This window comes from Loxodonta africana, chromosome 9, assembly GCF_030014295.1.
Source record: "Loxodonta africana isolate mLoxAfr1 chromosome 9, mLoxAfr1.hap2, whole genome shotgun sequence".
NCBI classification, from domain to species: Eukaryota; Metazoa; Chordata; class Mammalia; order Proboscidea; family Elephantidae; genus Loxodonta; species Loxodonta africana.
This window is the reverse complement of record NC_087350.1, coordinates 47088323-47149023: the sequence shown is the minus strand read 5'-3', so window position 1 is coordinate 47149023 and position 60701 is coordinate 47088323. Positions and strand designations below refer to the sequence as shown.

The 60701-nt window shown below is 49.1% G+C and overlaps 3 protein-coding genes and 1 non-coding gene across 7 annotated transcripts; 2 read left to right on the top strand and 2 right to left on the bottom strand.

Annotated features, from left to right (window-relative positions):
* Positions 1-15170: 15170 nt before the first annotated feature.
* On the bottom strand, positions 15171-26478 carry TRUB2 (TruB pseudouridine synthase family member 2). Of its 2 annotated transcripts, XM_003407435.4 has the most exons (8): positions 26248-26478; positions 25712-25843; positions 24088-24162; positions 22877-22938; positions 21529-21610; positions 19561-19633; positions 17959-18095; positions 15171-17173 (listed from the first exon to the last, which is right to left on the bottom strand). In XM_003407435.4, the coding sequence occupies exons 1-8, from the start codon at positions 26354-26356 to the stop codon at positions 16929-16931; spliced, it is 915 nt and encodes a 304-aa protein (XP_003407483.2). In that variant the 5' UTR covers positions 26357-26478; the 3' UTR covers positions 15171-16928. The 2 variants fall into 2 exon arrangements, with proteins under 2 accessions (XP_003407483.2, XP_023400642.1); XM_023544874.2 differs by lacking the exon at positions 26248-26478 and having other exon boundaries at positions 24134-24162; positions 25712-25796.
* A 159-nt stretch (positions 26479-26637) lies between these two features.
* Positions 26638-35649, top strand: COQ4 (coenzyme Q4). The gene is made up of 7 exons (XM_003407434.4): positions 26638-26830; positions 26919-27050; positions 28348-28444; positions 28971-29073; positions 33654-33783; positions 34414-34507; positions 35035-35649. The coding sequence occupies exons 1-7, from the start codon at positions 26764-26766 to the stop codon at positions 35204-35206; spliced, it is 795 nt and encodes a 264-aa protein (XP_003407482.2). The 5' UTR covers positions 26638-26763; the 3' UTR covers positions 35207-35649.
* A 3303-nt stretch (positions 35650-38952) lies between these two features.
* Positions 38953-39043, bottom strand: TRNAR-UCU (transfer RNA arginine (anticodon UCU)). The gene is given in 2 exon segments: positions 38953-38988; positions 39007-39043. It is a non-coding gene; the product is annotated as a tRNA-Arg (tRNA).
* Positions 39044-39578: 535 nt separating this feature from the next.
* On the top strand, positions 39579-59739 carry SLC27A4 (solute carrier family 27 member 4). 3 transcript variants are annotated; one of them, XM_003407696.3, is made up of 13 exons: positions 39579-39672; positions 40994-41160; positions 42652-43046; positions 44944-45102; positions 49108-49177; positions 49276-49367; positions 53351-53460; positions 53744-53953; positions 54108-54234; positions 54955-55092; positions 55332-55496; positions 55582-55728; positions 58855-59739. In XM_003407696.3, the coding sequence occupies exons 2-13, from the start codon at positions 41000-41002 to the stop codon at positions 59010-59012; spliced, it is 1932 nt and encodes a 643-aa protein (XP_003407744.1). In that variant the 5' UTR covers positions 39579-39672; positions 40994-40999; the 3' UTR covers positions 59013-59739. The 3 variants fall into 3 exon arrangements, with proteins under 3 accessions (XP_003407744.1, XP_064147441.1, XP_023400641.1); XM_023544873.2 differs by lacking the exon at positions 39579-39672 and having other exon boundaries at positions 39770-41160; XM_064291371.1 differs by lacking the exons at positions 39579-39672; positions 54108-54234; positions 55582-55728; positions 58855-59739 and having other exon boundaries at positions 39764-41160; positions 55332-55473.
* The last annotated feature ends 962 nt before the right edge of the window (positions 59740-60701 follow it).

Below are 60701 nucleotides of genomic sequence, written 5' to 3'. Positions count from 1 at the left end.
AGACCAGAAGAACTAGATGGTGCCCGGCTACAACCGATGACTGCCCTGGCAGGGAGCACAACGGAGAACCCCTGAGGGAGCGGGAGATCAGTGGGATGCAGACCCCAAATTCTCACAAAAAGACCATACTTAATGGTCTGACTGAGACTAGAGGAATCCCGGCGGTCATGGTCCCCAAACCTTCTGTTGGCCCAGGACAGGAATCATTCCCGAAGACAACTCAGCAGACATGAAAGGGACTGGACAGTGGGTAGGAGACAGATGCTGATGAAGAGTGAGCTAATGATACCAGGTGGACACTTGAGACTGTGTTGGCATCTCCTGTCTGGAGGGGGGATGGGAGGATAGAGAGAGTTGGAAGCTGGCAAAATTGTCACGAAACGAGAGAGTGGAAGGGCTGTCTCATTAGGGGGAGAGCAAGTGGGAGAACGGAGTAAGGTGTATATAAACTTATATGTGACAGTCTGACTTGATTTGTAAACGTTCACTTGAAGCTCAGTAAAAGTTAATAAAAAAAAAAAACAGGTAATATAATGGCTACTTCACAAGTGAGCAGAGATATGAAGGCAGTTTAATGACTGTAAAGATGTAGCCAAATGTCAGCTTATTATTAGGATGATGATACTTTGTGTATTCTAAGTATACCCCTGACCCTAGGGAAACACAAGGTCCTAGCTTAAAGTGGGACCTTCGTGAGCCAGCATTCCTGGGTGAGCAAGTACTGATGCAAATGGGGCCTAGGAAGGGGTGAGAGAAGAGTGCTGGGGAGGAGGAAGAAGGGGCACCTAGGAGAGGGGGGAAACTCTTACCTTGAAAGCTGGGGCTATCTGGGCCTTCACATTCATTCAACAAGTATTTTTTTCAGGACTGCTCTAAATTCTGATGATGCAATAATGAGCAAAACAGACAAACACCCCTGCCCTTGTGGAGCATACACTCTAATAAGGGGAGACAGACAATAAAGCAAATAGAAAATACATCTTTGTTTAGATGGTGTTAAGTGCCAGGGAGAAAAATCAATCAGGGAAAAGAGGTGGGATCTGAATGTTATAAAATTTGCCAGCCCCTCCCCCCGCCCCGCCAAAGAATGAACTGAAATTTAGATCCAGGACCTAGGAAGGGGCCACTCTGAGGTAGTTTTAAATAGGGTAGTCAGGGCAGTGGAGTTGAGACCTCCAGGAGGTAAGGGAAGGAGTCCTGCAGATTCTTCTGTGGAAGAATGTTCCAGGCAGGGGCACAGCAAGTGGCAAAGGCCCTGAGGTAGGACTGTTCCTGGCATGTTTGAGGACCAATGAAGAAGCCAATGTGGACTCAGCAGGGCCATCAAAGGGGAGAGTAGAGATGAGATAAGAGAGGAAATTGAGGATAAGGGGGGCAGGTTGTGAGGGCCTTTTCAAGCCACTGTAAGGACCTTGGCTTCTATTCTAAGTGAGATGGGAAACTCCTAGAAAGTTTTAAGCAGAGAAGTAACATGATCTGACCTGCATTTTTACAAGATCCCTTGTCCACTGAGTGGAGGGGTCCAAGGGTAGAAGCAGGGAGACTATCAGGGAGCAAGAGACGATGATGGTGGCTTGGACCAGGGTGGTAATGGTGAATGGGGAGAAGTGGTCAAATTCTGGAAACCTAAGTATTTTGAAGATAGAGCCAGTAGGATTTGCTGATGGATTGAATATGGGGTGTGAGGAAATGAGAGGAGTCAAGGGGACATCCTAGGATTTTGACCTGAGCAACTGGCAGGGTGGAGTTTTGATTTACTGGAATGAGGAAGTCTACAGGAAGAGCAGATTTCAGGGGAAGATAAGGAGTCAAGCTTGGGACACATTAAATTAAAGATGGTAATTCAACATCCAAGTGAAAATGTAAAGCAACAAATACCTGGGAATGGAGTTCACAAGAGAGGTCAGGCTAGAGGTATAAATGTGGACATCATCAGTGCAACATATTGATGGTATTGACTGCTGTGATGGCATCAGGCTGATATCACCGAGGGAGCAAGTATGAGCACAGAAGACAGTCAGGGAGGGAACTTGTGGGCACAAGAAGGAGAGCTTGGAAGAGGAGGACCCAGCAAAGGAGACTGAGAGGGAGCAGGCAGAGAGGAAGGAGACCCAAGAGACACCTCCCTCCTGAAGACAGCATTTCCAATGGGAGGCAGTGACCAGCCATGCAGGATGCTGCTGAGAAGGTTTAACAAAGAGGAGGTCACTGGTGACCTTGACAAAGGCAGTTTCAGAAGAGTAGTGGCAAGTGAAAACCTGATTACAGTGGGCTCAAGAGAGGAATTAGGAATAGCAACTATCTTAGTTTCTTAGTGCTGCTATAACAAAAATTCCACAAGTGGGTGGCTTTAAAGAACAAAAGTTTGTTTTTCTCATTGTTGAGGAGGCTAGAAGTCTGAATTCAGGGCACTGGCTCTCTCTCTCTGTTGGCTCTGGGGGAAGATCCTTGTCTTAGCTTCTGTAGCCCTGGTGTTCCTTGGCAATCCTCACATGTGCTTCTGTCTTCCCCAGTTTGTGCTGGCTTGTTTCTGTATCTCATCTGCTCTTTTTATATCTGAAAAATGATTAGGTTTAAGATACACCCTATACTGATATGGCCTTATTAAGATAACACAGAAAATCCTATTCCCAAATATGATTACATCCACAGGTATAGGGGTTAGGATTCCAACAAATATTTTTGGAAGACACGATTCAATCCATAGCAGGGACTACAGATGACCTTTTGAGAGGTGTGCTCTAAAGCGGAATGGAGAAATGCTGTGACTGGAGAGATACATGGCCAATAGAGAGTTTTTGGTTTGAGACAGAAGATATAACAGCATATTTTTGTATGCTGTGATTGCTAAGGTTGTGTGTCAACTTGGCTGGGCCATGATTCTCAATGGTTTGACAGTTATGGTGTAGTTTGGCAGTCATATGATGATGTGATCACTTCCTTGGTGAGATTTGATATAATGTGATCACCTCCATGATGGGATATGCTGTGAGTAGTCAGTCAGTTGAAAGGGAGTTTGCTTGGGGTGTGGCCTGCATCCAATGTAAGTGGACTTTCTGGCAAGGCTTGTGGGCTTTTGCTAGCTCTGGATCCTGCAGCTGTCCACTGTTCGTCTGACCTCCATTTCTTGGGACTTGAGCAAGCAGCTTACCTTGCTGCCAATCTTTGGATTCACTGGTCTTCGCAGGCTATGAACAAGAGCCCTGCTGTCTGACCTGCTGACCTTGGGTTCACCAGCCCCTGTGGCTACATGACTCAGGAGAAGCCTCCAGCCTGACCCACGGATTTGGGACATGCCAACCTCTACAACTGCATGAGCCATTTCCTTTATATAAATATATATAGATATTATATGCTTTACTGGTCTTGCTTCTCCAGAGTACCCAGCCTAAGACATATGCTGATGAAAATGATCCAATAAAAAGGGGAGATTGATGAAGCAGAGGAGAAGGGAGCATTGCCAAGGCGACAGCCTTGAGTCTGGGGAAAAAGGTGGCATCTCATGCACAAGGAAAGGGGTAGGAGTCCTGAGAGTTTATCCTTAGTTACAGAAGTAAAGATATATTTAATGAACCTAGATGCAGGGAGGTGGGGAGATGTGGTACAGGGAGCTGGTACAAGGCCCATTCTGACTGCTTGTATTTCTCAGTGAAACAAGAGGTGACAATATATATCAAAAAAAGAATTCTCCAGCCTTACTCATAATCACCAAAAACTGCTGAGAAGTCCTCCCATGAGTGAATGGATAGACAAACTGTGGTATGTCCACACAGTGGAATACTAGGCAGCAGTGAAAAAGAACAATATGGATCCATGTCTGATACATAAGGCTCAATGAAAGTAGCCAGTCTAAAAAGTTTACATGTTGTTGTTGGGTGCCATCAAGTCAATTTCAACTCATAGCAACCCCATGTGACAGAGTGGAACTGCCCCATAGTTTCCCAGGCTGTAATCTTTATGGGACACATCCCCAGGTCTTTCTCCTGAGGAACCGCTGTGTGAGTTCACACTGCCAACCTTTCGTTAGTAGCTGAGCGCTTAACTGTTGTCCCACCAGGTCTCATTACAGACTGCATAATTCCATTTATGTGGCACTCTGGAAAAGGCAAAACTATAGGAACAGAAAGCAGACCAGTAGTTGCCAGGAGCTGGGGTGGGGGGGCAGTGCAGAGCTTTTTGGGGGTGATAGAGCTGGTCTGAGTCTGATTGTGCTAGTGGATACACAACTGCATGCATTTGTCTAAACTCCCAGAGCCGCACACCAAAAACAGCAAATGTATGTACCTTTAAAATAAAACCAAACCCACTGCCCTCGAGTCGATTCCAACTCATAGCAACCCTATAGGACAGAGTAGAACTGCCCGATAGAGTTTCCAAGGAGCGCCTGGCGGATTCGAACTGCTGACGTCTTGGTTAGCAGCCGTAGAACTTAACCACTATGCCACCAGGGTTAAATAGTGGGAGGAAAAAGAATAGAGATTGATACTTAAAAAAGAAAGCACTCTCAGCTTCCATTTCTGTTATACCTACCACCACACATAGGACAGTGGCAGGTTTACCATGAAGCTAATAATGCTCAAGTTTCATTCTTTTTCTTGGAGGGTCCCCAAATTGTATGAGTATCAGGTCCTATAAAACCTGGGTCCCTGCAAGTCTGGACCCTAGTGGTTTTCTCCTCACTGGGGCCCTCATAGCCTCACAGGGAGCATCCAGCCCTGCCCCTTTCCCCATCCTCGGCCCCATCCCCTTTGCCCACTCTGGGTCAACCACACTGCCTAGGACTTAGTATCTGCTGTTCCTCTCTCTAGAAAGCTTTGTCCCCAGACATTTGCATGGGCTGCTCCTTCCTGCGCCCAGGTCCCTCCTGGACCTCCAATCTAAAATAACTCCTTGTCTCTGCTTCACTTGCCTTTCGTTATTACCTTCTAAGAACTCATCCCTCCTATTATTTTCTTGCCTGTTCTCCTGTGATGTGAGCTCCAGGAGACCAAGGACCTTGTCAGTATTTTGGTGCTGTGTCCCAGCGCCCCAGCACCCGGGGCAGTGGTTGGCCCACAGAAACTATGTAATTAATAGGTGTGGGAGGGATGCAGGAGGGAGTGATCAAATAGGTATCATTTCTTTTTTTTTTTTAAGTAAAGTGGCCTCAGTGGTCAAGTTGCCCAGTCAGTAAACAGGGTAAGTTGGGGTTCACACCCAGGCTCTTCACCACAGCCATGGACTGCACCCCTTGCCCAGGTACCCACATCACCCAGCACAGGTGACTGGCAAGCGGGGATGCTGTCAATGAGTTTGCTGGAGTTCCCGAGAGTGAATTTCATGCACAGAAAGGATCATTTGCAGTTTCTTTGGCTTTAAAAAGCCCGTTTCTTCAAGTAATAGACTCATTTTCCTTAAATGTTAAAGCTCAATTTCCAAATCGCATTTTGTTTATACATTCAGTACATTTTAAGAATCATTTTTAAATTCTTCTTAGGGGTAAAGACACCCACTAAGGAAAACATTTTGCCATCCTGAAAGTCTGATATTGACTGAATATTCTGGCCATGGCTCACGGTCCCCTCGCTCTTGCCTCCCCAAGATCATGGTAGGTCATGCAGAGTCCTCTTTTATAATCTCCATGCCAACAAGGACTCCAAATGGGGTGGTATGACAGCCCAGGTACCCTGGGTTTGAGTTACCTAATTTTTTCAATTAATTGAGATTTGCAAACCTCATCAGCCCCCACCCAGATTTCTTTACTGTTGGACTGGATTCTGCCAATCTAAGTATTGCTTGATTTTATTCTGAATTCTGTGTATTTTCTTCCTGCCTGACAGAGCCACAACTCTTCCAGATCTTACATGACATGGAACTAGAGTGTGTAAATCTCCCCTGGTTCCAGGTTCTCAACAGAAAAATCTTGCTGAGGACAAACTTAGGGCAGAGTTGGCTGGGGTTTGGCCAGGGTCAAGATATAGAAGCCATGGTTAAGAAGTATGGGCTCTGAAGCCAAAATAAAACAAAAAAACCCAAACCCATTGCTGTCAAGTTGATTCCAACTCATAGCGACTCAATACTTGGTTCAAATCTTCAGTCTACCACTAACCGGTTAGCTGTGAGACCCAGGCAATTTGTACTTCTGTGATGCCTCAGTTTTCTCATCTGTAAAGTGGGAATGATAATATTATTTACCCCATAGGGCTATTGTGAGGATTAAATGAGTGAAATGTTTGGAATTAAGGAGGAAGCCCCCACATGACATGATCACTGCTCCCTGGGAATCTCAGTGGGGGTGTAGGAGAGGGACAGCAGGGAGTGGCAGGGGAAAGCCTAGATGTGCTAAGCAGAAAGAAGGGGTGACTGCCTTGGGCGGTGAATGTGGCTTTAGTCAACATAGGTGGAAAAAGCACTCGGTCATTGCTCGGCCTAGCTAGCCACAGCTCAGGGTGGTTCTGAGGTTGACAAGAAGGGCTGCACCCTCCTCTAGGGCAGAGATGCTAGAAGCAAGAAGATTAAACAGATGTCTTAATCACCTGCCTTCTGAGAAATCAGCTGACAGTAGGTCCCATTGAGGCATAAATTCTCTCTACTAAGCAGGATGTCTCTCCCTTGCAGCCCCAGTTTCCTTATCCATAAAATGGGGATAATCATAATATCTTCCACATGGGCTGATTGTAGGAGTAAGTCAGATGCTGAAGGAAAAACTCTTAGCACAGAGCCTGGCATGTCATAAGCCCTCAGTAATGGTAGCTCTTACAGTATTCATATCACCATCATCACCTTCCATTCAGGTCACCAGGCCTGCTGATCGCCGATTCTGCCCAGGCCCTGAGTTGGGCACTGGTCCCTGAGCAGGACTTAAAATGACAGCATCAGGCCAGGCTTCCAGGAAAAGTATGGGCAGCCAATTTCTACCTCAGCTCATCGCTCCTGGCTGTTCTTTCTTGGTGGTGGCGGCATCTTCTCTCTTTCGCCTCTGGGATGGCTCACCTCAAGCAGGATGGCAAAACAACCAATCCACTCATTAGGCCACAATTACCCTATCTGCACAGTCCCACCCAATCACTTGGGTGGGAGTCACAAGACCACAGTGAGAAAGGCCACACAAAAGCAATCCATCGGACAGCAATGTGTCTCCATTTGGAACATTATTTTCCCCTGATAAATCAGATATCCTTTGAACTATATCAGCTGTTCTCTTGACCTTGAATGTCTTTACTCAAATGTCCCCTTCTCAGACAGCTCTGTTTAACATCACAGCCCTTCCTCTCCCAACTTGGCAAGTAGTTTTATCTATGTTGTTTTCATTTTGTACTCCTGGTACCTGTAACAGGACCTGCAAATAAGAGGTGCTAAATAAATACTTGTTCAGTGAATGTTGAATAAACTGGTCGGAGCTCCGGCCTTCAGGGAAAGTGGCTCTATCCCAGCAGTAACAATTTAGGTACAACCCAGAGAGGGAAGAGGTCAGGACCTTTCTCAGAGAGAGCCATGTCTCCCTGGACATCCCCCTGCCCAGCCCCACCCTCCAGGAAAAAGCTCCTGGCCCCATGGGCAGACGTGGAGAAATGGCCACATGCTATTGTTAAATGAAAGAAATTGCAACACACTGTGTGTATTATGGGGCCCTGGTGGCAGAGTGGTTAAGAATTCAGCTGCTAACCAAGAGGTCAGCAGTTCGAATCCACCAGCCACTCATTGGAAACCCTTTGGGGCAGTTCTACTCTATGTTATAGGGTTGCTATGAGTCAGAATCAACTCAATGGCAATGGGTTTGGTTGTGTATTATAATTCCACTTTATTAAAAAAATAACAATTTGGGTTATTATTCACTCAACACATATTCACACACGTATACAGGCATTCATCCATCACGCATCTGTCAATTTGTCATGCTGCGGTGAGTTGCGTGTTGCTCTGATGCTGGAAGCTGTGCCACTGGTATTTCAAATACCAGTGGTGTCACCTCTGGTGGACAGGTTTCGGTGGAGCTTCCAGACTAACACAGACTAGGACTGCTACTCAAATTTCTCTGCCAACCACTAATGCCAAAGGTGAGGAGATTGAAGATTTTTACCAACTTCTGCAGTCTGAAATTAATCAAACATGCAATCAAAATGCATTGATAATTACTGGTGATAGGAATGCAAAAGCTGGAAACAAAGAAGAAGGATCTGTAGTTGGAAAATATGGCTTTGGTGATAGAAATAACAGCAGAGATCACATGATAGAATTTTGCAAGACCAACAACTTATTCATTGGAAACACCTTTTTCCACCAACATAAACAGCTACTATACACACATGGGCCTTGCCAGACAGAAAACACAGGAATCAAATTGATTACATCTGCAAAAAGAGGCAAAGGAAAAGCTCAATATCATGAGTCAGAATAAGGCCAGGGGCCAACTGCAGGACAGATCATCAATTGCTCATATGCAAGTTTAAGTTGAAGCTAAAGTAAATTAAAATAAGTCCACGAGAACCAAAATATGAGATTGAGTATATCCTACCTGAATTTGGAGATCATCTCAAGAATAGATTTGATGCACTGAACACTAATGACTGAAGACCAGATGAGTTGTGGGGTGACATTAAGGGCATCATACATGAAGAAAGCAAAAGGTCATTAAAAAGATAGGAAAGAAAGAAAAAACCAAAATGGACATCAGAAGAGACTCTGAAACTTGCTGTTGAACATAAAGTAGCTAAAGGGAACAGAAGAAATGATCACACAAAAGAGCTGAACAGAAGATTTCAAAAGGTGGCTTGAGAAAACAAGGTAAAGTATGTATTATAATGAAATTTGGAAAAAAGCTGGAGTTAGAAAAACCAAAAGGGAAGAACACAAGGCATTTCTCAAACTGAAAGAGCAGAAGAAAAAATTCAAACCTGGAGTTGCAATTTTGAAGGATACTGTGGGCAAAATATTGAACAAAATAGGAAGCATCAAAAGAAGATGGAAGGAATACACAGCTGTACCAAAAAGAATTGGTTGATGTTCAACCATTTCAGGAGACAACATATGATCAATACCCGATGGTATTGGAGGAAAGAAGTCCAAGCTGCATTGAAGGTATTGGCAAAAATTGCCAGGAACTGAAGGAATCCCAGTTGAGATGTTTCAACAGAATAGATGCAGCACTGGAGGTATTTGCTTGTCCATGCCAAGAAATTTGGAAGACAGCTACCTGGCCAACCGACTGGAAGCGATCCATCTTTATGCCCATTTCAAAGAAACGTGATCCAATAGAATGCGAAAATTAATATCACACACAAGTAAAATTTTGCTGAAAAGAATTAAAAATTGGTTGCAGCAGTACATCAGCAGTGAACTGTCAGAAATTCAAGCTTGATTCTGGAGATGTGAAACAAGGGATATCCCTGCTGGTGTCAGACAGATCTTGGCTGAAAGCGAAGAATACCAGAAAGATGTTTACCTGAGTTTTATTGACTATGCAGAGGCACTCGACTGTGTGGATCATAACAAATTATGGCTAACATTGCAAATAATGGGAATTCCAGGACATTTAATTGTGCTCATGTGGAACCTGTACCTAGACCAAGAAGCAGTTGTTTGAACAGAACAAGAGGATACTGCTTGGTTTAAAATCAGGAAAGGTGTGCGTCAGGGTTGTATGCTTTCACGATATTTATTCAGTCTGTATGCTGAGCAGTCTGAGAAGCTTGGCTATATGAAGGAGAACATGGCATCAGGATTGGTGGAAGACGTATTAACAACCTGTGATATGCAGATGACACAACCTTGCTTGCTGAAAGTGAAGAGGACTTGAAGCACTTACTGATGAGGATCAAAGACCACAGGCTTTAGTGTGGATTATACCTCAACATAAAGAAAACAAAAATCCTCACAACTGGACCAATAAGCAACATCCTTATAAGTGGACAAAATATTGAGGTTGTCAAGAATTTCGTTTTACCCAGATCCACAATAAATGCCCATGGAAGCAGCAGTCAAGAAATCAAATGATGTATGGCCCTGGGCAAATCTGCTGCAAAAGACCTCTTTAAAGTGTTGAAAAACACTCCACAGACACATCCAAATTCCGAGGGGCCAGATTACTGGGTTCAGGGCTGTGAGGACCGTGGTCTCAGGGAATATCTAGCTCAACTGGCATAACATAGTTTATAAAGAAAATGTTCTACATTCTACTATGGTGAGTAGTGTCTGGAGTCTTAAAAGCTTGTGAGCATAGAGGACATCCTGTCAACTGGCATAACAAAGTTTATTAAGAAAATGTTCTGCATCCCACTTTGGTGAGTGGTGTCTGGGGTCTTAAAAGCTACAAGCGGCTATCTAAGATGCATCAATTAGTCCCTACCCACCTGGCGCAAAGGAGAGTGAAGAACACCACAGACACAAGGAAAATATTAGCCCAAGACACAAAAAGACCACATAAACCAGACTCCATCAGCCTCAGGCCAGAATAACTAGATGGTGCCTGGCTAACATCAGTGACCCTGACAGGGAATACAACAGAGAGTCCCTGACAGAGTGGGAGAAAGGTGTGGGGCAGCACTCAAATTCACAGAAAAATAAGGCAGGAAATGGAGGGCCACCCCCAAAACTGCAAACAAAGTACAGGAAATGGGCCAGGGTGCAGAAACAAAGCCATTCCCCATGAACAATGAGGCAGGGTATCAGAAAATAGCCTGCAAACCTCTTTACAGTTGTCTTACAGGAGCAGCTGGATAAAACCAGTCCCAGGGACATGTGCAGAACATCACCTGTGACTGCTGTGTGACCTTCCACCAGGGGCAGTGAGGGGCAGCAGCAGCCAGGAATCGAATTTGGGGAGCGAGAGACTGTGCAGGCATGACACCTCATAATAAGCCCTGCTACGAATCCCAGAGGCCTCTGGGACAGGAGCCATCTTAGAAAGCTGCTGCGTGTGCACCATAGTTAACATATCTCTGCCAAAAACGGGCTACCTGTGAACAAACATGAATCTTTTCCCCACCCAAGAACTTTTAAAAACCCGGGTGGGTCTTTTGTTCTGTGGGGGCAGGGGTAAGTGTTGCTTTAGGCCCTCCTCGTCTCCGCTTGCAAGCCTCTTCAATAAAGCTTTGCTCATGTGGAAAACGCTACATGCCTTACCTGCTCATTCTTGACCAGTGAGAGGCAAGAACCTAATTCTGGTAACATAAAGACCAGACTTAATGATCTGACTGAGACTGGAGGAACCCCGAAGCCATGGCCCCTGGACGCTCTATTAACCCAGAACTAAAACCATTCCTGAAGCCCACTCTTCAAAGGTTAGACTGGACTATAAAACATAAAATAATACTAGTGAAGAGTGTGCTTCTTAGTTCAGCCAGATACACGGATCAAATGGGCAGTTCCTGTCCAGAAGCAGGATGAGAAGGCAGGAAGGGACAGGAACTGGTTGAATGGACACAAGAAACCTGGGGTGGGAAGGGGGAGTATGCTGTCACAATATAGGGATTGCAACTAATGTCGCATAACAATGTGTATAAATTTTTGTATGAGAAATTAACTTGAGCTGTAAACTTTCAAGCACATTAAAAAAAAAAAGCTTGCAAGCAGCCATCTAAGATATTCCACTGGTCTCACCCTATCTGGAGCAAAGGAGAATGAAGAAAACCAAAGACACAAGAAAAATTAGTCCAAAGGACTGGGTCACGACTACCACAGCCTCAACCAGGCTAAGTCCAGCACATGATGATGCCCGGCTACCACCAGTGACTACTCTGACAGGGATCACAATAGAGGGTCCCAGAAAGAGCTGGAGAAAAATGTAGAACAAAATTATAACTGATGAAAAAAAAAAAAAGACCAGACTTACTGGTCTGACAGAATGCAGAAACCTCGAGAGTATGGCACCCAGACACCCTTATAGCTCATGAATGAAGTTACTCCTGAGGTTTACCCTTTAGCCAAAGATTAGACAGGCCCATAAAACAAAACGAGACTAAATGGGGACACCAGCCCAGGGGCAAGGATGAGAAGGCAGGAGGGGACAGGAGAGCTGGTAATGGGGAACCCAAGATTTGAGAAGGGAAAAGTGCTGACATGGTCACGGGGTTGGCAACCAGTTTAACAAAACATCTTGTGTATTGTTTAATGAGTAACTAGTTTGCTCTGTAAACCATCTAAAGTCAATTAAAAAATAAAAGCATTGAAAAGCAGAGATGCCACTTTGAGGACTAAGGTGTGCCTGTCCTAAGCCGGATATTTTCTGTCGCCTCATATGCATGCAAAAGCTCAACAATGAATAAGGAAGGCTGAAGAATTGATGCCTTTGAATTACGGTGTTGGCGAAGAATACTGAATACACATTGGACTTGCCAAAACAATGAACAAATCTGTCTTGGAAGAAGTACAGCCAGAGTGCTCCTTGGAAGCACTTGGTCTGATATACTTTGGACAGGTTATCAGAAGGGACCAGTCTCTGGAGAAGGACATCATGCTTGGTAAGGTGGAGGGTCAGCGAAAAAGAGGAAGACCCTCTTCGAAATGGATTGACACAGTTGCTGCGACAATGGGCTCAAACATAGCAATGATTTTAAGGATGGCACAGGACCGGGCAGTGTTTCACTGTGTTTTACACAGGGTCGTTATCCAACTCCAGGGCACCTACCAACAACAGGCATTCATTCCTTAAACTAGTATTTACTGAGCACCTATTGTGTGCTTGGCCTGGAGCTAAGTGCTGGTGATTCTGTGTTAAGTAGGACAAACTCCCCCACCCCTCATGGAATTTATAATATACAAATTTACAAGCATAGAGCCCTCCCTGGAAACTCATTAACAGAAGATGGATTCTTTTGGAGGGGGCAGAATTGTACTGTGATTACTAATATTAGTAACAAGCACCACAAAAGCAGCAAGGGCTCTAGCAGAGAGACAGGATAGAGTGGTGGTTAGGAGTATGGACAGCCTGGATTTGATCCTTGGCTCTGTACTCCATTGCTGGGTGTCCTTGGGCAGATCATTTCCCTGTTCATGCCTCAGTTTCCTCATCTGTAAAATAGAGAAAGCCATTAGACTTAAGCCCTAGGCCAGTTTGAGGATTTCATAAATGAGATAAGTACTTCAACGGCTCTTAGCCCAGCGCCTGGCACATGGCAAGCTCTCTGTAGGTGTTTGCCTGATGGTCTCGGGCTTGTTCTGTCACCTCTATGGGACAGGCACTATTGTCATCACTCCATTTGATACGTAAGGAAATCAAGGCTCACCAACATGAAGTTAATTGTCCAAGCTGACACACTGAGGAAGAGGCAGGGCTGGGATTCAAACCTAGGTAGTCAATGCCACAGGGCCCCCTGGACCATTTCAGCCAGGACAGGGAGCACGTGAGCACATTCCTGAATTAAAAAGAACAGAGACATCCCCATCCTAGGCACCCAGGCATGGATCTGATAAATGAAGTACACAAACCATCTCTCAAAAGACTCCTAAGAGATACTTTTCCTACTTTTATAACCCAAGGGCCAATTGCCCGAACTTTGTAAATTCTAGAATGAGATTCAGATAGACTTCTATAAAGTGCAATCAAATAAAGTTAAAGTTCTTATTTGGGAAAGCGAAGGGGAGCTGCTTGGTCAAAGCCCTGGAATAGGACAGCTAGATTCCCCAACCCCTGCCCCGTCCCACCCTGGCACCATGGAATGCTACAAGCAGCTCTGGCCCCTAGTGTGCCTACCTAAGAGCTCCTAAACCAAAAAGAGAAAAAACCTCACCCTTTGCCATTGAGTTGATTTTGACTCATAACAACCCTATAAGACAGAGTAGAACTGCCCCATGGGATTTCCAAGGAGCGGCTGGTGGATTCGCACTGTTGGCCTTTTGGTTAAAAGCCACCAGGGCTCCCAAGATCTGCTAACACAAAAAAAGATCTGCTAAAGGGACATTTATTAACCACAGGATCACACCTGCCCCAGTCAACCCACAGCAGACGTGCAGAGTCTGGGTCTCTGCTGTTTCGGCAGTGGTGGTGGTAGAGGGGAGTAAGGGGCCTGCCCTGCCCTCTGGGGAGTTTTCCAGTCAGTCCACCAGCCATCTGCCTCTCACAGGACAATAGTGCTCTGGCAAGAATTGACCAGCCCCAGGCGATGTCTAATCCCTCCCCAAAGGATGGCTGTTGGCTACTCTGTTCTTAGATGGCTTCTCAAACAGCCATGTTATTCTTTGTGCCCAGAAGGGAATGACAGTCCCTAGTTGGCCTCTGTGGGACCCTGTTTCTTAAAGTCCTCATATCAGATTCACTTGGGGGAACTTGCTAAAATGCAGATTTCTGAGCTGCACTCCAGACCTGCTGAGTCAGAATCCAAGGGCTGGGGCTAGAATCCTGATTTTCAAACATCTTCCCAGGTGCTTCCCCCTGCGCCCCCCGCCACCGCCCCAGTAGCTTTATTTCTTAAAAGGTTCAGATTTACAGAAAAACTAAGACCATAGTACAGAGTTCCCATACCTGTACCCAGTTTCCCCTAATATTATCATCATCTTACATTGGAATGATACATTTGCTACAATTAATGAACCAGTATTGATACACTAAAGAGCCTTGGCGGCACAAGGGTTAAGCACCTCGCTGCTAACCAAAAGACTGGCAGTTTGAACCCACCCATCAGCTCTGCAGAAGGACCTGGCAGCCTGCTCCCGTAAAGATTACAGCCTACATAGTCCTTAAGTACAGGTCCTAGAAGCCCCCCAAGTTCTCTGAAACCAGCTTCTATGGGCTCCGCGTGAGCTGAGGGGTTTAGCCAGCTTGTTGCAGATTCTTCCCCTGGAGGCTGCCGACCTCCCTGGCCCAAGATTTGAGCAAAGTCCTGCCATGCCCATGGGGTCCACTTGGATGCTGGGTCCTAAGGTGAGATTTCCAGGGTCCTGGCACTAGCTTGTTGGGGGAGGGAATCAGCAGGGCAGTTTTCACCACCACCACCACCTCAGGAAATCCTTCTGATTCCAGGGAGTTCTGGCAGATCCCTACCGGTCTGAAGACCTCCTGAAACGCAAAGTCTAAAAATAAGTGAGCACTGCCAAACCCAAGATTTGTAAAAAATGTCCCCGAGGGAAAAAGAAACTTCACAAAAACCAATGCCACCAAAGCACTTAACTCGGGGTGAAGCCCTGCAGAATGATTTGTGAACGGCACTGTATGTAAAAGCACCTGTGCTTTATGATGGCTTCTGTCACTACGCTGATACAATCATATGCACATTTTTTATTTTTTTTTTAGTGTCAACTCTAGCTGGTCCTGGTTAGAAGTAGCAAGCTGGCTTGCGGGGGGGTGGGTAGAGCATGTAACAATTATAGCAGTGAAAGGGATAACTGATGGGCAGAGGGCGGGAAAAGCTAAACACACAACCCCTTCACAGGGACAGGGAATGCCTAAAGTCCATGAAGAGGAGGCCCTGCCCACTCAGTGCCCCCATGGGTATCACTGTATTCTGGTCCATCATTGCTCATACCGATGACCCTGAAACAAGAATTATGTTTCTAATACTATGGAGGACAGGGGACCAAGGGGGTCATGTCAGAGGTGTACTCAAAAATAAGATTAAAGCTTGCAAGAGGTCAGCCAAGGCACAACGATTGGTCTCTATTTGCCTAGGGCAACAGAGGAAGAAGGAAAGTCAGGAATAGGAGGAGGAAATGGAATGTGTGGCTAATTGCCTCCATGAACAACCTCCTTTGCCAAGAGACCAGAAGAACTGTATGGTGCCTGGCTACCATTACTGAACATTTTGATCAAAATTCTATAGAAGAATCCTGATCAAAAGGGGGAAAATGCCAAGCAGAATTTAAAATTCTCATGGACTCTACACTTTCTGGAGCCATGGAGGCTGAATGAGCCCTGACACTACTGCCCTGAGATAATCTTTAAACCTTAAACCAAAAATATTCTCTGAAGTCTTCCTAAAACCAAACAGCAGCTTAGCTTAACTAGAAAAGAATGTCTTTTTTGAGCACTGTGGTCTTTTAAGATCTGCACGGGACCAAATTGACAATAGCAACTGAACAGATTAGACAGGAACCTTAGGGGGCGGTGAATTTATGTTAATGAGGGAGGAACAACTCAGAAAATAAGGGTGATAATAGTTGCACAACTCAAAGAATGTAATCAATGTCACTGAACTGTACATGTAGAAACCGTTGACTTGGTATGTTTAGCTGTATATTCTCAACAAGAGCAATAAAATAATATTTAAAAGAAAAAAAAAAAAAAGAGATTACAGCCTAGAAAACCCGATGGGGCAGTTCTGTCACATGGGGTCACTATGAGTTGAAATCCACTCCACAACATCTAACAACAATAACAATTGATACTTTTAATTATTAACTGAAGTCCATGCCTTATTCCGATAGTCTTAGTTTTACCTAATGTCCTTTTTCTGTTTCAGGATCCCATCTAGGACACCATATTAGATTTAGGCATCATGTCTCCTCAGGCTCCTCTTCGCTGTGGCAGTTTCTTAGACTTGCCTTGGTTTTGATGATCTTGACAGTTTTGAAGATTATTGGTCAGATACTTTTTTTTTTATACTGTAGGATGTCCGCTACTAGAGTTTGTCTGATGTTTTTCTCATGATTAGACTAGAGATATGGGTTATTGGGAGGAATACCACAGAAGTGCCATTTTTATCACATCTTATCAAAGGTACATACTACAACATAATTTATGACACCTGGCCAAGGAAGTATCTGTCAGGGTCCCAGGTGGGTCAAGCCTGTCCGTCTCTTCTCTCACAGCTTCAGAGTTTTATGTCACATGTAGAAAAGCTTTCCTACTCTCATTTACTTTCTATACAGCCATTGGTTCTGGTTCATGAATAGGTCTTATTCTTCTGCCACCCACTGCTTCACCAGCTGCCTGGCCTTTCAATGCCCCTTGAAGCTCTTCAGCCCCCAGGTAGAGTCGGTCCCTGTGGAGTCTAGTCCTGGCCTGGATCTGGGAGCTGCTAGGTGCCCAGCACCGGCCTTAAGCTCTTCTCCAGCTCTGCTGCCACCCGGGGGGCTGCGGCCTGGATAGCATCCTGGATGCTGTGTAGGTCCCACTGGGTCCTCAGCAGGGCATCGTCCAGCATAAAGAACCCATCACGTGTGCGCCGCACTTGGGAGCAGACAGCGGTGGTCTTTAGCTCCAGGCCAATTTCATGCACCAGCCTTCGTAGCTGCTTCTGTGTCTCGTGCATACACTGAACCTCTGCCAGAAACACACAGTGACAGACACAGCGATCACCAGCACAGTCTCTACTGTCCAGCTGATCTGGGCCCACACCCCTTGGATAAGGACTGGCTGTATAATAACCTTAGGCAAGACACCATAGTTCTCTAAGGCTTGGCTATTCACAGTGTAGCCCAAGGACCAGCACAGCTATCACCTAAAATCATGTTGGACATGCAGAATTTCAGGCCCCATCCAGACCTGCTGCCTTTTAAGAAGACCCCCCAGGTAATTCGTGGGCAGGGTAGTTTGAGAAAAGCTGCTCTAAGACTTGGTTTGCTCATCTGTAAAAAGCGGTGGTTGTGAAGAGCAGAGCATTGGTCAGTGCTCAAGAAAAAGAGTTCTTGTTAACGTGATCAACAGAAAAGAAAAGGGTCAGGCGGAGCAGACAAAAGGAACAAAAGATAATGAGGGACTGAGTTAAGCGGGATTAGCGAGGTAAGAGTGGGGTCTGATGGACCCACAACAACTTCAAACACTGGGCAGCTCTTGAAATGAACTGCTAAATATAACCTTTGCTTGTTAACGTCTGGCTTCAAAGGGTGACTTGGCAGGAGATAGGAGAGCCTTTGTTCTGTGTGCTCTGTGATTGGCCAAGTCCTGGCCCACGGCTGGGAGGAAAGTCAGCTCCTGATGCCTTCGCTAGCAGAGATGAGGGTTGGCATGTGCTGCTGCGGCCAAGCCAAAGAATAGCAGCCTTTTCTCTGGTGACTCCCCAAACCCAGGAGCCTATCTCACCACTCCAACTTCCTGCAGCAACCTACCTAAGAGGAACTCTGGAGGTGCGAAGTGGCGGCATCGGATGCTGGTTATCAGCATCGGGGACTTGTTCGTGGGCCGGATCAAGCCTCTCACAGCCATCTCATAGGCCTCCTGGGTCTTCAGGTCGAGGTTGGAGTACCTGGGGATCAGGAGGGGGATTCAGCAGGCATGGGGGTAGGGAGTTGGGCTGACTGGCCACTGCTGCTGCTGCCCGACTCAGGAAAGATGGCTTTACTGAAGCTCTTCGTTTACTTTCCATGTCTCCTGCTCACCCTGCTCTTCCAGACATCTTTGCAGCAGGTACTTTCTCTGTCCCCTCCAGCACTATTAAATACAGCTTCCGCCCTCCCTCTGCACTCTCCCTGGCTTCAGCAGTTACCTAAGTGCTGACAGCATCCGAGCCTCTACCAGTAGTTCTGCACTGTAGCGTCTCAGCCAGATACTCTGCAGGCACCTCTCAACTCAACCCAAAGTGAGCTCAACCTCTTCCCCAACGGGGTTCCTCCTTCCCATTCTAACACCCTCAGTGGCCTCGCCAGACCCCAGGGCGTCCTCTCAGCCTCTTCTCCCTGCACCCACATTATCCTGCCCATTCTGTTCCTAATCTTGCTCCAGTCACTCACTCTTCTCTGCTGCTGCTGCCCCTGCTGCAGTTCATGCCCTTCTTGGTGGTCCCTGGGCACTGCCTGCACAGCCTATTCCCTGCCTGAGGCTTTGGCCCTCCAGTGTGCTCTCCACATAGTCCCCAGAGGGATAGGTCCACAGTTCACTGGGTGTTTTAGACCCATCAGTAGCTCCCCACTGCCCTTTCCCAACCTGTCTCCTTCACTTCATTCCCTTCCCGTGCAGTACCTCACAGCCCTTGTGCTGGGCTCTTCATCAGTTTCTGAACACACCTTTGAACCTTAGCACATGATGTTCCCACTGCCTGGAATAACTATTCCCCCAATCACAGCCACTTGGCAATTCCATGCTCATCCTTTTAAGTGGTGCTCCCTGGGATGTTTTCTCTGACCACAGCAGTCTCCTCCACTTCAGGTGACTGTCTGACTGGTATCACCTGTACTATGGTTTCACTGTGCTCAGGTACCTGCCTGATCCTCTAGAGTCCCCAGCACATGTCTGTGAGGCAGGGCCTGTTTCTGTGCTCAGTTTACAGAAAGGAGGTGACACCCACGGCAGGTTTGGCCACTCACCCAAGGCCACATGGCTAGTGCCTGATAGTCAGGGATTCCAGGTAAGCTGGCTGCAGAGCCCAAACCACTAGGATACACTACCACCCGCCCTCGCCCTGCAGTTCTGCACTGTGCCAACACAGACAGATGATTCTTCTCCTTTAAAGCACTAATCCCTGGGAAGAGAGCTGGGGTCCCTTGTTCCCCTCAGCCTCCCCAGTGGTTGGCAGAACTGGCACCCAGAAACAGTTGTGTGTGTTGTGAGAGGAATGGGTGGGTTGGTGTCCGGTTTCAGCCTCTGTAAAGGGGCTCTGTGGAATCTACCCCAGGGTGGGCGGGGCTTGTGACCAGCCCTGTGGATACTTCTCTTAGTTCTCCAGTACCTCCTGAGGGACCCTTCTGGGAAGGTGTGGGCAGGGCCCTACTTACATCACCAGGGCCTTCTGATGGGAGCCTTGGATCACTGCCAGGATTCGGTCCAGCTTCTCTCTGGTCACATGGTCTGGAAAAGCCAGGGGACTGTCAGCACACAGGCACCCACTGAGGATGGGCAACAGCAAACTGGCAAACTCCCTTCCCCCAAACCAGCCTGTCCTTGGAACCTAGAGGGGGTGCCAGAGCACCCTCTGTCTCATGTTCCCATGCCAGAGGTGGAGAGTCCTCTGAAAATTTTATGAAGTTCTGCACCCACTTCTCATAAAGATCCACGTGAACTCAACATTTGGAAGAAATTTTCAAGAGGTTCACAGACCTCCTGAAGCTATCCACAGACTCTAGGTTGAGAATATTTTCTTGAAATGGAGTCCCAAAGAGGTGATGGGACTTCCTCAAGACTCTAGGGCAGGTTTCCTGAGCCACGGTCTGGGGTTTTCCATGCTAGAGGCCATCTGTCCAAATGCAGAAGCAGGCAGCAAGGCATCAGAGTGGCTCTGCCTGCTTTGCAAAGCCTGTTTGAACTTTCACAAACTCTGCAAGGAGGCTGATCCTGGGGCCAACTGGAGCTGGTGCCAACTCCTGGCTCCAAAGGTCAGAGCTCTGGGAGCAGGAGCCAAAGGACTGGAAGGGCCCAGCCCTCCTCATTCCTCCCATCTGGCTTCATTCATGCTGTTGTCTCACCTGGAGCGCACCTACTGCCCTCATTTACAGCCCAGCTGAAGCGCTGCCTCCCCTGGGAAGCCCCTCGTGGGGCATGTCATTCCTTTTCCCAGTTCCTGCCACTCTGCACCTGGGTCTCTCGACTGGCACATAATATTCTTTTTTATTTTTACATTATTTTCTAATTACACAACTGATACATGAATCTTCTTTAAAAATTTTAGATCATTTCTCCCCTCTCAAGTTTTGGTCCCCTCCCTCCCAGAGGTGTTGACACGGTAGTTGTCTCTAGATGTTTCTTGGATGTTGACACACACCTCCATTTAGCAATGCAAAATCTTAAGTGCTGCACTGCCACGTGTTTTGTTTCTTTTTTTTTCTTTACAGAAAACGTATAGGTGTGTGTCTCCTCTCCCTGCTACACTGTGAGTTCACTGAGGTTGGGGACCCTGTCTCACTTCCCATATGTACCTCACACCCTGGTACGTAGTTGGCACTCAAAAACAACTCGGTAATGAGCAAATGCATTAGATCCTATGGAGAGTCTTAGACCAAGGGGACAGTGAGAAGTGAAGAATGAGCCATTCACTCATTCATTCATTCGACAAACATTTATTAAGCACCTCCCACATCCCAGTCCGGTGCTACACGTGTATGACCACAGCAGTGGACCATGCAGTTCCTGCTCTCACAAGCAACAGTCTAGGGGGAGACAGATAAAACTGATTCTTGTTATTTGCAGTAGTTACATCCTATAAAGTCCTTCTAGTATTGAACTGACAGATACCATACCAGTCTTGTCTGACCCGAGCTGGCAATGGGTGAGTACGGCATTTCAAATTTTTCCCGGCTTTGTACATGCACATACCTGCTAAAGCACTGCAAGCACTGATTTGGGGGATACAAATAAATTTTAGTGAGTAGGCAAATTCACAAATACAGAATGTGCAAATATGAGACTTATGAATAATGGGGACTGATAGTATTAAATTCTCACTAATTGTTAGTTAATTACTATTCTGAGGGTCCATTCAGGAAGGTCCTGACCTAGTCTGGGGGCTAAAGAAGACTTCCCTGGGGAAATGACATTTGAGCCAGGTAAGGAGGTGAGCACAGGGTGTTCCTGGAAGAGAGAATGATGGGCACGAAGCCCCACTACAGCCAGCCAGAGCTTGGTGTGTCTGAGAGTAACTGACAGGTGGCCAGCATGGCCCAGGTGGGGGTGAGAAATTCAAAGGAAAGCAAACTTGGCCAAAGCCTCAGTTGACCCTTCCACCACCCTGGGCTCCTGTGGTTTCTCACCATATGTCGTCTTCTCAACCAGCTGCCCATCCTCGCAGAAGTCATCTGTGGCTTTGCCCAGGAGGCCAAGCACTGTGTAATCCTGCAAGGACAGGAAAGGGACAATTCAGTCCATTTCCCCACTCTAGGTCCCCGCACTGAGGCGGAACACCTGAGCTAGCAACACAGGCCCCAGAGGGGCTAGACTGAGTCTGGGGACTGGGAGGCTCTCCCGCCCACTCTATGCTGTCCAGTCAGAAGGGAAGGTGGGGACCTCAGGTCTCTTCTCAGGAAGCTTACACACTCACCCCCCACCCATTGCTCTGCCCCACTGCCCCCTAGGGAAGGGCACTGGCTCTGCTGTGTGGCCTTGGGCAGCTCCCTTGCCCTCTACATCTTAGTTCTCCTCTGTGACCTGGGGACAGTGACAGGGTCAATCCCACAATAAAGAGATACTCTAGCCAAACCTGACAACTTATTACCTGTGTCTCACCTAGTATGCCCTGTAGGCATCTCTCCAGCTCTCGGAAATATGACCCAGATCAAGCCCCTCCTCCTCCCTTTGGGGCTATTTGCATCTGCCACAAATAATACTGATGACAATGATGACAGAGATAATGACAACAGTAACATTTATTGGGCATTAACTGTGCTAAGGACTGTGCTAAGCACTTTATATTCGATCTTCAAGCAACTCTATAAGAGAAGTACTATTATTATTTCCACTTTAGAAAGGAGAAAACTGAAGCACAGAGATGCTAAGTAATCCACCCAAGGACACACAGCTAGCAGAGTGGTAGAAGCTGGGTTTTGAATCCAGCTTAGTACCAGCCATTTGGCTCCAGAATCTGTGCTCTTAACCACTAAGGACATAGGCCCTCTGATGTGGCACCTCTGCACATGCTGCTTGGAACCAGATTCCATGGCCCCACCCTAGATAGTAAGCTCTCTGATGGCTGGACAGTGATGTCTACTTAGTCTAGGGGGAAAAGAAGGGTGGTATCAGGATCAGGCTCTGGTATCAGACAGATCCAGGTTCAAATCCCAGTTCTGCCTCTTAAGGGCTACGTAACCCTGGGCATGCAATGTCCTCTCTCTGAGCCTCAGTTATCTCATCTGTAAAATGGGGTTAACAGTAGGACTCACATTACAGAGCTGTGAGGATTCCAAGAGGGAATTCACATACAGTGCTCGGCTCAGAGTAGTCACCGTACAGTAAATACATTACATTATTATTATTACAGTCTCCCCTAGCACATGTCCATAAAAAAATGTGTGTTCCCTGTAGTAACCTCTCAGCTACAGAATCCTGCTGATGACTCCCAGGGATAGGACCAAAGGATACGCAGGCTGCCCGAGACCCCCATACCTTGGTGAGATGAGCATTGTACATGTCGGTGAGAAGCCTGCATCCATGTCCCACGCCGAGCACTGAAAGACACCCAGCCTGATCTCATACCTGGTTCCCCTCCCCTTTATCCTGGGGGACCCTCCCCCTGATCAGAATACTGTCACATCAGCTGCTGCTGAAACTAGCAAGATGCAATGGGAGCTGCCTCTACAGGGAACAAGCAAGCTCCTCTGGGCATGTATCAAAATGCAGATTTCCGGGGCCCCTCCATATGCACTGATTAGAACTCCTAGTGAGGAGGGACCTGGGACCCTTAGCAAGTTCCCCTGGGGATTCTCAAGCACTCAAAAGTAGACGGCTGGCCCAGTCACACAGACCTACATTCAAATCTGGGTGACTGAGTTGTGTCCTTTTACCTCTCTAGGCCTCAGGCTCCTTATCAGTAAAACGGGGATAAAAATACTGTCTGAATCCCTATGGGTGTAGTGAAGGTTAAAGGAGATAATATATGGGAAGCAGTCAGCACAAAAGAAGGGACCAATAAATGGTGGCCATTGTGGCCACTTCCTGCCTTTCCCTGGGTCTGTCTCTCCATCTGGCTGAAGGAGAGAAGGACTCTCCATTCACTGTGGGAGAGACAGGGAGAGAGAGTGTGAGATCATGTCTGCCTGCCTGCACCCCAGGAAGCAAGACAAGGGGACTGTGACTGTCATGGTTGGAGGATGTGGCCACCACCTGACCCTGGGGACACAGATGGCTCATGACTGAAGCCTTTGTGTGTTCAGCTCTAACGACATCCAGACCCCAGCCAGTGGGGCCAGAGTCATGTGCTTGGCTGCCCACACAATCGATGATGGTTCTTACTCTCTGGATGAGGGATATTCACTAGCCATGTGAACTAAGCTCCTAGAACCTGACTTTCTTCGTCTGTAAAATCACCCAGTACCTACCTAGTAAGGTTGTTGTGCTGAATAAATGAGCACGCACAAAGGGCTTAGTACCATGGGAATCACTTGATAAAGGTGGGTGATTGTGATTATTCTCCTGTGACCCCGCCCCCTTCCACCATTCATCTGCCCAACTGATCAGAGACTTGGGGTAGGAATCAGGGAAGGAGGGCAGTGGTCAGAAATGGTGGTTGGATAAGAAGCAGGTTAGGATCACAATAGCAACCTGATTCTTCCCCCAAGCCTATATTACTGCACCCCCAGGCTCACCATATCACCTACCAAGCACCCCAGAAGCCCGGGTATCTAGCCGGTGTCCCACACCAACCTTCAGACTGGTGAATTCTGGTCCGCACACTGGAAAGAAACAAACAAGGTCTATATCCTCAGCTTATCCAGCCTCCAGGATGGCTTTTGGCTGGGTGATAACCTCATTCCTAAAATGTGGCCACAAGGAACCCAAAGCTAGGGTAAGATTCAGGCTTCCCCACCATAGAACTGAGAACCCTGAACCGTTTCTAGGCCAAGAGAAGGAGCAACCAAAATGCCTGTCACTCTGCCTAGCACCAGTCTCCCAATGATAGGCTTCAAGTGGACTGGGCATAACACTGGGGATCAAGATTGTGCAGTTCCTTGACCAGCTCTTGCTAAAGGAGAGTCCTGGCCACCATCCCAAGGAGAAAATGGAGACTATTAGCTCCTTAAAGCAGGATCTGGGTCTGTCTGTCCACAACTCCACCCTCAGAGCCCAGAACTCACGAGCTTTCGGGAATTAACTACGGAAAGAACGAATGCAGGAATGAGCTAGAAGTCCTTATACCTCAATGGATCAAGAGGAATCTACATGAAGACCAAAGGGTGGTTAAGAGCCTACTGAATCCAAACTATATTACCTAACATCAATGCTGAGCCTCAGTTTCCTCATTTGTTCAATGGGAATAGGACCTACCTTACAATACTGTGGTGTAGATTCAATGAGGTCATATTTGGAAAAAGCTTAACACAAGGCCTCGTCCAGAATAACCCACTGCCATCAAGTCAATTCCAACTCATAGCAGCCCTACAAGACAGAGCAGAACTGCCCCATACGATTTCTGAGGAACAGCTAGTGGACTCAAACTGCCGACCTTTTGGTTAGCAGCTGTAGGTCTTAACCACTGTGCCACCAGGGCTCCAGTTTAGGAAAAAAAAAAAAAAATTTGTACTAATAAATTATACTTTTAGTGCTGTTATACTGTAGGGTCACTGAATATCACTAGACAAAAGGGTTTTAGAGGTTTCTGGTTGAACCCTTTGGTCTTCCAATAACCTTCCTGACAGATACCTTAATCACTTTTAGTGACAGGGAACTCATCACCATACCAGTTCCATTTTTGGCCAACTTTGCTGACTCAAATGTCACTCTTTCCCAGGAGCCCTGATTCTCACTCCGTTGGAGTCTCAGAATAGTAAAGGGATCAAACTATAGTCCCAGACCAAATCTGCAAGCCTGTTTTTTTACGGCCTGCAAGCTAAGAATGGTTTTTACATTTTTGAATGGTTCAAAAAAAATAATCAAGAAGAATATTTCATGATGTGTAAAAATTATGTGAAATTCAAATGTCAGTGTCCTTAAAATTTTATTGAAATACAGCTAGGTGCGTTTCTTTATATACTATATACGGCTGTTTTTGCACTACAACAGCATAGTTTAGTAGTTGCAAGAGACCATATGGCCCACAAATCCTAAAATATTTACTATCTGGCCTTTTCCAGAGAAAGTTTGGCAACTTCTGATCTAATATTTTATCCCTCCTGTGTTTTTTCAAGAGTACTGGGGAAAAAACTGTCTGAACACTGAGATACTGACTCTGCTCAGGGATCTGCTGAGAAGTGATACCAAGGACCCTGCCCAAATCTGCCTTACCCAGGGGATGGTTGGTGAGGGTGGGCACACTAGTGGCTGTGAGGGTCAGTTCCTTCCCCTCGCTGCCTTCCATGGGGCCCAGCAGGAAGCAAACACGCTGTTCAGGGGCAGGAGGCTTCCCAGCGTTGAGACCTGAACACACAGAGGTAAAGAACATCTTGTCAGTTCTATTTGACCACCCAGGGGTGGGGAGGTAGGCAAATGGAGAGGGGGTGGATAAGAAAGTATGGTGATGTAGAAGACAAACGCGATGCCCACGGTGTAGAGAACGGGAATAGCAGTAGTTAAGACACAGATTTTGGTTTGAATCCTGACTTATTAAACTGTGTGACAATGAACAATACTTAACCTTTCTGAGCCTTAGTTTCTCTATCTGAAAACAGACGAAAATGAGGAGCAATGGACTATACAGAACAGATGATTAAGAAAGCTCTCTGCTCAGGCGAGTGGGTCGACTATTTAGGGAAGAAACAAAAGCGGAGATGGCCCCCCAGCAGAAAAGGAGGAGAGTCGTGGGTCTGGTTCGAGGCACTCACCCTTCAAAAGCTGCATCTCCACGGTGTCCCGCAGATGCTTCCATTTTAGCCCCGGAGGCTTGTAGGTTGCGAAAAGCCCATGCAGCCGGGCTAGGCCGGCAGACCCCATTCCACACTTAAAAAAAAAAACCTGGAACTTGGACGGAAATGCCGTAAGGCGCCGCCATTTCCCGCAGCCGGAAGTGGTTCTTATCTTATTGCCCCCGGGGAAAACATGCCGTGGAGGAGGATGTAGGGCCGGCGCTGGAAGCCAAAGCTAGCGGGGCTTACGTTTCTCTTGGAGACCGTTTTTGGGAGTGAGGTGGAGAGACTCTGGTATCGGTGGTACAAGGTTGGTAGACAGGTCGCCTGGGTTGCATAGCGATAGGACCCTTTCCTTTCTATGCTACGGTTTTTCCCTTCGAGAGGGCATAAGGAGCGAAGTCGGGATCGAGTCCTTTTGACTTCTCCAGCACTCCGTCGCCGGAGAAATTAGGGGCGTCAACCTTGCCCGGCCGTCCGACCGCGCCTGCTGCCATGGCGACGCTGCTGCGGCAGGCCCTGCGCCCCCACCGGCTCCCGGCCAGCCCCCGGCCACCTGCAGGCTAGTGGTGCCAGATTCTGGGCGAAGGTGGGGTGGAGTTCTGTGGGCACCCCGCTTCTCTGACCTCAGCGTTTTTCTCGTCCCGCAGATGTGCCCCACCGGGCCGGGAGCCATGGCGTTGGCCTGCTCTACCCTGACCATATCCCCACCTCTCTACTGCAGAAGGCACTGCTGGCTGCTGGTTCTGCGGGAATGGCACTCTACAACCCTTACCGCCATGGTAAGGCCACCTGGGTCGGGGCGCGCACTCTTGTCTTGGAAGCCTGGGAGGGTCAGGACCTTTGTCAAAGCTTCAGTTTCCCATGAGTGATAAGGGGACAGACTACCAGGGTACCCACACCTGTGTGCACCTCATGATCACCCGGAACGTATATAAAAATGCAAATACTGGAGTCCAGCCCTAAACTCAACTGAATCTGAATTTGCCTGGTGAAGCTGGGAGAGAGGAAGCGTGGAATCTGGGCGTCTGCCTTTTTAAACTACTTACCAGGAGATTCTGCCATCCAGCCACATCGAGAACTTCTGACCTAAAAAAATGATTTATAAGCACCCATTCGGTTACAGGAGACCGTGGGTGATGTAAACGGTTAATGCACTTGGCTGCTAACCCAAAAGTTGGAGGTTCAAGCCTACCCTGAGGTGCCTCGGAAGAAAGCCCTGGCAATCTACTAACAAAAAGTCAGCCTTTGAAAACTCTATGGAGCACACGTCTATTCTGACCCATGAGATTGCCATGAGTTGGAATCTATTTTAAATAAATTGGTTATATTCAGTTATTACATCTTGCTCTAACTAAGCTTTCTGAGGTCAAGGACAGTGACTACCTTGTTCCAGTCTGATCCGCAGCATTTTGGATCGTGCCTGGCACACAGTACAAGCTCAGTAAATGTTAGCTGAATGCATGGAGTAGAACTTCTTAAGGTTCTGCAATGCCTTTCTCGTTCTTCCCGGGATTCTTTAGTACTATTAAAAATAGTACTGCCTGCTCATCGAGCACTTATTGTGACTGCTCACTGTGCTACGTGCTTTATGTGCATACTTTTCTTAATTTCACCCGTCAACCCTGTAAGAAAGGTGTTATCCACAGTTCACAAATTAAGACACTGAGGCTTAAGAAATCTGAAGCAATTTGCACAAGGACATGTAGGTCTAAGTGACAGAATCTAGGTTCAAATCCAGCAACTCTGATGGCAAAGCCTGTAACTATCAACGGAGCTTTTGCTTTCAAAGAAGTGACATACTCTGTTGTCATAATGGATGCCAAAGTGATTTATAAACTCTGAAGTGCTTTGTTAACCAGGGCCAGCCCACCGCAGCAGATTGATAATGTTAATAACTATCAATATATCAAGTCCTTGCTGTGTGCCAGGTGATTTACTAAGTATTCAATGTGAATCTTTATAACTAAGAGGTAGGTATTGTCCGTATTTTACCATATAGAGAACTAAAGCCCAGACCAGGTCACATAACTTACCTAAGTTCACATCTAGCATATGTGCCCATTTCTGTCCTTTCAGACATGGTTGCAGTTCTAGGGGAGACCACAGGACACCGCACGCTGAAGGCCCTCAGAGATCAGATGAGGAGGGATCCAGAGGGTGCTCAGATCCTACAGTAGGTTCCAGCTCTGCCTAGGAAATTGGGGCCATTCTTTGGGGATACTAATCTCTCTGGAGTCACATTATGTCAGTCCTGTTCTCCTAGGGAGTTTTCTTGGTACCCTGAACATGAATGGCTACACAAGTTGGGCTCTGTACAACTCCAGCGGTGCTATTCATCTATAAACTATGATACCCTTGGATTGTGCAGTGTGATGGCTTTGGCCCAGTTCCTGCCACAGGGCTGTATGCCTTCACTAAGCTCCCATAACACATGCCACCTGGACCCCTCCTCTTCCCTGCCCTTTGTAAGTACCATGATCACACTGCCTGCCTTCCTACCTACATTGTGCCTCTGCCCCTTAGCTTGTGGTAATCCCCTCTGTCCCCTCCACTGGACTGGCTAGTTGGAGGTTCTCCAGGGTTTGTGGCCCCATTGCTGCCCTCTGCCCTCCATCACTCACAACCTTGTTCTAGCTAGACCTTTCACCTGCCTTTGCTGGCACCCTCCCAATACCCAAATCCTGCCTTCTGCCTTGCAGGGAGCGTCCCCGGATCTCACTATCCACCCTTGACCTGGGCAAGCTCCAGAGCCTGCCTGAGGGCTCCTTTGGCAGAGAGTATCTTCGTTTCCTGGATGTGAATGTGAGTGTTCAGCTTCTATGCATCTCGCCATCAGCAGGAAAGGTAGAAGGGTGGTACAAGAGTGACATCTCAAGGAATGAGGGGCCTTGAGCTGTTACCATGTGCAGGAGAGCTTTTCAGTGTCCTGTGCTAAAGCTCTGTCATTTTCTGTGGGACAGGCAGATGGTCCAGGAGCATCACTCCAGTGTTAAAAAAAAAAAAAAAAAAAAGTGATAATACTGGCCAGTGTTTATTAACCTCTTACTGGCTGCCAGGCTCATACATGAGCTCAGTGAATCCTCTTAACAACCCTATCAAGTATGCTTTCTTCTCCCCTTGTAACAGATGAGGAAACTGAGTCTCTGAGCAGTTAAGCTACTTGCTAATTTCGCAGTCAGTAGTAACGGTAGCATGCCCTTCTGCACCATGTCCTCTAGTTTCAGAGATGGTGATTTGCTTAGGCTACATCAAGTTGTGGCACTCTTCAGTACCAGGCTGGGAGGATGGCCGTAGGGGTTCCCAACTCTGAGGAACTCAATTGTTTATCCAGTATCTGCCATGTGCCATCCCCTGTTCCAGGTGCTAGAGCTACAGCGGTAAACTAGACAGACAAAGGCCCTGCCCTCAAGGAGCCTATATTCTAGTTGGGGAGGTTGACAATAAAGCAGTAAAAATAAAAATTTCATATAAAAATTTAGGCAAAATATTTATGAAGTACTTACAATATAAGGAGCCCTGGTGGTGTGGTAGCTAAATGCTTGGCTACTAACTGAAAGGTTGGCAGTGCAGACCCTCCAGGCACTCCACGAAAGAAAGACCTGGCAATCTGCTTTGGTAAAGATTACAGCATAGAAAACCGTACGGGACAGTTCTACTTTGTCACATAGGGTCACTATGAGTCAAAAATCAACGGCACACAACAACAACTAAAATATACCAGGCACTATTCTCAGTGATTAGAATACAGTGAACGAAACCAGCAAAAAACTGCCCTTGTGAAGCTTACATTCTTACAGATAGATGCTCTGAAGAGAACGAGTTAACAGGATAGAGGACAACTTTGGTGCAGAGAAGGCACTGCTACTTCTGCTAGGAGATTCAGGGGAGGCCCCTCTGAGAAGGAGACCTAGGAGACAGTAAGAAGCCAGCCTTGTGGAGAGCTGGGGAAGAGTGTTCTGAGCGGAGGGAATGGCAAGTGCAAAGATGCTGTGTGTTTAAGGAAAGGGAGATTGGCCAGTGTGGTTTTAGAGGAATGGGTGGCAGAGAGGCAGCGAGTGAGCTGGGACCTAGCCAGAGTCAGGCCTTGCCAGGCCCCGGGAAGGATTCTCTATTTTGTAATAGGAGCAATGGAAAGCCATTGGAAGGTTTTGAGCAAGATAGTAACATGATCTGGTTTATAAAAGGACTTAAGATACATCTGGACCACCTCAATCTCTGCTCCCAACCCCTGCAACAAATACAAAACAAAAAATCCAACTCATTGCCATCAAGTCAATTCCAATTCATGGTGACCCCATGTGTTATAAAGTAGAACTGCTCCATAGGGTTTTCTTGGCTGTAACCTTTACAGAAACAGATTGCCAGGCCTTTCTTTCAAAGCGCTGCTGGATGGGTTCAAACCACCAACCTTTAAGTTAGCAGCTGATAGCATACCATTTGGGCCACCAACACACACACACTCCATCAGAGCACCTCTGCCAAGTGGTCACCTAGTCCAGCTCCAGGAACCAGCCAGGCTGGAAGAGGTGAAGGCAGTAACCAAAAATTGTTGCTGGATAGGGTTCCTCAAACTTGGCACTAATGGCATGTTGGGCTGGATAATTCTTTGTTGTAGAGGGCTGTCTTGGGCATTCTAGAGTATTTAGCAGCATCCCAGCTTCTATTCACTAGATGCCAGTAGCAGCATCCCCCTAAGTTGTGACAACCAAAAATGTTTGCAGATGTTGCAGGTGTTCCCTGGTGAACAGTTGAAAACCACTGCCCTGTGTTAATGACATCGGACCCCATAACCTGCTCCCCAGATTCTCCTGACACTGTTGCTTTGGCAGGGCAATCCCCTGCTGCATTTTATGCCATCTCCCTCAGATTTCACAAGGATGCAACTTATATCATCAGGGAGAACCTGCCAGAGTGACTTTCCCAGGTGCCACTCTGGGGAGGGACAGCCTTCTTCTGAAGTTCCCTCAGAGCCTTTAGAGGGGAGAGGGCAGCAGGGCAGGGACTGCAGGGCCACCCTGGGCACCTTGCCCAGCCACATCCCTAGTTGTGATAACAGCCCTGGAGATTATGACACTTCTAGAGCAAGGGAATGAGCAGCCCACAGAATGTGAAGGGACACCTCTGTCCCAACAGATTTAGGTCAACGTTCAAGGTGAGGCCACCCCCCCTGAGGCTGACATTGGTAGGAAATGTTGTCATCCTTGTGGCATCAAGATTACGGGCGTGAGCTCTGGAGTTCGAGTAGCCTGAGTTAGACTCCTGCCTCTCTTCCCAGTTTTGTGGCCCTGGGCAAATCATTTGACCTCTCTGAGCCTCATGTGAAGTAGGGCACTTGCACATTTATCCATAATGGATGGTAAGGCTGTTGGCTTTGGAATTCAGCGGACTTTCAAATCCTGGCTCTACTGCTTTATTAGCTGTGTGATCTTGGGCAAGTTACTTCATCTCTCTGAGTCTCATATTTCTTGTCTGTATCAGAGGCTAGTAACAGATTGTGGCAAGGATGAAGTGTAGTAATATATATAAAGAATATCATACAGTGCCGACACATAGTTGGTGCTCCATAGATGTAGCTGTCGCTACTATGATCATATCTTAGTTATCTAGTGCTGCTATAACAGAAATACCACAAATGGGTGGCTTTAACAAAAATTATTTTCTCATAGTAAGGAGGCTAGAAGTCTGAGTTTAGGGTGCCACCTCTAGGGGAAGGTTTTCTCTGTCTGTGAGTTCTGGGGGAGGGTCCTTGTCTCTTTTGAGCTTCTGCTCCTGGGAGATCTTCATGTGGCTTGGCATCTGTCTTCCCCCATCTCTGCTTGCTCACTTGCTTGTTTAATTTCTGTTCTATTTCAAAAGAGATTGATTAAGACACGCTCTACACTAATACTGTCTCATTAACATAACAGAAAACCCATTTCCAAATGGAATTATAACCACAGGTATAAAAAAAACAAACCAAACCCACTGTCCAGTCTCTTCCAACTCATAGCAACCCTATAGGGCAGAGTAGATCTGCCCCATAGGATTTCCAAGGCTGTAAATTCTTTATGGAAGCAGACTGCCACATCCTTCTCTCGAGGTGTAGCTGCTGTGTTTAAACCACCAACCTTTCGTTTTGCAGCCGAGTGCTTTAACTACTGCACCACCAGAGGTTAGGATTTACAACACATATTTTTGGGGAACACAATTCAATCCATAACAGATTACCTTCAGCATCACACAGCAAGTAGAACTCTGTATACAAAGGAAGCTAGGAACCGAGACCCACTGAGGCCCCAGGCACAGACCTTGGCACTGAGCCAGCAGCCCTAAAGCAAATGAAGATATCACATCTCTTGGCCTATGGACAGGCTGAGGCCATGCTTTGGGAACAGGAAGACCAGGCTGTTACTGTGCTGTATGGGTACTGCTGAGGACTCAGAGGCAGTGGGCGGGTAAAAGGAGGACAGCTGACATTCCTCCCTAGGATGACAAATATCCCCAGGGCCAGCCTTTATTCATGCATTCAGGAGTACATTCAAGAGATGCTTATTCATCCAGGCCCTGTACCAGGCACTGGAGATACAACAGTGAGCAAAACAGAGCCAGCCCTGCCCTGGTGCAGCTGACAGTCTGTTACAGCACCACCCATAGAAATGGAATACAGGCCACACAAGTAATTTAAGGTTTCCTCCTAGCCACATTAGTAAAAGCAAAGAGACATAAGTGGAATTAATTTTCATTTATTTTACTTAATCCAGTGTGTCTAAAATAATATCATTTCAACATATAAAAAAATTATTGAAGTTTTATGTTCTTTTTTTCATACTAAGTCTTGGAAATATGTGTATTTTATATGTACAGCACATTTCAAGGTTCAGTGGCAGGCAGCCACCGTACTAGATACACACATCTAGCTCAAGACAGACATTAATAATCACATGCATTAAATATGATCATGATCATATTGAGTACCACAAAGAGGTGCAGGATGCTACCAGAGACCATAACAGAGACCCTATCAGTGCGAAGGTCAGGGAGGCCCTCCTTGAGGAGGGGACACTTACGCCAGGTCGTGAGGATGAATAGGAATTGTCAAGATGAAGATGGGGGGTGGTGAGAGAGAATCCCAAGCTGGGAGCAGCTTGCGCTAAGGATCAGGAGCCTTAGGGCTGCTTTTCCATAGGGTATCGTGGATGAGTTGGAGTTGGCTAAGAGTGGTGGCAATCCCACCACATGCCCTGCCAAGGACTGCCCTGTTCCCAGGTGCAAACAAAAAGTCCCAAGGATTCTCTGGGTGGGTATGAGTTTGGTGGGATTGGTTGACAGAGTTGAGGAGAGACTGGAATAGTGGGCTCTGGGAACTGTGAGGAAGGGGTCTAGGAGACGCTTATGGTTGTCAGAGGGTCTCCCCAGACACCCGAGCACCCACCCGCTTCGTGGACGATGAGGAGCTAGCATATGTGATCCAGCGGTACCGGGAAGTGCATGACATGCTCCACACTGTCCTGGGGATGCCCACCAACATCCTGGGTGAGTGCCACCAAGCCAGCTGCTTTGAGAGTGGGGGCTAGGCAGGTGGGGTACTCCAGCTAGCCTCTCTTCCCAGGTCTCTTCAGGGCCAGGGCTCACCTGTCTCTGCCACCTACCAATTAGTTGACTCAATGCCTCATTGTCTGTTCTACCTGAACATCTTGGTGGCATCTCTGGCATGCATCCCCTCATCTCCATCACCTGCCCCTTTACAGCTCGTCCACTGATGGAGCTGCCTCTGATCACCGGGGCTTTCTGCCTCATTCTGCTCTTTAGCCACCTCCCTGCTCTGAAACCCTCAGCAACTCCCCAAGGCTTATAGGAACCATTCTAGACCCTTCAGCCTGGCTTTTGGGGTCCTCTGCAGTCTGTCCCTAAGCTTCCATTCTAGCTCTGTTTCCTTCTGCTCTTTCTTGGGCACTGCCTTCCACCCTAAGCTGAGTGCTCCATGGCATAGTACAAGCCAGGACCAGGCATGGTTGACCCATGGTAGTGGTGAGAGAGGAGCAGATGCCTACCTTTGGCCTGCAAAGCACACCACTGGCCTTTCCTCTTGGTCCCTGCTCACCACCCTCCCAAAGGTTTGCTGGTGCCAGCCCCGCCCTGACTCCCTCCTGCTCCTGCCCCCAGGGGAGATCGTGGTGAAGTGGTTTGAGGCTGTCCAGACCGGCTTGCCCATGTGCATCCTGGGTGCGCTCTTTGGACCAGTCCGACTCAGTGCCAGGTAAGTTCTCAAGTGGCTGGGGTCAGGGAAGAACTCAGAGGGGCCAGGGCCCTAGGAAGTGGGAAGAACACACAGGCCCCTGAGCAGCCCTGATGACTCTCCAGGAAGCAAGGGTGGAAGGAGTGGGGCAGAGGGGTGAAGCTGTGGCTCTCAGGGAAGCCACAGGGTGGGGGTCTCCAGGGCAAGGAGTAAAGCCTGAACATCTCATGAGATCCTAGGGATCCTAGGGTCTCTTGAGTCAGGCCTTAGTGCTGGGGTCAGAGTGATTAGAGACAATGGGAAGGCAATGTAGTGTCAGTTTCTGGAGTTAGGTAGTCCGTTAAATCTGGGCTTTGGCATGTTCAAGATGGGCACAGGATTGTACCTCTCTGAGCTTCCATTTTCTTATCTGAAAAGTGGGGATAATAACTACCTCCTTCATAGGTCTGTGTGAGGATTAACTGAGAAAATGTGTGTGAAGCGCTTCACACATAAAATGCTCAGCTCTTAGGGACCTTATGTGTTCTTTCTCCTCTGCTGCCCCACAGGAGCCTGCAAGTGCTAGTCTCGGAGCTGATCCCATGGGCAGTTCAGAACGGGCGCAGAGCCCCGTGTGTCCTCAACCTGTACTACGAGCAGCGCTGGGAGCAGCCCCTGAAGGCTCTGCAGGAGGAGCTGGGCATCACACCACCCCCTGTGGACCTCAAGGGCCTGGTTTAGGCCCTGAGTAACTAAGCCAGGAGGCCCTGGCCTGCCTCCTCCAACCCCTACATCCTATGAGGGCAGAGGGCTCCGTTGTCACTACCTTTGTTCCTTTTCTTTGAACACTGACGCTTCGACATCACTTATCATAATTTGCCAAAATCATTGCTAAGTGGCCTTGAGGGCCAACCCAGAAAGAAGTAGGCATTGCAGTGGAAGCTCCCAGGGGAGCCAAGAGCCTCCCAAGGACAACTGCACATGAACAGGGATGGGTTGTCTAGGCTCGTGCTGGGATATCCCAGATCCACAACCCAAGGACTGTTCTGGACTCCTCCCTATCAGAATTTTCTGGGGGTTAGGCTGGGGTATCCCCATGGGAGTGAAGGCTACACCCAATTCCAAAGGCCTCAGAAGGGGTAGGCAGGTGTCTGCTGTCTGAATAAAGGCTCCTATCAGGTCAAGTGTCTGCCTCACCTCCCTTTTCCCCCAGGGTTTGCCAATGCCAGTCCTGCCCATGATTCTGGCAGTTTAGGGCCTTCCCAGCACTGAGGGCAGAAATTCCCCTCCCAACCTGAACTTCAGCTCCCTGTCCCACCTTCTCTGGTCTGAAGTTGGGTAGATAGACTTGGATTCAAATTCTCAGCTTGTCCACTTAGGACTTGTCTGTTCCAGGAGGGCAGAGACCTTACTCTTCCCCTTCCCTGCACACAGTAGCGGCTCAGTATGTCATTGCTGAAAAAAATGGATGCCATATTCCATGCTGAGTCCTCCACCTGCAAGGTCTTAACTCAGTCTCCACAACACCAGAAGCATAGGCTACTGGGAGCCTCACTTCATAGTGAAGACCCTAGTCTCAGGTTCAGGGAGTCTCCTAGGGTTACACAGCTGGGATGTGGTGGACCCTGTTCTGGGACACATAGGTCTTGAGTCCTATCCTAGTAGCTGAAGGAAAGCCCCCCTTTTCCCTCTGCCTGATACAAGTCATATGTAGCTGACCCCAGAACAGTGTTCGGGGGAATAGGCTTTGAAAGCAGTGCCTTCCAGTAGTCATATTGCCCCTCTGAGCTGTTTTCTGTATAGCAGGAGGGTAGTATAGTTATTTCACAGCAGTCACCGTGAGGTTCAGTAAAATCCTGTGTGTGCACGTGCACACGTGTGTAGTGCTTAGCATGTGGTAACTACTTGGGAAGTGCAAGCTGTGGTTTGTCAGGAAGCCAGAGGTAATTTATTCTGCACACACCCAGACTGTGGGGACTAATACAGCTCAGAAGCCCTAATACCAAATGGAACTAAATATCAATGGGGTAAGCACCTCCTGTGGGTCCGGGGCCAAACTACTTCAGTCCCCTTGGGAGACTTAATTCCTTCAAGTGAATCCAAATGTCAGTTTCTGGTAAGTCTGGAAACTTAAGTCTGATGTTAGTTCCCTAATGCAGTGCAGATGGAGTTCCGGCAGTGGGAAGGCACCTACTGTGAGCTCAGTCTAAGTTAGGCCTATCCCACTAACGATAGGATCCAGCCCCTGCCCTTCTTAAAAACCCTCAGTGGTTCTTCATTGGACCACCTCCTGGGATAAACTCCCCAGCCTGGCACACAAAGGCTTTTCCAATTGCTGTTCCCTCCACGTAGCCCTCCCCTCCCTATGTGTCCTAATGCATGAGCCCACTTCGATCATTTCACAAATATTCCCTGAGTGCTTACCATACATAGATGCTGGGAGTTCAGCAGTGATGGAGACAGTTCTTCCTGTCATCTTGGCATTGGGCAGTTGTGCTGGCTGATGGCCTTCTGTGCTAAGAATGTGACATGCATCATGTCATTGAATCCTTACCCAGCCCTAGGAGGCAGGGACCATGATGATTGTATTCCTGTTCTCCATATGAGGACACTGAGGATTCATAGGGAGAAGTGATTTGCTCAGTCTCACAGCTGGGACCAGGAGTGCAATCCAGATCTAACTGGAAAGCAAAGACAGTTAAATAATTACAATAACGTGTGGTGATCGTTTTGCCAGGAGGTACAGTGAGCACTTGGTGAAGGAAAACCCAGATGTCTAATTTCCAAACCTGTGCTAATGCCAGTCTGTCTTCCTAGAATGTCTGCCCTGTCTTTAGACTGTAAGCAACTTGAAGGCAGCCTGTTTTGCTCCTTCTGGGTTTCCTTTCCCCAGCCCACCCTCCCCAGGCCTGGCCCAGTGTCGGGTACTGCCTTGGTTTCCTTAATGTGACCAGCCTGGGTGGAGGAGAGCAGGTGGGCTGGTTCACCACTACCCTGCCCTATATTCTTCCTTGCCCACTTTGCATATGATTTTGGCAGTCAATGTGGAAATAATCACACTTACACCCATAGATTCTTGTGTGGTTAAGGTCAGAGCCTCCAATTCACTTTTTCTTTCATTCTTTCAACAAACATTTATCAAGCTTCTGCTATTTGCTAAACCCTGTAGATATAATCAGAGATAATCTCTAGGTCTAGATTTTGATCATGACCATGTAGTCAATGAGGCTGTAAGCTACAATTATAAACATATCAAGCACTATTTTGAATGCTCCCCATGAATCTCCACACCAACCCTGTAAGCATTATTAAAAAAAAAAAAAATTCCCATCTGGTCAATTCCAACTCATAGCCACCCCATAGGACAGAAGATTTCCAAGGAGCAGCTGGTAGATTCGAACTGTCAACCTTTTGGTTAAGCAGCCAAGCTCTTAACCACTGTGCCACCAGGGCTTTTAGTATGCAATATAAATATATTCCTATATTTGTATGTAAAAAGAAACTGAAACTTTGAACTTTCAACTGAGAAACTGAATCCAAGTCTGTTGAATGTCAATGTCCATGCCCATAACCACTGCAGCATATTGCCTCCTGAATGTGACACCCACCAGAAGGTGGTGCCTTAATTTACCCAGGTCCCCCAAAAGAATGCACCCTATGCTCCAAAAGAAATAGATCTAAATCCTTATCAGTCCAAAATTTTATCTATAATCCCAATGAATGGACCTTGAAATTGCCTCCCCTCCCCACCCTTTAAAAGCCTGCCACTGAACCATCTAGCAAAAAGATTAACCAGCTCTATTTAAGATCATCCCTGGCTGGTGCAAACTCGAGGCTGCTAACAGAAAATTTGGAGGTGTGAGTCCACCCAGAGGCACCTCAGAGGAAAGGCCTGGCTATCTACTGCCAAAAAATCACCCACTGAAAAGCCTATGGAGCACAGTTCTACTCTAACACACATGAGGTAGGCATGAATTGGAATTGACTCATGGCAATTTGTAATTTAAAGACAAATGGCAACTGAGCAATGTCCAACATTTTTGGTTATCAAGTGACTAAGTTATCAGAGGTCCAGAGCCCCACAGAGCTGGGAAGCTGGCCTAGCGCCCAGGGCTAGGCAAGTGGCATGACAAACGAAGCCCAAGACTTAGAGGTTATTTGCTGCACGGCATGAAGTAATCGCAGGCTGAAGTTAAGTACGGTGCCCTTTGTGCTGCCTGGTGTGTAGGGCTGCTTACAATGTAGTAGGGTGGGACACGATTCGTACACAATAACCGAGACACTAAATTTATTGCCGTCTTGAAAGCAGAGCTGATCCTTAGGCTGCAGAGCGGCCCAGGTTACTGTGCCTTAATACCCAAGCAGACAGTAGCCTCAGACTTGGGAGAACTGCGGGTCTTTCGAGATTTTCAAAGGTTTTTAAGCCTTATAAAGGTACTGAAGGCCATAAAATGTCGGGTGGAAGTTAAGGAGGAGTCGTCAAAACTCGACTCTGGTGGGACTCGAACCCACAACCTTTGAATCGCCACTCCAGGCTCAGCTAGAAGTCCAATGCGCTATCCATTGCGCCACAGAGCCGGCTGCCGAGGCGCGCCCACGGCTTACCTCTCCACCTTAAACAGCCCTTTTAGCGTTCTTCTAGGCGGAGCATTGAGCCTTTGTGAAACTACCCTGAACTGAGGCGCGGACTCCAGATTCTCAGCTGACACTAGGGATGGCGGTGCCCTTCTCCGCGGAAACGACAGGGGGATTGGGGCAGAGCCACCCTATTTCCTCCCCACGGCCTCAGGGTCTCCGCCGTCAGGACTACAACTCCCAGAGTGCCGCACGGCGGCACCGCCCAAGGCTGACCTGCACGCCTGGACGACCGAAGCCAGGCGGCTTCGGGCGGCGCTGGGGCTTCGCTGCGCGACCGGCTTTGCGCGCGCCGGCTGCGGGGAAGGCGCGGGAGGCTGTGCTACCTGTCCGCGTAGCCGGTTTGGGTTGCGGGAGGCGGCCGGGGGAGGAGCGTGGCGGGCGGGCGGGCGGGGCCGGACGGCGGGCGGGGCTGTCCGGGGGGCCGGGCCATGCAGGGCTCCGAGGCGACGAAGCTCTGCGAGACCCTGCTCTGAGCGCACAGGGGCGGCTGATGCCCTGCGCGCTCCCTACGCCGCTGCAGCAGCCGGGCCGCATCTGGACGGGGCACCGAGCGGTGGGGCTGACGCCGGGTAAGCACAGGCCGGGTCGGCAAGTCCCTGGGCAGGGGAACGTGCCTGGCCCAATCGGCGAGGCCAGCCTTGGGTGGGGGGCGAGCCCTGCTCCTCTGTCTCCAGCCCGGCGCTTTGTTACCCGGGTTATCTAGGGCGGAGGGTGTCCGCATGACCCAGGCCGGAGGCCCTCCCGTTTTTGACCCATCTCCCGGCTGTCCTGGGTGGGTTCCTGCCCTCTGCCCTGGCGGGCCCTGGGAGGCCAAAGGTCCGAGGACCCTGGAGACCCAGACATTGGGGTTTGGGCCGCTGGTTCGGTCCCCCGGCTTTTGGCTTTTCGCGGGGAGTAGAGGGATCGATTTGTAAGGGCTCTCTCTGTTCTGGACCATGTCTTCATCCTGGCTGGCGCAGACATTCTCAGGCTACTTCAGACTTTCATCCCCTCCCCAGGAATAGGAGAACCCAAGGGAAAACTGAGTCCCATCTTGCTGCTCCCTTGAGCAAGTCCGCAGAGCGTCAGGAATAGAGCCGTAGAGTCCTTATCTCAGCCCAACCCTTGCGGCATAGTCAGCAGTTTCCATTCCCTTAAGTCCCAGACTCAAATATTCGGCTGAGCTACTGGTTAAGTGTGTAGGGTTGTGTTCAAGGCCCTGTTCCTCAGTCTCAATCACCTTTTCCCTGGGCGATCAATCACCTTTCCCCCTGGGCGGTCACCTCTCAGGCACCTCAAGGCTCTGTCTGTTTGTTCTGCTGCCCTCTATCGGCCAGCAGAGGCAAGGCACTCCTTGTGCCTATGGGCGGGACTGAGCGGCATCCCCTTCCCCTTTGAATGCTGTGGTTTGGCCATCCACAGAACCTCCCTAGGTCTCCGAGTGGGGAATTGAGCTGGGGACACTTAATTAGGTCTCTAGCCACCTTTACCTTGATAGGTATCCTGAGTGCCAGGAGAGTGGACTGCCCTGTTCTGGCTGGAAGGGCCTCAGAGAGTGAGCCTCGCTACATCATGGTACAGAGAGGGAGGCTAAGGCCCAAAGTGGAAAAGGGTCTTGCCCAAGGTCACTCGGAGAGTGGCAGGCAGAGATGGCACTAGGAAACTAGAACCCAGCCAGCCACCTGCCTCTCACCCTTGAAACTCCCCACCTCAAGTCTCATGCCTGTAGCCTGCCCCTTCCAGCCAGCCATGGGAGCCAAGTCTGGGAAAGGACTCCTGTCCTCAGCCACCCCACTCAGTGTGGCTAGGGCTCATCCCTTTAGGGTAACAGTAGTCTGGCTGCCTGGGCCAGGAAGTGGGGTACTCAAGGAACACAGAAGTTTTTGTGTGCTGACCACCCTGTGCCCACAGGCCACGATGCTGCTTGGGGCATCTCTGTTAGGGGTACTGCTGTTCTCTCAGCTGGTGCTGAAACTGCCTTGGACCCAGGTGGGATTCTCCCTGCTGCTCCTTTACCTGGGGTCTGGTGGCTGGCGCTTCATCCGGATTTTTTTCAAGACCATCAGACGCGACATCTTGTGAGTACCTGGTCTAGCCCTTCCTGGGATCTCCCATGCCATGTTGGGCTTCTAATCCCCCAAATGTCCCCATGGCCTCTGTCAGCACAGGACACCTGAACCCCAGAGGAGTAAGCTTTGCAGTACCTAGAACCTTCATCTCCAAGGTCAAAGTCTCCTTCTGGGGAATTGCCCTAACTAGAGTTCCCAACGACTCGTGAGAGGATGAAGAGATTTCCTGTGGGAAATGCCCTGCCCTCAGTTTGGCATGAGTCTGAGTGGGCACAGGGGCACTGACAATCCTGTGCAGAGCCCTGAGTCAGATGTCTGGGAGAACCTGCTACCAAAAGAAAGCCAGTCGTGGTCCACAGGGGCATCCTGTACCAGAAACGCCTGCTCCCACCTCCTCTGTGCCGGGCACCTGGCTGGGCTCTGGGGCCCAGAGAGGAACAAGGCAGGTCCACTCCTGGGCCAAGTTCAGACTGGTCAGGGAGATAAGAAGGAGATAGTAAACCGCTAAATTGTTCGCATCATGCAGGCAGAAACTGGTGGTCTTGCCCACCACTATGTACCAGATCTAGCACTGTCCCACGCTAGGCAGCTCAGCATTTGTCAATCTGAATTGATTACAGAACACAGCATCAAGTGACCACAGCAAGAAGGGTCATCAAAGCTGTGGGAGTGTGGTAGAGCAAGGAGAGATGGCTTTAGGCCAGGGGCCTAGGGAATCAGAGTGTCCCCTGGAGGAAAAGTAACTATACTTGGGCTGTGCCTTGAAGGTGGTGGGAGGAGGGTATTCCAACTAGAGGGAACAGCATCAGCAAAGGCACAGAGTTTGGAGAGCTGAGGGAGTTCCAGGGGGGCTAGAAGGCAGTGGTGGGGTGGGGTGGACAGGAAAGACAGATGTTGCCAAATGATTCCAGAAACATTTGCTGAGCATCTACTCTGTTGTGCCCAGCATAAAGCAGGGCACAGGAGACAAGGTGGTGACAAGACAGAGCCCAGTTGGCAAATTCATCCTTTATTTACCATGGCGATGAGAGGTGGCAGGCAGGTACATTACAGGGGCTGTGAGAGGCCCCAAATGAGGAGTTCGGACTTGAACTCTGGATTCTGAGGAGGCTGAAAGGCTTCTGACAGAGAAGTAGGCTCAGAGCACAGCCTAGGGGGTAGGAGTTGAACTCTGGAGGCAGAGAGGTCTGGTATTCAAATACCAACTTGGCCACATCTCACTTGTGAGGCTCTGGGCCAGCCACTGCACCATCTGAGCCTCAGTTCCTTTATCTATACAGGGGAGAGAGTAACTTCACTAGGCCCTTAGCATGATTATGAGACATCGTTAAGATCATGCACGTGGCAGGGCTTATTCAGTGTCTTGCACCTAGTCAGTGCTCAGAAAGGGGAATGTTATAAGTGATCTGACAGATGAGGCTCAGACTGGGGGGGCTGAAACCTGGGCTGGGGTGTCAAGACCCTGCACCAGGCAGATACAGCTCCCTTGCTCTCATACAGTGGCGGCCTGGTGCTCCTGAAGGTGAAGGCAAAGGTGCGGAGGTACCTGCGGGAGAAGCGGACGGTGCCCATTTTGTTTGCCTCTACGGTACAGCGCCACCCTGACAAGACAGCCCTGATTTTCGAGGGCACAGACGCCCGCTGGACCTTCCGCCAGCTGGATGACTACTCGAGCAGCGTGTCCAACTTCCTGCAGGCCCAGGGCCTGGCCTCGGGTAATGTGGCTGCCCTATTCATGGAGAACCGCAACGAGTTCGTGGGCCTGTGGCTGGGCATGGCCAAGCTGGGTGTGGAGGCAGCACTCATCAACACTAACCTCCGGCGGGATGCCCTGCGCCACTGCTTGACCACCTCCCGGGCACGGGCCCTCATCTTTGGCAGCGAGATGGCCCCAGGTAAGCCCCAGCAGGGTGAGTAAGTAGATGGGGCATAGGTAGGGAGTCCCTCAGGACCTTATACAGGCCACAGCTCCCCTCTGAGGAAGCCATCATGGCTCAGTGGTTAAGGGCATGAGCCTTGAAGTCAGACCAGCCGGACTCTGCCCCTTGTAAGCTGGAGCTCCTAAATTCTCTGAGCCTCAGTTTCCTCAGCTTTTGCACCTACCCTCTACCATTTTCAAGGAGATACTTTACCTGAAGCTCTAATATAGATATCATGGTAAATGTTCTTGTGACTAATTAGGCCTCGCTTGCCTCATCTATAAAATGGGAGTATGAATCCATTCCCCACACTCCTCACAGAGCGTGTGCTTTATTTGCTGCCGCGTTGAGCACTGACAGGATGCTAAGCCGGGTGCTCTCTGGGCTGCAGCTTTGATCTTTACAGAGACTTAGTGCTATAGGGATTATCAGCTGGGCTTTACAGGTGAGGAGACAGGTTCAGTGGGATTTGAGGAACTCACCTGAGGTCACATAGCAGTGGCACTTGGATTTGATCTTTTGTAAAAAAAAATGTTTTACTGTGTTTTCAGTGAAAGTTTACACAGCAGATTAGATTCCCATTCAACAATTTCTACACGATTTGTTCATTGACACTGGTTATATTCTCCACAAATACGTGAACATTCTCATTATTTCTGTTCCGATTGTTCTATTTCTAGTAATCTAGTTTCCCTGGTCCCTTACCTCCTCTCTCATCTGTATTTTAAAGTAACTTTTGACCATTTAGTCTTATATAGATGATTTTTTAAAAAGGCACAGTGCCCACAGGTGATATTCTTTATTTTGTGAGCCAATGTATTATTTAGCTAAAAGGTGACCTCGGGATAGTTTTGGCTCAAGGATTAGCATGTATTTCAGAGCAATAGTCTCAGGAATCCTCTGGTCTCAACTGGTCCAGTAAATCTGGATTTTTTAAATAATTTGAGGTGCCATCCCACATTTTTGGATTTGATCTTGGGTGTGGCCACAGTGTCTGTGTTTTTTCTCCCACACTGCCATGGTTGTGGGGTAATGGAGAGGGAAGGTTATTAAGATGCTGAAAGGAGAGAAGGAAAGATACCTTAAGGAGAGGTTTGGACGATTCAAGTGGAAGCCAGAGGAAGTGAATTCGAACAGGCCAGGACTGCCTATACCCAGCGCAGATGAATATCTGAATGTCTGTAGTGCACAGGGGAGCCTGAGAGAAGCTTCTCGCTCTCTGAAGGGACTGGAGGGCCCCTAGCTTTTGACCCCCAATACTCCTTCCAACCAAACCCCATGGCGTAGTGTGGCAGTGGTTAAGAACTCAAACTTTGATGTGAGGTAGTGCTGACTTTGAATCCTAGGCCCAGCACACACTAGCTGTGAGCGAGTCCCTTCCATTCTCAGAGCCTCAGTTTCCTTGTCTGTAAAATGAGCTGTTACTGGTATCTACTTCCTAGGGTTGTGTCAGCAGGAGAACGCATGTAAAGAGCCACTGGTGTAGTTAGCCAGCAGCTAATGGGAGAATCAAAAAAAATCAAACCTGTTGCCTTTGAGTCGATTCCAACTCATAGTGACTGTATAGGACAGAGTAGAACTGCCTCATAGAGTTTCCAAGGAGCACCTGGTGGATTCGAACTGCTGACCTTTTGGTTAGCAGTCATAGCTCTTAACCATTACCCGCAGGGTTTCCAGCAACTGGGAGATGTTGCTTCAGTCAGCATCTTCCTTTGTTATGGGGTCCTAGGTGCTTTATCCATCTCTGGAAGTGGCCTCCTATGCCCCAACTCAGTCATTCTCCCCTGACAACATCCCTACCCTGACATGAACACAGGTCCTAGGAACATAGGGCTTCCTGGCCTGCCTGCTGACCTGCCCTCTCTTCCTACAGCTATCTGTGAGATCCACGCCAGCCTGGACCCCTCAGTGAGCCTCTTCTGCTCCGGCCCCTGGAAGCCCAGCGAGGTGCCTGCTGGTACAAAGCACCTGGACCCCTTGCTGGAAGATGCCCCTAAGCACCTGCCCAGTGCCCCTGACAAAGGCTTCACAGGTAGGCCCCCCATCCTCAGCCAGGGATTCTAAGATAAGCCAAGGGCAGAGCACTGACCCTGAGGCCAGAAGGCCTAGGTTCTGCAAACATGACATATGACCTGGAGCAAGTTATTTCCCCTTCCAGAGCCTTTTTTCCCATCTGGAAAATGGGGACAGTAATCCTGAGATACTCCAGGGTTACCGCGAGGGTTAGATGAGCTGATGTGTGTGCAGGTGCCCAGCATGGTGCCAAGTTCACAGGAGCTCACAAAATCCAATTTTTTTGTTTGTTGAAAAAGCCTTCATTGATGTCTGATGCACACAGGATCTGTGAATACTGGGAACCTGTGTTTGTTTGAATTTTGCCTGGGGTTGGGGGCAAAGGGCAATTCTTCAAGTTCCTATTCAGCACAAGACACTGTTGGCTCTCCAGCTGTGATCTGCTCTGTGCATGGGGCTTCCTTTTTCCTCCCCCTCCTCCTGTCTTCCTCCACACTCCAGCCTCCTGGTCCTTGGGCACCTCTCACACACCTTCCTTGTGTAACCTCACAGCTTGGGCTTTCCAACCAGAGCTGAGATCAGATCCCAGCCTCTACTGCTTCCTTTGTGTTACCCCAGGCACCTGATCTGCCCTTCTGAGCCTCATGTCTCACAGCCATAAACTGAGGATAGTAACAGAACCTACTTTATAGGGTGGCTTTGAGGATTGAAAACAACCCAGTGGGTGAAGTCCTGAAGCTAGGGTGTAGCAGGAAGTGCTCAGTAATAGGCCACTGTTGTCATTATTATTTAACCTCCATCCTATGCATGCGTGTCTTGTCTCCTTGGTGCTTTTTTTTTTTAATTGTGAAAATACATATAACAACAACGTACACCATCTCAACAATTTCTACTTGTACAATTCAGTGGGGTTGAATGCATTTTTTAAGTTGTGCAACCATTCTCTTTATCCCTTTCCCAACCATTTCCAGCACCATTAACATCAACTCACTGCCCCTCAGCAAAAGCTCCTCCTCCTCCTTCCCTCCTACTCTTAGTTGTTGTTGTCAGGTGCCATTGAGCTGATTTTGACTCACAGTGACCCCACGCAACAGAGTAATACTGTCTCATAGGGTTTCCTAGGCTGTAATCTTTACAGAGGAGCCCTGGTGGCGCAGTGGTTAAAGCGCTCACTGGAAGGTCAGCGATTTGAACCCCCCAGCCCCTCCACAGGGGAAAGCTGTGACAGTCTACTACAGTAAGAATGTCAGCCTTGGAAACCCTATGAGGCAGTTTTCCTCTGTCCTGTAGGGTCGCTATGACTCGATGGCATAAGTTTGGTTTTTTTTAACCTTTACGGGAGCAGATCACCAGATCTTTCTCTCGGGGAACGTCCGAGTAGGTTTGAACTGCCAACCTTTTGGTTAGCAGCTGAGTGCTTAATGGTTGTGGCACCAGGGCTCCTTCCATCCTTAGTGACCACTAACAATTTTGGTTTCTATATATTTGCAAGGAGCCCTGGTGGCACAGTGGTTAAGCACTCATCTGCTAACCAAAAGATTGGCAGTTTGAACCTATCAGCCGCTTCACAAGAGAAAGATGTGACAGTCTGCTTCCGTAAAGACTTACAGCCTTGGCAAGTTCATGGTAGCTCCACAGACACATCCAAACTCTGAGGGGCCACATTGCTGGGCCGAGGGCTGTGGGGACCGCAGTCTTGGGGAAATCTAGCTCAATTGGCATAACAGTTTATAAAGAAAATGTTCTACATTTTACTTTGGTGAGAAGTGTCTGGGGTCTTAAAAGCCTGTGAGCAGCCATCTAGGATACTCCACTGGTCTTGCCCCTTTGGGAGCAAGGAAGAGTGAAGAAAACTAAAGATATAAGGGAAAGATTAGTCCAGAGGACTAATGGACCACATCTACCATGGCCTCCACCAGACTGAGTCTATTATGACTAGATGGTGTCTGGCTACCACCACTGACTGCTCTGACAGGGATCATAATAGAGGGCCCTGGACAGAGCTAGAGAAAAATGTAGAACACAATTCTACTCCAAAAGAAAGACCAGACTTGCTTGCCCGACAGAGACTGGAGAAACCCTGAGAGTATGGCCCCCAGACACCCTTTCAGCTCAGTAATGAGGTCACTCCTGAGGTTCGCCCTCAACCAAAGATTGAGCAGGCCCATGGAACAAAACAAGACTAAAGGGGCGCACCAGCCCTGGGGCAGGGACTGGAAGGCAGGAGGGAATAGGAAAGCTGGTAATAGGGAACCCAGGGTTGAGAAGGGAGAGTGTTGCCATGTCATGGGGTTGTTAACCAGTGTCAGAATAATGTGTGTACTAACTGATGAGAAACTAGTTTGTTCTGTAAACCTTCATCTAAAGTACAATTTAAAAAATAAAAAAAGATTTACAGCGTTGGAAACCCTATGGGGCAATTCTACCCTGTCCTGTAGGGTTGCTTGAGTCGGAATGAACTTGACAGCAAGGGGCTTATGTATATTTGATACTTCATGTAAATGAGATCACACAGTACTTGTCCTTTGGCAAATGACATTTTGTGCAGTGTGATGTTTTCAGGGTTCAGCCGTGCTGTGGCATGCATCAGGACTTCATTTCTCGTTATGGCTAAGTAGTATCTTTGGTGATTTTGTAAGCTACTGGAGGGCAGGGGCTCTGGCTGATTCACCTGGGTGCCCCCATGGGACCCAGCCTAGGGCTGGCATACACAGGCATTCAAAGAGCATGGGATAGTTGTTACATAAAGTGGAGTCATCCCTCAGAGCTCCTGACCTCCAGGAACCTCCTTTCTGTTGGGCTGAGCCTTGTGCAGAAGCTTCTATTAGTTTCCTGGGGCAGCTGTAACTGCATGGCTTAAAACAACAGACACTTACTCTCCCTTAGTTTTGGAGGCTAGAAGTCTGAAATCAAGGTGTCAGCAGGGCCATGTCCCCTCTGAAGGCTCGAGGGGAGGATCCTTCCTTCTTCTAGCTTCTGGTGGTTGCTGGCAGTCCTTGGCGTTCCTCAGCTGTGGCAGCATGACCCTAATCTCTGCTTCCTTTACACGGCTTTGTTCCTTCTCTGTGTCTGTGTCCAAGTTTCTGATTTCTTCTAAGGACTCCAGGAGTCCTGGTGACCCCATGGTTAAGTACTTGGCTGCTAACTGAAAAGTCCAAAGTTCGAACCCACCAGCCACTCTGCGGGAGAAAGACGTGGCAGCCTGCTTCTGTAAAAATTGTCACTTTGGAAACCCTATGGGGCAGATTACTCTGTCCTATGAGTCGCAATCAACTAGATGGCAATGGATAAAGACAGCAGTCATTGGAGTAGAGCCCACCCTAATACTGTGACCTCCTCTTAACTTGATTTATATCTGTAAAGACCTATTTCCAAATAAGGTCACGTTTGCAGGTTCCAGGTGGGCATGAGTTTTGGTGGACACTAGTACAAACTGATTTGTGGCAGTCCTATTCAGGGTGGAAGGGTGGGATAAATAAATGGTCAGTGGTACAGCGCCCAGTCTCTTCCTCTATCTGAACTCCCCACTACTTGTAGCTCTAAGACTTGGCACAGGCATCACCTCTTTCCAGAAGCTCACCCTGCTGCCTCCTCCCCTCCCTCAAGCCTGGGTCAAGTGCCTCCACTGTGTTTTGATAGGTCCTGTGCTTCTCACCTTCATCCCAGCACTTTGTGCTCAGGATTGGCATTGCCTGTGTACTCATCTGACTGTTCCACTCAGCTGTGACTTCCTTGAGGGCAGGGACTGTGCCCATCTTAGTCACTGATGTCTCTCCTGGGCCTGGCGCAGACGGAGGGCCCAGAAAACACTTGCTAAGTGGATAGAGGCAGGCGTTAAGAGCAGAGAGCAGTGTCTGGGGTCATCAGAGTAGCTTCCTGGAAGAGGTGTGATGGGAGCAAGTATTGAAGGACACAAGCACGCGTCCATCTGTTGATCTGACTCTGTGCCCAGCCCTGTGCCAGGTCCAGTGGGGAGGCTATGCTGCTCCCTCTCATAGCTGCTCGTGTCTCTCTTTTCTGTCAGATAAACTCTTCTATATCTACACATCAGGCACCACTGGGCTGCCCAAAGCCGCCATCATAGTGCATAGCAGGTAAGGGGCAGGGGCCTGGGGTGGGGAGGCAGGCCTTTGAACCCCTCCTCCTGCCTTTGCAGAGGCCCGCTGAGCCCTTCCGCCCTCTCTCCTCCCAGGTATTACCGCATGGCTGCCTTGGTGTACTACGGATTCCGCATGCGGCCAGATGACATTGTCTACGACTGCCTCCCCCTCTACCATTCAGCAGGTAATCCTGGCCCAGTCCCCCTCAGCCTCCAGCACCCCCCAAGTCCTCAGGAGCCCCACCCCATACTGTCAGCATGTTTTAGTGGAAACACCTGAGCTTAGAGTCATATCTGGGTTCAGATCCAGACATTGCCATTGACTCCACCTCATCTCCTCATCTATTAAATGAGGGCAGCCTCATGGTGTGTGTGGCAATGTCCCACAGGGAGCCTGGGTGGGTCTGATAGTTTAGTTCTGTAAAAATGGTGTGAGGGGAGGTGTCTGACCTCCTCCAAAGCCACAAGGGGGAAGGAGAACCAAGATAACAGCCCAAGGCTAATTCCTATGAGGTGGAGGTTAGATACACCTCCTCTCTCTGCCATCTCTACCAATTCTGACACCAATTGTCCCTCCCACAGCACTCTCTGCTGGGTTCGATAATTCGTTACAATGGTCACGCAGAACTCACAGGCCATGCTAACAGTTATGGGGTTTGTTGGGGAAGTAACAATTATAGTTCAGGCTCAAGAATACTCAGAATACAGTCCTTCCATCAGGATAGCCTCTCCCTGGCCCTCAGTCTCTGCCCAGAGACGCTCAGCTTTCTCTCTCCATGGGCCGGGAAGCCCACTGTGTCATCTCCTCCTGCCGGGTCTTTCCTGCTGGTCTCACCTTCCTTGGTGGTGGTGGGCTCCTCCTCTCTGTTCTGGATTTGGCTCTTTTAGGGCAAAACCTACCAGTCTCCTTGCTGGGCCACAATTATCTTATTTGCACAGCCCCACCCAATCACCCAGGTGGGAGTCACAAGACCATGAGTGGAAAGGCACTGCAGGCCATTCCCTAGCTTTTCTAGCCATGGTTCTTCCATATTTGGAGGATAACTTCCCCGTTCCAATCATTTTACCATCCCCAGTTGTTAACAAGAAGTCCTTCAATAGGGCAAAGAATCCTCAGGGTGAGGTTACTCAACTGCCAGCCAGTCAGGTCTGCTGCAGGGTCTTTCTGATTTGATCAGGCTCTCCAGCAGTTCATCTTGTCTGATTCACTCTTTCTGGCCTCTGATAAGATTTAACCTAGAGGATTATTCCCTTTCTATGAGCCTCACGAGGTATCAGCATAAACAAAACCTTTAAGGGACTTTCGGATCAGCCACTGTACTCCAGTTCAGCAGTGCCTCCCCTTAGTCCACTCTTTCAGTTACAGCTTCTACAGTTAGTTTTTACAATCACAGTTAACCCTTCTAACAATCAGTACTCACAGCTGAATCATATAATCCTATCAGCATTTTCTCCTACCCTCTCTTCCCCAGACTCATCAGGAAGAGGAATCTATTCAGCGGGGATCCTTCCTTGTCCCCCTCATTTAACGTAAGCATACTCACGAAAGAGTGTGTAAGCCAGCCACTTCATGCCTTAGTCTCCCCACCCACCTTGTAGATAACCAGTGCTTAAATTGCCCGTCCTTATCGAACCGATACTCTAAGGAGACAAGCATGTTCTTTGGTCTTGAAGAATCTGTTCCTCTTGGGACTTTGAGCATCTGCATCCACAAGCAAGGTCCAGTCCAGAGCAAGTTGGTGTAGCAGTTTACTCCAGCTCAGTGTGTCAAACATCTTTCTCCTCACTTGGTTGGGTTCTGGTCAGCTCATCCCTAGCCATCCAAGCTAGGTCACAATGGGTAGCAGCCTCAGGCCCAAGAGTTCACACACACCTCCCAGCACTTCAGACAGCCCCTCATTTACTCTCATCCCTAGCCCCTGCCTTGGGCTAGGTCACTGGGTCCCACCTGTAAACTTAGGCATCCACATGCAACTCCTTTTACCTCTGACCGGCCAGCTCTCCCTCCCACTCTCATCCCTAGCCCCCATGGGCTGGGTCAGTGGCTGCCAAGGGAACATTCCAGATTCAGTCTCTTCATTGTTGTACTTCCCCCACTTCTACACATTGAGTGGACCCAGGTGGTCACCATAAGCGAGCAGACCAAGCTGCCTACTCACTGGCTTCCTTTAACTTCCAGTCCTCGAAGGGGGTTCCTTCCAATGGGCACTGACTTTTCCTGCCTGGATGCATCCAACAGTGAACCCACCTGCTCAAAATTCAAAAAGCAAAACAGCCACTTTTTTCCTGTAAGTTCTTCCTTCAAATGCAAATCTTCCATTCTCTCAGCAGTTCTGGGTGGTTCTGCAAGTCTTTTCAAATGTTTAATCTGGGTAAGCTCAAGTTTTCGACCTAAACCCCTACACTGTACATAGGGCTACTGCATTCAGACAGCCCGTGTTTCTTTGGGCAAATCCTAGTTCCCCGTTAACATCCAATCAAGTATTGGCTGGAGGCAGAGTTACATGTTCTGTGTAGTCTATAAAACCCAGTATTCATTTCTACCATACATTTGGAAACCTTGGTGGTGTAGTGTTTAAGTGCTACAGCTGCTAACCAAAGGGTCCGCAGTTCAAATTTGTTTTATAACACTAGGTAGGGGAAGCAGTGAACATCCGTACATTCAGATAAAGGCATAATCCTAAACACATAACCCTTTTAAAAAATTGCAGTTTAGTCTTCTCTACAACTTAGCCATTTTCCCATTCATAAGCATGTGTCCTTGGGCCTCTGGCTGGGTGGAACCAGGAGACCCTGGTCCCCTATTAGTCATCCTCCTTATCTGGCCTGGCTCTTGCCCCAGACCACTACAGGTAAACAACCAAAGCAGCCATGTGAGAATCAAAAGTTCCACTTCCCAAGCCCCTTCGTTCTTTCTCTGACAAAGTTCCATGCTTTCATGAGTCTGGAGCCATTGCAAAGAATGCCGCTTCTGACGCCAACTATAAAAATGGTGTGAGGGAGGTGTCTGACAGTCTCCAAACCCACAAGGGGGAAGGAGAACCAGGATCAATAGCCCAAGGCTGATTCCTATGAGGTGAAGGTCAGACACGCCTCCTCTCTCTGCCATTTCTACCAATTCTGACACCAATTGTCCCTCTCACGGCACTCTCTGCTGGGTTCAATAATTCATTGCAATGGCCACACAGAACTCACAGGCCATACTCACAATTATGGGGTCTATTAGGGAAGTAACAGTTACAATTTAGGCTCGAGAACATTCAGAATACAGTTCTTCCATCAGGATAGCCTCTCCCCAGCTGTGCTCACAGGCATACTTCTCGCTGGCCCTCAGTCCCTGCCCAGAGGTGCTCAATTTTCTCTCCATGGGCCGGGAAACCCACTGTGCCATCTCTGGCTGCTGGGTCTCTGCTGCTAGGTCTCTCCTGCTGATTTCTCCTCCCTTGGTGGTGGTGAGCTCCTCCTCTCTGTTCTGGATTTGGTTCTCTTTTAAGGCAAAACTGACTAATCCCCTTGGTAGGCCACAATTATCTTATTTGCACAGCCCCACCCAGTCACCTGTGTAGGCATCACAAGACCATGGCTGGAAAAGTAATTAACCGCACCGCAAGTTTGTTCCACAGATGTGCACAGCGTTGCTACTTGTTTCAGGGGCTTGGGAGGAGATAGAGATTGGATAAATATAGTTCCTGCCCTCAAGATGCTTGGAATCAGGTGTGTGAGTTTGGGGCAGGATGAATAGTGGGAACCTACCTCTTATACAAGAAATGGCATGGGTAGTATGGAAGAGGGCGAGCATCAGGAGCTCAGCACACAGGAAGAGCCCAGTGATGGGGGCCCTGGAGGATGCTCACCCAAGCCAGGCAGATGTGAGGTCAGTCTTCCTGACTGAATGGCCGTGTTATGGGCATGGGAGCAGGAGCTTGGGACCATCCAGAGACCCTGGAAGACAATCTGAGGAGTGTACCCTTGATCTGATGGCACTGGGGAGCCATGTAAAGTGTCTGAGCAGGGGAGAGGTATGATCAGTTTGCATAGGAGAAACAGGATAAAAAGGGGAGAGACCAGAGGAAAGGGTCTGTTAGGAGTCTGGTCTGGGCAAGAGAAGGCTCTGGAGGGAAGGGGCTCCCATCTCCCTGACCTCTGGGGTCCACCTCTCTGTCTTCAGGAAACATTGTGGGAATGGGACAGTGCTTGCTCCATGGCCTGACAGTGGTGATTCGGAAGAAGTTCTCAGCCTCCCGGTTCTGGGATGATTGTATCAAGTACAACTGTACAGTGAGTGAGAAGGAAAGGGGATGAGCTGTCCTTGTCCCCTCCTACCCTCCCACTAACCCCACTGGGGGATGCCTGTCTTACAGCTGAGGTGGCCACTCATTCAGATGGGGTTATTCAGGGCACTCAGGGCATTTGCCTTGTTCAGATGAGGAGACTGAGGCCCCAAGAGGGAAAGCTAGCCCCTGGGGGAGAAGGACTAGTCGGGGTAGGTGGTTTGGGGATTGGGAGGTGGCTAAGTGAGAGCAACCTTAGGGGCCTGGAATCACGCCAAGACCACCCCCAGATTGTGCAGTACATCGGCGAGCTGTGCCGCTACCTCCTCAACCAGCCACCCCGGGAGGTGGAAAACCAGCACCAGGTACGCATGGCGATAGGCAATGGCCTCCGGCAGTCCATCTGGACCGACTTTTCCAGCCGCTTCAACATCCCCCAGGTGGCCGAGTTCTACGGGGCCACTGAGTGCAACTGCAGCCTGGGCAACTTCGACAGCCAGGTGCGGCCCAGGTTGGGGCATGGGTGGGGCTGCTGTGGGGATGCTCCATGAAAGGCACTGGGCGAGCAGAGGCAAGGGCAGAGTTCCAGCGTGGGAGTGTGGGTGCCAGAGCGCTCCCCAACCTCGACCCAGGCCCAAGTCTTGGCCTTTGCAGGTGGGTGCCTGTGGCTTCAACAGCCGTATTCTGTCCTTCGTGTACCCCATCCGGCTGGTACGTGTCAATGAGGACACCATGGAGCTGATCCGGGGGCCCGATGGCATCTGCATTCCCTGCCAGCCAGGTCTGCCTCGGGCTGGAGTTGGGGGCCTGAGGGGAAGAAGTTGGCCTAGGAGGGAGGTGGAACAGATGTGGGTGGGTAGGGAGCCCTGCTCTGGCCAGTGGCCACCAGTCACCTCTTCTCTTAGTGCTACAAGTCATTCATTTTTCATCCATCCAGTCATTCATTCACCACCCCATTCATCTACCAGTCCATTCATTTATTTTCATGTTGGCTTGAGAGGACTTGGGCCACCTAGAATGATCCTGGCTCAGACACTTAGCTCTGGGATGTGGGCATGTTATCAGCCTCTCTGTGCCTGGGCTTCCTCATCTGCAACGGGAGATGATGCAGCACCCACTTCATCAGGTTGACCTGAGAATTCAGCATGATAAAGAGTATAACATAAAGCTCTTAGGGCAGAGCCAGGCACAGAGGAGGGCTCAGTAAGTGCTGGCTTTTGGTTAGGCCGTCCATGTAGAGTTGACCACACGTTTGTTTCCTTGCTCATCTTTCCATCCACTCAGTGAACAAACATTGCTGAGGGTCTGTGTGTGTCAGACATGCCAAAGCAAGTGCCCTGCCCTCAGGGAGCTCCTCGGCTAGGGGAGAAATAGGCCATTTCCATGGGGAGCAGTGTAAATAGAAGTCAGATCAGGGCACAGAGTGACTGGGGTGGAGGGAGCAGATGGAAGAGGGCACCTGGGATGCTTCCAAATCTGACTCTGCCTTCCTGGTCCACAGGTGAGCCAGGCCAGCTGGTGGGCCGCATCATCCAGAAAGACCCCCTGCGCCGCTTCGATGGCTACCTCAACCAGGGCGCCAACAACAAGAAGATTGCCAACGATGTCTTCAAGAAGGGGGACCAGGCCTACCTCTCTGGTGGGTGGGCCCCTCTCACCAGCACTTCACAGCCCCCTTCTTTCCTTAGCAGCCCCTTCCTGGGGGAAGGAGGAATGAGAGGACCTTCCCTATCTTCAGAGAACATCTCCCAAGGACTCCCCCAGGTCCAGCCCTTATGGTAAAACAAATTGTTTAGATCAGTGAGGACAGCCTGGTTTAGGCCCCTGGGTCCAGAGCCAGGGCAGGCCCAAGCCCTGCCTCACACAACTGCTCCTTAGGCGATGTGTTGGTGATGGATGAGCTGGGCTACCTGTACTTCCGAGACCGCACGGGGGACACATTTCGCTGGAAGGGAGAGAACGTGTCCACCACTGAGGTGGAAGGCACTCTCAGCCGCCTTCTGGACATGGCCGACGTGGCAGTGTATGGCGTTGAGGTGCCAGGTGCGTGTGGGGAGGTGGGGGGCACATGTGGAGAGGCATCACCAGGGCACCACCAGCCACTCACTGTCCACCTTACTGCCTCCAGGAACTGAGGGCCGGGCTGGAATGGCTGCTGTGGCCAGCCCTGCTAGCAGCTGTGACCTGGAGCACTTTGCAAAGGTTCTGGAAAAGGAGCTGCCCCTGTATGCCCGCCCCATCTTCCTGCGCTTCCTGCATGAGCTACACAAGACAGGTCTGTCCCTAGCCCCACTCAGCTCTCAGGTTCCAGACCTAGGTCCCTTCCTGTTTCCTTCTGGAGAGGTCTGGGTGGCTGTCATTTGACTTTTCACCCATAGCCTTGTCGGAGAGTTGATAAACTGACCTCTCAGTGTACGGGTGAGCAACCTGAGCTTCCAGAGAAAGCAGGGACAAATATTTATTGAGTGCCTACTATGTGCCAGGCACTGTGCTAGGCCTTGGGGATACAGGTAACAAATTCAAGCAGGACCTTTGCTTACTTGGAGCATCTAGGGCAGCGAGGGAGGCAGCCATAGGGCAAGGAGTTCCAAAGATGATGAAAGGAATACAGAAGATTGGGCTGTCAGAAAAGTGAATGACAGGGGTTTGGCCTGCTGCTGGGATGACTGAGAGGCTCCCATGAGGGGGTGACATTTAAGCTGAGACTTGAGTGAAAAGGAGGATTTTATGGAAGTGAGAAGCATTCCCAGCTGTGGAAACAGCAAGTGTGAAGTCCCCAAGGCAGGAAGGAGCTTGGGTGCTGGAGGAATGAAAGGCTGGAGCAGAGAGAGAGGCAGGTAGTGGAGTGAGGTGGGCTAGAAAGGCCAGCAGGGGCCAGAACTCGGGGCCTTGTGGGCAGGAATGAGTGTTCAGACTACCCCAGGGGCAGTAGGGAACTACAGAAGTGTTTGAATAGGGTAGTAACCTGCTGAGATTTGTGTTCTGCAAAGCTTTCTGGTTGCTGTGTGGAGAGTGGGATAGGACTGTAGGCGGGGAGATGAGTGAGGGGGCTGCCACAATTGCCCAGGTGAGAGATGAGCAGTGTGCCTACTGTCACCCAGCAGAGCAGTTCCATCTTTCTGCCTGTTGGTCTACTGACCGCTCAGGAGTTCTTTGGTTGGCAGGAAGCACTGAAGCAAAGACCTTCCCCTGCCCTCCTCAGCCCTGTGCCATCCCTTCCTTGGCCCCCCACCACCGCCAATGCTCAGTCTCTCCCTGGCTGCTCACCCTTGGGCCACACCCACCTGGTTGCCTCCCATGTGGTCATTATGCCAACTCCTGCCCCTTGATGGAAGGCCTGCTGCCATGACTGATCTGGCCCCATGCCTCTGGGAACAACTGAAATAGAGGGGAGGGTCTTGGGCTTCATTGTAGCACTGGATGGGGACACTGGTACTGAACTCCTGACCAACAATGCAAGCTCCCTGAGGATTGGACAGCAACTGACTTCTCTGTCCAGGGAATCTATGAGGCCTAGGGTTTAAGATAGGCCTGGCTGTAGAACAAACCTCCCCAAAACTTACTTATAGCTCAGAACAACCACTTTATTTGCTCATGATCCTGCGGGTCAACAATTTTTGGGCTAAGTTCAACTAAGCAGTTCTTCTTTTGGTCTCTCCTGGGGTCAGTCAGAAAACTGCAGTCATGTGGTGACTCAGCTGGGGCTGGGTGGTCTAAGATGGCCTCACCTACTTGTCTGGCCTCAGCCAATTGATTTGACCATGCTGTCCGATGGAACTTTTCATGGTGATAGAAATGTTCTGTACCTGCACTGTCTAACATGGTAGCTACTGCTACCCCTGGGTGGCTATCGAGCACTTGAAGTGTAGCCAGTGTGACAGAGGAACTGAATTTTAAGTTTTGTTTAATTCTAGCTAATTTAAATTTAAATTAATTTGAATTTAAAACTGCCAAGTGACTCACTGCTGCTTCTCCCACCCCCTCCAGAGTTTTTCTGTGAAAGCTTCATGTCTATGTTATGTCTACCATATGGCCAATGGCTACCACACTGGCCAGCACAGGTCTAGGGAACCTCAGCTGCAATGACTCATCTCTGCTTCGTGTGACTTCTCATCTTCAGAAGGCTAGACTCTTCTCCAGGCACCCCCAAGAGGGCAGGGTAGAGGCTTCAAAGCCCTTTGAGGCCTAGATTTACTCAGAACTCCCACAATATTATTTCTGCCACATTCTGTTGATCAAAGTAAATCATAAGGCCAGTTCAGATTCAGATGGGGGCTGAGAAAGACTCCAGCTCTTGCCAGAAGAAACAACAAAGTCACATTGCAGAGAAGTGTGTGTGCAGGGATGGGATTTTTTTTTTTTTTTTTGGCAATCTCTCACACCAGAATTCAAATCCCAGCTCCCCCACTTAGTAGCTGTGTGGCTTTGGCCCAGAGATGTGCTTCTCTGACCATCAGTCTTGTCTGTACAGGAGGGCTAATACCACTGACTAAAAGATACATAATTTAATACTATTGAGAAAGAAAAAATGTTGCTAATTAAACCATTTAAGAGATGTTTAAAAAATGTTAAACATAAAAACGTGTATTTTAGAATCCCTAAAATACAGCTGAGCGCCAGCCTCTCGAGGGCTTGATGTAGAGATTAGACGACATCACGCCTGTGTAACAGAAGTGCTCACATAGAGGGAGCCATCACAGTCACAAGACCTGAGTTCTGCTCCCTGCTCAGGGCAAGCGGTTTCCATTCTTCAGGTCTCAGTTTCCCCATCTGCAAAGTGGGGGGAGGTGCTGCAGCCCCCCTTTCCAGGGCTACTCTTAGAAGCACTACATAATGTAATGGATGGAACGCCCTTTTTTTTTTTCTGGTGAAAATATACATAGCAGAACATACGCCAATTCATCAAATTCTGCATGTCCAGCCCAGTCACATTGATTATATTCTTCAAGTTGTGCAGCCATTCTCACTGTCTTTTTCCAGATTATTTTATCACCATTCAGATAAACTCGCTGCCGCCTAAGCTTCTCTCCTAACCTTTTGAGCTGTTGTCAATTTGATCCCATATACACAGTTTCTTTAAAGAGCACCATGCTCAAGGCAGACATCTTTTACTTATTAAGCTGAACTATTGTTTAGTTCAATTACAGATTACTTTGGCAATAGTTTCAATTTAAGATTAAAGATTGTCTCAGGGTAACAGTCTCAAACCATACTCGAGTGGAACAGTCTTTATAAACTGTAAAGGGTCATGCCCCGCTCCTCCCTTACTTCCCCTTTTTCTGCTTTCTCTCCAACCCTTTTTCCCTCTGACGCCTTGATACTGATGAATAGGTTCTTGGAAATTTGGGCCCCTGCCCTATACCATCTGATTTTCTTGCCCTTGTCTCCCCTACTCCCCCAGGGACCTACAAGTTCCAGAAGGCAGAGCTGCGGAAGGAGGGCTTTGACCCAGCCATTGTGAAAGAACCACTTTTCTATCTGGACAGCCGGAAGGGCAGCTACGTCCCACTGGACCAAGAAGCCTACACCCGCATCCAGGCAGGCGAACAGAAGCTGTGATTTGCCCCCGCATCCCTCTGAGGGCCAGTGGATGATGGATCCAGAGCCCCAGCTCCCACCCTAGAGGGGTCCTGGGTGATGCCTGACTGAAGCAAACAGGGCCCAGCACCTCCACCCCGAGGTGCTGACCCCCTCCCCCAAAAACTGCCAGGTGACTCACTGCCACCTTCCGCACCCCTGCTAGAGGTTTTCTGTGAAAGCCTCATGTCCATATTATGTCTTCGAGGCCAGGAGGGCCTCTGGTCCCCCAGCTGAGACTGACCAGGCTCCCTCAGGATGATGTCTTGGGTCAGGGCAGGGAGAGGTGGAGGGGTCTCAAGTTCTTCCCAGAGAGCAGGCACTCATAAGTGGGACCAGGGCAGAAGCCCTCAGACTCAGGAAGCCAGCAGAGTAGGCACGGGCAGCAGTGGTCCAGCTGATCAGGTGGCCAAAGGGGCCCAAGTGTCACTCAGCCCTGCCCATGTCTCCAGGAGAGTAGGAGGAGGACCCGGCATGGCCCTAGCTGCCCCTTTTGTGGTGGGAGACCTGGACAGAGCACCCCTTCTCTCCTCCCCCTCATCCTCATCTCCCTGGGTCACTGCCTGGCTGTCCCTCAGGCAAGGCTATTCTGTCTTGTGGGTGTGTCCATGTCACCCTCTCCATCTCAGTCCCAGCCTGGCTCTGAGAGGAGGAGAAGGAATGGAATGGGGGGCTCAGGGGCCAATAAACTCTGCCTTGACTCCCCCTAGCCTGTGTGCACGCCACCTAAGCTTACACCAACCCCTGAGTCCCCCAGCCCATCCGCAGCCTGGTCAAGGTTCTACTCGGGCTGTACCTTCTGACCCATTCACTCACTCATCCATTCATTCACTTAGACCCTAGGAATCTGGTATGTAAGATGCTACAGTCCTTGCCCTCAATCTGGTGTCTCCAACAGGGCAGTTCCCTCCTGAGTCTGGCAAGGTGATGAACAGTGTGAGCCTGAAAATCCAAAACCACCTCTGTTGCTTATAAGTTTGTGGCCTTGAGCAAGTGACTCAGCCTCCTTATCTGTGAAATGGAAGACATCAGTTAAGAGGATTCATATAGCAGCTAAAGTTATGATGAAGGCACTGTTCAGAGTCTTTGAAGGAAAAACCCTAACTTAGGGCTGGGTCACATCTCCAAACCATTGCTCATCCTTTGCCCTCTATCTGGGCTACAATTGCCCAAATGCTTAGGGGCTGGAGAGGCTGGCCCAGGGGGCTGTGAGAGCCAGAGCAGGGCTGCCTAACCCAGCCCATGCAGAATCCGGGAAAGTTCCTGGAGCAGAGTCTTAACAGAACCACACTGTCAGCAGTGCCAATCTAGAGGCAGCTGTCTTCTAGGTGCTGTCATGGAGTCGCCCAGCTGGGAAATTCATGGCTCAATGGGAAACGGGCCCACCCAACCCAGGACAGAGGTTAACATGTGCCCCCACTATGTGCTGGGTGCTTTAGCTTCACTCTTTAACCGTTAACACAAGTCTGCAAGGTGGATTTTATAAATGGGCTTTTCAAGGGAAGAACCAGAACTTTGAGATTCTGAATCACTTGGCCCAGATCACACAGCAAGTACTGGGGCTGGAATGGAAGCCCCAGCCTGGATCCAGGAGCCCTCACCCCTCCCATTGCACCCTGCCTCCTGGGAGCAGAGGCAACAGGAAAAGCTTTCTGTGCATTCTGATTCTGC

Bases quoted from the DNA above. Each gene is read 5' to 3' on its own strand.
- TRUB2 (XM_003407435.4), bottom strand. From the start codon at position 26,356: ATGGGGTCTGCCGGCCTAGCCCGGCTGCATGGGCTTTTCGCAACCTAC. The intron at 25,844-26,247 runs GTGAGTGCCTCG...CTGTGTGTTCAG, and splicing joins GGAGATGCAGCTTTTGAAGG to GTCTCAACGCTGGGAAGCCT. The intron at 18,096-19,560 runs GTAAGTAGGGCC...CCTGATCCCCAG, and splicing joins CATCAGAAGGCCCTGGTGAT to GTACTCCAACCTCGACCTGA.
- COQ4 (XM_003407434.4), top strand. From the start codon at position 26,764: ATGGCGACGCTGCTGCGGCAGGCCCTGCGCCCCCACCGGCTCCCGGCC. The intron at 29,074-33,653 runs GTGAGTGTTCAG...TATGGTTGTCAG, and splicing joins TTCGTTTCCTGGATGTGAAT to AGGGTCTCCCCAGACACCCG. The intron at 33,784-34,413 runs GTGAGTGCCACC...TCCTGCCCCCAG, and splicing joins GATGCCCACCAACATCCTGG to GGGAGATCGTGGTGAAGTGG.
- SLC27A4 (XM_023544873.2), top strand. From the start codon at position 40,802: ATGCCTGTAGCCTGCCCCTTCCAGCCAGCCATGGGAGCCAAGTCTGGG. The intron at 41,161-42,651 runs GTGAGTACCTGG...GCTCTCATACAG, and splicing joins ACCATCAGACGCGACATCTT to TGGCGGCCTGGTGCTCCTGA. The intron at 43,047-44,943 runs GTAAGCCCCAGC...CTCTTCCTACAG, and splicing joins TGGCAGCGAGATGGCCCCAG to CTATCTGTGAGATCCACGCC.